The 72,089-nt window shown below is 31.7% G+C and overlaps 1 protein-coding gene and 2 long non-coding RNA genes across 3 annotated transcripts in view; 2 read left to right on the top strand and 1 right to left on the bottom strand.

The window, feature by feature from the left end:
• The first annotated feature begins 20,213 nt into the window (after nucleotides 1-20,213).
• LOC134697456 (heat shock 70 kDa protein 12A-like) lies at nucleotides 20,214-49,346 on the top strand. Its single transcript, XM_063559734.1, has 8 exons — nucleotides 20,214-20,307; nucleotides 23,947-24,026; nucleotides 25,250-25,310; nucleotides 26,114-26,216; nucleotides 30,949-31,237; nucleotides 35,096-35,314; nucleotides 36,272-36,428; nucleotides 48,185-49,346. Exons 1-8 carry the CDS (start codon nucleotides 20,214-20,216, stop codon nucleotides 49,219-49,221), a joined length of 2,040 nt encoding a protein of 679 aa, XP_063415804.1. The 3' UTR covers nucleotides 49,222-49,346.
• A 3,789-nt stretch (nucleotides 49,347-53,135) lies between these two features.
• On the bottom strand, nucleotides 53,136-57,864 carry LOC134698141 (uncharacterized). The gene is made up of 4 exons (XR_010103125.1): nucleotides 57,664-57,864; nucleotides 55,813-55,868; nucleotides 54,827-54,914; nucleotides 53,136-53,233 (listed from the first exon to the last, which is right to left on the bottom strand). It is a non-coding gene; the product is annotated as an uncharacterized LOC134698141 (long non-coding RNA).
• A 14,173-nt stretch (nucleotides 57,865-72,037) lies between these two features.
• Nucleotides 72,038-72,089, top strand: part of LOC134696112 (uncharacterized) — a 5,832-nt gene continuing 5,780 nt past the window's right edge. Inside the window, exon 1 of the long non-coding RNA XR_010102898.1 lies at nucleotides 72,038-72,089. This exon is cut by the window's right edge and continues 139 nt beyond it. This is a non-coding gene — a long non-coding RNA (uncharacterized LOC134696112).

Below are 72,089 nucleotides of genomic sequence, written 5' to 3'. Positions count from 1 at the left end.
GAAAAGCCTTATAGTACTGCAACTGACATCGAAAAAGACGCTTAGTTAACGAGTTTAATGGTCCGGAATAACACACGGCTGCAAATTGTTTTAAATGATAGAATAATATCTATTTTTTAATTTCCGTCGGGTCGTAAAAAGTTTCTATGGTCACATTTGTGTATTTTATCTCTTTAATGAGGGTACCCCTCAATTTACGGTTTTGGGTAATTACCTTAAAATCCAAAAATATATTTTTTGGTTTAGTTTCTCTCTATTTTCGTAAATATTTTCTATGCACATATCATCAAGGATCATCGGAATGATGAAGACATAAATATAATACCATCTCCAAGTAAAACTTTCAAACTTAAAGTTGGCTGTTTTTTTAGATTGAAATTTAACGCGTTTTTCTTTAAAAACGAGAAAACGTATGATTCAAAAACAGTATTTGACATTTGAGAGGTCGAAACATATTATTGCGATACTGCATGCAAATTCTGTTGGGCAAATTCCAAACAATTTGATCAAAAACTCAAAAATAAAAACATCATTTCTACCTTTTTTAATTACGGAAATTTCCTATCCGTCAATCAACTCCAGCATTTATTTTTTCCTTCAAAATCAGTTTGATAGTTTCGATGTGATTATGTAGATTTTGTAGGAGAAGTTAATTTATTTTTGAGAAATTTGAATATATATATAGTTGTTCCTTCGTGTATTTTCTGTAAATAAGTTATATTTTTGTTAATAAAATTTTGACTTTTTATAAAAGTTAACCAAATCCTTCGGATAAGAGTTTTTTTCCCCGGATAATGACTAGTTGATATAGTGTGAAAATACAGTGTATGTTAATGTTTAACCTCAGAGCAACTAATATGCATGCAAGGTCGGGGGAAAAGTACTCTAAGTTACGCGGAGATTTGGTGTGTGACAAGATGATGCTAAAACCAACTTTTTTTGATATTCTGCTTTCCTTTGGCGAATCATCAGTTATGTTATAAGACTTGCACCAGAAGGCACAATTGGTGCTTCATTAAATTAGATTGATTAATTGATTGATTGTTGGTTGCTTAATGTCCAGTGGCAAATATTTCATGCGTGTTTACGACGAGAACAAGTTAACAATAAAAACAATAGGTAGATGTTGTCATAATAGAGGCCATTCGGGATGATGGTCTGGAAAATTAAGACTGCCACTGGAAAATGATGGTATATAGGACTTGGACAGAAATTTTTCCATTGCTACAGACCACCTACGGACTCCTCAAAGAGTTGTTGCAAGGGATTTTAACGTGGCACTCCCTTTACACGAGGCATCGGATGTTACGTCCCCATACTGACCGGACGTGACTGCGAACTTGGTACATCCCGCACAGCAAAACGGACGCCCCAATTCGTTTTACTGCCGGTCGGAAGAAGACCAAGTAACCATATTTCGTTTCCCCAGTCACCTTTGGGGAACTTTAAATTAGAAACAACAGAAATCCATATATGTGATCAAACTGATCGACATGCATCCTCACAACCTGACACATTTATATGATCTCTCGCTCAGTTTCTTCCTTGTAGTTTAGACATGAAAACAGTGTTTTTGTGTAAAAGAAAAACCTTTACAACAAAACAGAAAACTACACAAAACTGAGTCCTCTAAACGTGTTGACAGTCTTTTAAGTTGTGCTTATTAATGTGAGTAATCATTTATCCATGCATAACCAAGTACTTATTGAAGTCAACACCTGTGCAATTAAGTAAAATAGTTACTGAAAAAGAGAATTTGAACTTGCTGTCAGTTCATTAATAACGATTGTAAGTGATGTGATTTGTTCTTCCATAAGAAAAAGTATTTCTCATGTAGCACATACTCTACATATACCGATCACTTCTACCCAAGATTGTCTCTGATGCTTACCAAACTGCCAAACTCCAGAATTAACTAGATATTGTGACACCTTACAATTCAGACACAGGGGGACCCAAGGGATATGAAATATAAAGTTTAGCTCTGAATTCAATATAGAGGATGCCATATCTGCTGCAGGAAAATTGAAGTCTATGTTTAACTTAAGACTTTCAGAATTACACCAAGGTGTGTCTGAAAAAATCAAGGATACATTAAAAGAAGAACAATTACTTCACCCTGCCACCAGTGTTCTTATGAGCTATGTCCTCGTTTTGGTATTTCTATGGAAATGATGCCCGCATAGCTTCTTAATAGATATAGGAAGATGCGGTATGAGTGCCGATACAATACATCAATCAAGTCACATTTATAAAAGTAAACCATTAAAGATCACGGTCCGGTATTCAACACGGAGCCTAGGCTCAAAAGTTCATTTGTTAGTTAATTGGTGAAAAAATAACACAAAGGCGCTTCTGACCCGTATACTCTCCCTAAGAGAACAAAAATTCGTAAATTTATGGCTATTACAGAGCCAATCGTTTCTGAAGCATCATTCGCCCCATTACATTTGGGATTGGCAGTGCAGATATATCATGCATATGCATATGGGAATATGTGTCACAAACATTGATGTAAATGTAAGACTGTATATGACGAGTTTGACCGAATCATGACGGTATTTACTCTCCAGATAGCATGTGTACTAAAAAATGTGTTTGTTTTAAACAAACTCTGTCCTGCGCCGAACCTGTTCTTATAAAAAAAAAGGGAGTGTCTTATAATGCTAATACGCGTACTGAATCCGCATATGATGACTAAGAGATTGATTCATGTCCCTATTTAATGAATACTTGAGCTATTGTGTGTCGCTTTTAAAAGTTATATAAGGATCATGACTGATTTTGAATTACAACATTAGAAAATTGGCATTGCATTGTATAATTTTTCATCCTTCCCTTAAAAAAATAATGAGTTAACTTTTTTACCAGGATTATCCCACTAAAAAAATGTTCATGAACTAAACTGACTTTGTTTTACTCATTTTTTTTAAACCTCGCATTCGCCTCGGGTGACTATAGTATATTTTGTGTTATAACTGCTCTGTCCAGGCTTTGCAAATGCACAATATGTATTTATCTATAACTAGATACTAATTTTAACAAAATCCACAACCTTCACGATGCAAACTTAAAAACACTGTTTTAGCGCTTGAATTTTGTTTTTTTCAAAGATAGAAAAAATATTGAAATAATTTGATAAACTGGTGTTTTATAGTTTAGAAAATAATTCTGTAATATACTATAGTGAACCACTATACACAATATGAAGGTTTATGGATGTGAAAAGGTCAAGGCCGCTTTTTCGTTTGCTATGTCTTAAATGGAAAAAAATCAGAAGGTTCCAAATCAACGCTAATTTGTAATGGCAGCTCTTCTTATAAGTAGTCAAAGTTGTCGTTTAAACATCGTTTATAGCATATGCTTATAATTGAATCGTGTTTGTAGCATTCTATTGAATAAATATTGAATATTTCTCCTTTTTGTCCTTGTGGTTGAAATATTGATATTTTTAGGTCTGACCTTTGACCTCAATTTTACAAAATTGTGACCACTCTTGATTTTTACGACCCAACTTTTCTTATTGTACACGTTTTCCTCTTTCCATCGATATATAATTTATCTGTGTGTTCTTCCGGACCATTAAAGTTTAAAAAAATGAACTCTGGTTGCAGTACTATTAGTTTAAACATATTTTATTGTTGAAAACAAATGGATTAGACACAAGTTTTCCAACTTAGTTCCGTCTTCTCCATAATATACATGAATATACATTATATTTATATAGCACATAACATAAATTTGTATTTTTCTAATAAGCATGAAGGCATGAAAAATAATTAAATAAATCACAACTATTGTTATTATAATATTTATACACAAAGAATAATAGAAACGGCTCAGTGGATATCAAACGTTCTTCTTTTAAATAATCAAACACACCCAAACGATCGGTCTCAAGGGAAAACACCTACTGTTATTAGTGTGCTTTTAAATGACTTTCTATAATATTTACATGTAGAAGTTGTAAAAGTAACATGCAATATTGTGAATATATATAATTGTGATACGGACATTAAATTCTGACGTTAAAATGCGGATAAAAGGATGACAAGAACGTATGTTTAATGTAAGTATCGTTTTTGTTTTAACTTCAATAATTGAAATCCATTGAGGCGAAACATTATTTTAACCGTTATGAACAATAAATCAATCATTCGAACAATGCATCGTCTGTACTTTAGACTAGTAAATAAAACAATAACCAGCAAGGTTGTTATCAGAGTGAGAAACGTTGAGTTTCTTTTATATATTTATGTACTGCAGAAAATATTACAAAATTGTCTTTTGTATCTAAGTTGTCATTACCAAACAATAACATTTCAATTGTAACAGGAATGTCTAAGTGGGTCAGTTCGGTAAGCATAACATTTCTTTGCGATGCAAAGTTATTACAATATAATAAATAGTGTTCAACACTTTCACTAGTGTACCCACATGCACAATATGCATCATGTACTAAATTGGCCTTGTTTAAATCTGCGCTAAGTGCACTGCACTTGTTGCGTAGCCTTGCATGTAATGCAGATAGCAGTCTATCTCCATAAAAATAGTACCTAGGAGGTTTTACATTATGAAAATACAGCTGTTGCAATTGTAACTTGAAAGAAAAGAAAGTAGGAATTTGACGAATATGCAAATCTAATTTATTCCACAATGTAATAGAAGATGGAAAAAAAGACTGTTGATAAACTGATAGACGATTCAATGGTATATTAATGTTATGTCTATTTCGCAGGTTATAATTATTAGTATCTGATACATACGGAGGAACCAATACTTGTAAATAATCCGGTGTTTGATTATTTACAATTTTATAAAACATGGTCAGTTTTTTAACTTCCCTTCTGACACTTAATTTCTCCCATCCCGTCTCTCTATAAATAGAGTTGATACTAGCATAACATGGTAAACCGGTAACTATACGTGCAGCTTCAATCTGAATCTTTTCTAACCTTTCAGAATTAATTTGCCCACAGTTATCCCAAACTTCAGATGAATATTCCAAAATAGGACGAATAAAAAGATATTCCCTTTTTAGTCTAAATTTTAGTTTCCTCAGTACATTTACTTGTTTTGACGTCTTCTCTATCAGTTTATCAACATGTTTATTCCATTTACAGTCACTACTAAAAATAATACCTAAATGTGTATGTGTATCTACAGGAGCTATTGAGACTCCACCAAAATCAAAAGTAAGGACGTTCTGCATATTCCTAGTATTAAAAATCACGAGACACAAGTTGGTTCCTTTTTCCTTTTCCCTTTTTCGATATTCAAATTTTAAAAAATATTACAAGTCCAAACTAAAAAAATGTTTTCCTCCAAAATTTGTTTTCCTCAATTTTTTTTTCCTCAAATTTTTTTTTCCTCAAATTTTTTTTTTCCTCAAAATTTTTTTTCCTCAAAATTTTTTTTTCCTCAAATTTTTTTTTCCTCAAATTTTTTTTTCCTCAAAATTTTTTTCCTCAAAATTTTTTTTTCCTCAAAATTTTTTTTTCAAATTTTTTTTCCTAAAAATATTTTTTCCTCAAATTTTTTTTTCATCAGATTTTTTTTTTCCTCAAAAAGTTTTTCAAATTTTTTTTTCGTTTCCTTATTCGGTTTCTTTTTCCTTATTCGATTTTCATTTCCTTATACAGTTTCTATTTCCTTATTCGATTTCCATTTCCTTATTCGATTTTCATTTCCTTATTCGATTTTCATTTCCTTATTCGGTTTCTTTTTCCTTTTTCAATGTTCATTTCCTTTTTCGGTTTCTATTTCCTTATTCGGTTTCTATTTCCTTATTGGATTTTCATTTCCTTATTCGATTTCCATTTCCTTATTTGATTTCCATTTCCTTATTTGGTTTCTTTTTCCTTTTTCAATATTCATTTCCTTTTTCGGTTTCTATTTCCTTATTTGGTTTCTATTTCCTTATTGGGTTTCTATTTCCTTATTGGGTTTCTATTTCCTTATTGGATTTTCGTTTCCTTATTCGGTTTCTTTTTCCTTATTCAATTTTCATTTCCTTATACAGTTTATTTCCTGATTCGATTTCAATTTCCTTATTCGATTTTCATTTCCTTATTCGGTTTCTTTTCCTTTTTCAATGTTTATTTCCTTTTTCGGTTTCTATTTCCTTATTCGGTTTCTATTTCCTTATTGGATTTTCATTTCCTTATTTAATTTCCATTTCCTTATTCGATTTCCATTTCCTTATTCGGTTTCTTTTTCCTTTTTCAATATTCATTTCCTTTTTCGATTTCCATTTCCTAATTCGGTTTCTTTTTCCTTTTTCAATCTTCATTTCCTTTTTCGGTTTCTATTTCCTTATTCGGTTTCGATTTCCTTATTCAGTTTCCATTTCCTTATTGGATTTTCATTTTCTTATTGGATTTTCATTTCCTTATTCGGTTACTTTTTCCTTATTCGGTTTCTATTTCCTTATTCAGTTTCCATTTCCTTATTGGATTTTCATTTTCTTATGGATTTTCATTTCCTTATTCGGTTCCCATTTCCTTTTTCGATATTCAAATTTTGAAAAATATTATAAGTCCAAACTGAAAAATTTTTTTCCTTCAAAATTTTTTTTCCTCAAATTTTTCGTTTCTCCAAAAAATTTTTTCCTCAAAATTTTTTTTCCTCAAATTTTTTTTTTCCAAAAATTTTTTTTTTCTCAAAAATTTTTTTTCCTCAAAATTTTTTTATTCAAAATTTTTTTCCTAAAAATTTTTTTTCGTCAAATTTTTTTTTCATCAAATTTTTTTTTTCCTCAAAAAGTTTTTCAAATTTTTTTTTCGTTTCCTTATTCGGTTTCTTTTTCCTTATTCGATTTTCATTTCCTTATACAGTTTCTATTTCCTTTTTCAATATTCATTTCCTTTTTCGGTTTCTATTTCCTTATTCGGTTTCTATTTCCTTATTGGGTTTCAATTTCCTTATTGGGTTTCTATTTCCCTATTGGATTTTCGTTTCCTTATTTGATTTCCATTTCCTTATTCGATTTCCATTTCCTTATTCGATTTTCATTTCCTTATTCGGTTTCTTTTTCCTTTTTCAATGTTCATTTCCTTTTTCGGTTTCTATTTCCTTATTCGGTTTCTATTTCCTTATTGGATTTTCATTTCCTTATTCGATTTCCATTTTCTTATTCAATTTCCATTTCCTTATTCGGTTTCTTTTTCCTTTTTCAATGTTCATTTCCTTTTTCGGTTTCTATTTCCTTATTGGGTTTCTATTTCCTTATCGGGTTTCTATTTCCTTATTGGATTTTCGTTTCCTTATTCTATTTCCATTTCCTTATTCGATTTCCATTTCCTAATTCGGTTTCTTTTTCCTTTTTCAATATTCATTTCCTTTTTCGGTTTCTATTTCCTTATTCGGTTTCTATTTCCTTATTCAATTTCCATTTCCTTATTGGATTTTCATTTCCTTATTGGATTTTCATTTCCTTATTCGGTTTCTTTTTCCTTATTCGGTTTCTTTTTCCTTATTCAGTTTCCATTTCCTTATTGGATTTTCATTTCCTTATTGGATTTTCATTTCCTTATTGGATTTTCATTTCCTTATTCGGTTTCCATTTCCTTTTTCGATATTCAAATTTTGAAAAATATTACAAGTCCAAACTGATTTTTTTTTTGCCTTCAAAATTTTTTTCCTCAAATTTTTTTTTCCTCAAAAAGTTTTTCAAATTTTTTTTTTCGTTTCCTTATTCGGTTTCTTTTTCCTTATTCGATTTTCATTTCCTTATACAGTTCCTATTTCCTTATTCGATTTCCATTTCCTTATTCGATTTTCATTTCCTTATTCGGTTTCTTTTTCCTTTTTCAATGTTTATTTCCATATTCGGTTTCTATTTCCTTATTCGGTTTTTATTTCCTTATTCGGTTTCTTTTTCCTTATTAGGTTTCTGTTTCCTTATTTGATTTCTTTTTCCTTATTAAATTTTCATTTCCTTATTCGGTTACTATTTCCTTATATTTACAACTATCAAACATCAACACACACCAAACTGGATGAAATTGAAAGATATCTAGAGGTCAATATACAGGCTCGAACAAAAGACAAAAAAGGAAAAATATAGCGAGCTTTTTTGGGATGAAGATGTAGTAAAGACCGAACGTCAGTTTTAGTCGGATATACTTTAATGTTAGTCTTACATGTTGTTCTGGAACTCATTCCTCATTTATTCGTCAAGTGATCATCATTTTATATTGTTAACGTTTCATTGCGTACATCGCTTAATGTGCGCCAGTTTTAGGAGTTTTATACAGGACAGTGTAGGAATCCATGTTACTTTCCCCTTTCTCTGAATAACGAAAACTGATCAGCGGGTCATGTGCACAACTACAAGGAACATTCAGCGGACACGTTCTTCTTCTTCTTCCGGTAAGCGGCCACCGTCAACTGGTTGTCCAAAGGAACAATTCATGGCTAACCACAGCGTGAGTTACATTTAAAACATTACAAATTTTGTATTTACATCAGCCATGAACTGTTTTAATATCTTTTCTTATGTTATAAAGAAATTATGAATATTTTACCGTTCAAACTTTTCGTATTTGAGATGTTACAACTTAATTCCAGACAGAACCCGACGCCGACGTGTGCAAGAATATTTATCTATTTATTATTATAAAAAACTTTAACGGCTTTGTATATCTACGAACTGTTTATCCGTATATTTTATGGACTTAAATTATCATTGAACACATTGTAAAATTGTATTTATATTTTATTTTCAGTTTTTCATCTTTTGGATTGGTAGTAAAATAAAAGTCAGCTCCTGATTGTTTTATCCTTACACTGAACTCAGCTCAAAGCAAAGCACTTTAATGATACACTTAGACAGAGAGTTCAATCCAGTGATATACTTTGTACTACAGGTCCTTCATGAACATCATCGACTAAAACCATATCTCACAAACATGACTTCTACATAGATATAGGAAGATGTGGTGTGAGTGCCAATGAGACAACTCTCCATCCAAATAACAATTTAAAAATTAAACCATTATAGGTTAAAGTACGGCCTTCAACACGGAGCCTTGGCTCACACCGAACAACAAGCTATAAAGGGCCCCAAAATTACTAGTGTAAAACCATTCAAACGGGAAAACCAACGTGGTTGGATCTGACAGAAATCCTGAACAAGACATGAATGTTATCATCGTATTTTAAGTATATATACACAGATTAAAACTTAGGCGCATTTGTGGTAAAAGCATTCAGTATCTAACAACTTTCAATCGCTTTATGCACAAATTAATATAGGTAGAGCGCCTCTCTTGTCGGCAATAAGAACATACCTCCACTTATTTTGAGTCAACTGACGAAGAAACATTCAAAACTATAAAATTTTATTTAAGACTTATCAGTGTCTATTTGCCATCGCCACTGAATCAATGATATATATACACATATATACATGTGTACTGGCCGGACCAGTGAGTGTAACCAAGATGACTGGGTTAATGTAAGGATAAAACAATCAGGAGCTGACTTTTATTTTACTACCAATCCAAAAGATGAAAAACTGAAAATAAAATATAAATACAATTTTACAATGTGTTCAATGATAATTTAAGTCCATAAAATATACGGATAAACAGTTCGTAGATATATAAATCCGTTAAAGTTCTTTATAACAATAAATAGATACATATTCTTGCACACGTCGGGTTCTGTCTGCAATTAAGTTGTCTCATCGCAGATACGAACAGTTTGAACGGTAAAATGTTCATAATTTCTTTATAACATAAGAAAAGATATTAAAACAGTTCATGGCTGATGTAAATACAAAATTTGTAATGTTTTAAATGTAACTCACGCTGTGGTTAGCCATGAATTGTTCCTTTGGACAACGTGTCCGCTGAATGTTCCTTGTAGTTGTGCACATGACCCGCTGAGCAGTTTTCGTTACTCAGAGAAAAGGGAAAGTAACATGGATTCATACACTGTCCTGTATTAAACTCCTAAAACTGGCGCACATTAAGCGATGTACGCAATGAAACGTTAACAATATAAAAGGATGATCACTTGACGACTAAAACTGACGTTCGGTCTTTACTACATCTTCATCCCAAAAAAGCTCGCTATATTTTTCCTTTTTTGTCTTTTGTTCGAGTCTGTATATTGACCTCTAGATATCTTTCAATTACATCCAGTTTGGTTTGTGTTGATGTTTGATAGTTGAAAATATAAGGAAATAGTAACCGAATAAGGAAATGAAAATTTAATAAGGAAAAAGAAATCAAATAAGGAAACAGAAACCGAATAAGGAAAAAGAAACCGAATAAGGAAATAGAAACCGAATAAGGAAATAGAAACCAAATAAGGAAACAGAAATCGAATAAGGAAATGGAAATCGAATAAGGAAATGAAAATCCAATAAGGAAATAGAAACCGAATAAGGGAATAGAAACCGAAAAAGGAAATGAATATTGAAAAAGGAAAAAAAAAACGAATAAGGAAATGAAAATCGAATCAGGAAATGGAAATTGAATAAGGAAATAGACATCGAATAAGGAAATGAAAATCGAATCAGGAAAAAGAAACCGAATAAGGAAATGATAATCGAAAAAGGAAAAAGAAAACGAATAAGGAAACGAAAAAAAATTTGAAAAACTTATTGAGAAAAAAAAACTTTGAGGAAAAAAATTTAGAGGAAAAAAAAAATTTGAGGAAAACAAATTTGATGAAAGAAAATTTTGAGGAAAAAAATTTTGAGGAAAAACAAATTTGGAGGAAAAAATTAGGAGGAAAAAATATTTTCAAGGAAAAAAAATTCAGTTTGGACTTGTAATATTTTTCAAAATTTGAATATCGAAAAAGGAAATGGAAACCGAATAAGGAAATGGAAATCCAATAAGGAAATGAAAATCCAATAAGGAAATGAAAATCCAATAAGGAAATGGAAACTGAATAAGGAAATAGAAAACGAATAAGGAAAAAGTAACCGAATAAGGAAATGAAAATCCAATAAGGAAATGAAAATCCAATAAGGAAATGGAAACTGAATAAGGAAATCGAAACCGAATAAGGAAATAGAAACCGAAAAAGGAAATGAAGATTGAAAAAGGAAAAAGAAACCAAATAAGGAAATGGAAATCGAATAAGGAAATGGAAATTGAATAAGGAAATGAAAATCCAATAAGGAAATAGAAACCGAATAAGGAAATTGAACCGAAAAAGGAAATAAACATTGAAAAAGGAAAAGAAACCGAATAAGGAAATGAAAATCGAATAAGGAAATGGAAATCGAATCAAGAATTAACTGTATAAGGAAATGAAAATCGAATAAGGAAAAAGAAACCGAATATGGAAACGAAAATCCAATAAGGAAATAGAAACCCAATAAAGAAATAGAAACCGAATAAGGAAATAGAAACCGAAAAAGGAAATGAATATTGAAAAAGGAAAAAGAAACCGAATAAGGAAATAGAAACTGTATAAGGAAATGAAAATCGAATAAGGAAAAAGAAACTGAATAAGGAAACGAAAAAAAAAATTTAAAAACTTTTTGAGGAAAAAAAAAATTGGATGAAAAAATAATTTGAGGAAAAAATAATTTTGAGGAAAAAAAAATTTTGAGGAAAAAAAATTTTGAGGAAAAGAAAATTTTGAGAAAAAAAAAATTTGAGGAAAAAAATTTTGAAGGAAAAAAAAATTTCAGTTTGGACTTGTAATATTTTTCAAAATTTGAATATCGAACCAGATGCTCCGCAGGGCGTAGCTTTATACGACCGCAGAGGTTGAACCCTGAACGGTTGGGGCAAGTATGGACACAACATTCAAGCTGGATTCCGCTCTAAATTTGGATTGTGATTAAATAGTTGACACAGCATAGGTTTCTGACACAGAATGAATGTATTCAAATGAACTTAAAATTTTTGTTTTCTCTTAGAGCAATTCACTATGCTGTTGAATATTAATCCTCTCAAAAAAATGTTTGAAGAAATTTTCTTTTTATTTATGAAATTTCAAAGGAGAAAAATTGTACCCAATTTTTTAATCACATCCCCCTTTCCCTTATTCCAAAACTAATTTCAATTAAAATATTCTAATGGAGTTTGCAACAATTACTACTCATTTAAATACATCATAAAATATTAAGATGTAAAATAACTGCTTGTTATCACTGAATGGTAAAGATTATTTAAATTTATCAGTTGGTAGTAAAAAGTGAATATACATTGTATATTGTATATAACAAAGATTTAAGTTGATTCTGGACAAAGAAAGATAACTCCAATTAAAAAAAATTCTTGCAGATATTTCTTGCTTACTATACTGGACAAAGAAAGATAACTCTTAATTAAAAAGAATTTGCTATTTCACAATATTGTGAAATAAGATATTTCTTGCCATTGCACAATACTGTGCAATTGAAAAGACTTGCTATTGCACAATACTTAATATAATAATTTTAGATCCTGATTTGGACCAACTTGAAAACTGGGCGCATAATCAAAAATCTAAGTACATGTTTAGATTCAGCATATCAAAGAGGCCCAAGAATTTAATTTTTGTTAAAATCAAACTTAGTTTAATTTTGGACCCTTTGCACTTTAATTTAGGCCAATTTGAAAACTGGACCAAAAATTAAGAATCTACATACACAGTTAGATTTGGCATATCAAAGAACCCAAATTATTCAATTTTTGATGAAATCAAACAATGTTTAATTTTGGACCTCGATTTGGGCCAACTTGAAAACTGGGCCAATAATCAAAAATCTAAGTACATTTTTAGATTCGGCATATCAAAGAACCCCAAGGTTTCAATTTTTGTTAAAATCAAACTAAAAATTTAATTTTGGACCCTTTGGACCTTAATGTAGACCAATTTGAAAACGGGACCAAAAATTAAGAATCTACATACACAGTTAGATTCGGCATATTAAAGAACCCCAATTATTCAATTTTGATGAAATCAAACAAAGTTTAATTTTGGACCCTTTGGGCCCCTTTTTCCTTAACTGTTGGGACCAAAACTCCCAAAATCAATACCAACCTTCCTTTTATAGTCATAAACCTTGTGTTTAAATTTCATAGATTTCTATTTACTTATACTAACGCTATGGTTGGAAAACCAAGAAAAATGCTTATTTGGGTCCCTTTTTGGCCCCTAATTCCTAAACTGTAAGAACCGAAACTCCAAAAATCAATACCAACCTTCCTTTTGTGGTCATAAACATTGTGTTTAAATTTCATTGATTTCTATTTACTTTAACTAAAGTTATTGTGCGAAAACCAAGAATAATGCTTATTTGGGCCCTTTTTTGGCCCCTAATTCCTAAACTGTTGAAACCAAAACTCCCAAAATCAATCCCAACCTTTCTTTTGTGGTCATAAACCTTGTGTCAAAATTTCATAGATTTCTATTAACTTAAACTAAAGTTATAGTGCGAAAACCAAGAAAATGCTTATTTGGGCCCTTTTTGGCCCCTAATTCCTAAAATGATGGGACCAAAACTCCCAAAATCAATACCAGCCTTCCTTTTATGGTCATTAACCTTGTGTTAAAATTTCATAGATTTCTATTCACTTTTACTAAAGTTAGAGTGCGAAAACTAAAAGTATTCGGACGACGACGACGACGACGACGACGACGACGACGACGACGACGCCAACGTGATAGCAATATACGACGAAAATTTTTTCAAAATTTGCGGTCGTATAAAAATTGAACCCAATTTTGTAATCACATCCCCCTTTCCCTTATTCCAAAACTAATCTCAATTAAAATATTCTAATGGAGTTTGCAACAATAACTACTCATTTAAATACATCATAAAATAAACTGTAAATAGAATGTAAAAAAACTGCTTGTTATCACTGAATGGTAAAGATTATTTAAATGTATCAGTTGGTAGTAAAAAGTGAATATACATTGTATATTGTATATAACAAGGATTTAAGTTGATTCTGGACAAAGAAAGATAACTCCAATTAAAAAAAAATCTTGCAATAAGATATTTCTTGCTTACTTTTTTGGACAAAGAAAGATAACTCTAATTAAAAAAAAATTTGCTATTTCACAATATTGTGAAATAAGATATTTCTTGCCATTGCACAATACTGTGCAATTGAAAAGACTTGCTATTCCACAATACTTAATATAATAATTTTAGATCCTGATTTGGACCAACTTAAAAACTGGGCCCATAATCAAAAATCTAAGTACATGTTTAGATTCAGCATATGAAAGAGGCCCAAGAATTTAATTTTTGTTAAAATCAAACTTAGTTTAATTTTGGACTCTTTGGACCTTAATGAAGGCCAATTTGAAAACGGGACCAAAAATGAAGAATCTACATACACAGTTAGATTTGCCATATCAAAGAACCCCATTTATTCAATTTTTGATGAAATCAAAAAAGTTTAATTTTGGACCCCGATTTGGGCCAACTTGAAAACTGGGCCAATAATAAAAAATCTAAGTTCATTTTTAGATTCAGCATATCAAAGAACCCCAAGGATTCAATTTTTGTTAAAATCAAACTAAGTTTAATTTTGGACCCTTTGGACCTTAATGTAGACCAATTTGAAAACGGGACCAAAAGTTAAGAATCTACATACACAGTTAGATTTGGCATATGAAAGAACCTTATTTATTCAATTCTTGATGAAATCAAACAAAGTTTAATTTTGGACCCTTTGGGCCCCTTTTTCCTAAACTGTTGGGACCAAAACTCCCAAAATCAATACCAACTTTCCTTTTATGGTCATTAACCTTGTGTTTAAATTTCATAGATTTCTATTTAATTATACTAACGTTATGGTGTGAAAACCAAGAAAAATGCTTATTTGGGTCCCTTTTTGGCCCCTAATTCCTAAACTGTTGGGACCTAAACTCCCAAAATCAGTACCAATCTTCCTTTTGTGGTCATAAACATTATGTTTAAATTTCATTGATTTCTATTTACTTAAACTAAAGTTATTGTGCGAAAACCCAGAATAATGCTTATTTGGGCCCTTTTTTGGCCCCTAATTCCTAAACTGTTGAAACCAAAACTCCCAAAATCAATCCCAACCTTTCTTTTGTGGTCATAAACCTTGTGTCAAAATTTCATAGATTTCTATTAACTTAAACTAAAGTTATAGTGCGAAAACCAAGAAAATGCTTATTTGGGCCCTTTTTGGCCCCTTATTCCTAAAATGTTGGGACCAAAACTCCCAAAATCAATACCAACCTTCCTTTTATGGTCATAAACCTTGTGTTAAAATTTCATAGATTTCTATTCACTTTTACTAAAGTTAGAGTGCGAAAACTAAAAGTATTCGGACGACGACGACGACGACGACGACGACGCCAACGTGATAGCAATATACGACGAAAATTTTTGTCAAAATTTGCGGTCGTATAAAAAGGAAATGGAAACCGAATAAGGAAATGAAAATCCAATAAGGAAATGAAAATCCAATAAAGAAATGGAAACTGAATAAGGAAATAGAAACCGAATAAGGAAAAAGTAACCGAATAAGGAAATGAAAATCCAATAAGGAAATGAAAATCCAATAAGGAAATGGAAACCCAATAAGGAAATGGAAATCGAATAAGGAAATGAAAATCCAATAAGGAAATAGAAACCGAACAAGGAAATAGAAACCGAAAAATGAAATAAACATTGAAAAGGGAAAAAAAAACCGAATAAGGAAATGAAAATCAAATAAGGAAATGGAAATCGAATAAGGAAATAGGAACTGTATAAGGAAATGGAAATCGAATAAGGAAAAATAAACCGAATAAGGAAACGAAAAAAAAAAAATTGAAAAACTTTTGGAGGAAAAAAAATTTGAGGAAAAAACAAATTTTGAGGGAAAAAATTTTGAGGAAAAAAAAATTTGAGGAAACAAATTTTGAAGGAGAAAAAAAATTCAGTTTGGACTTGTAATATTTTTCAAAATTTGAACATCGAAAAAGGAAATGGAAACCGAATAAGGAAATGAAAATCCAATAAGGAAATGAAAATCTAATAAGGAAATGGAAACTGAATAAGGAAATAGAAACCGAATAAGGAAAAAGAAACCGAATAAGGAAATGCAAATCCAATAAGGAAATGGAAACTGAATAAGGAAATCAAAACCCAATAAGGAAATAGAAACCGAAAAAGGAAATGAAGATTGAAAAAGGAAAAAGAAACCGAATTAGGAAATGGAAATCGAATAAGGAAATGGAAATCGAATAAGGAAACGAAAATCCAATAAGGAAATAGAAACCCAATAAGGAAATAGAAACCCAATAAGAAAATAGAAACCCAATAAGGAAATAGAAACCCAAAAAGGAAATGAACATTGAAAAAGGAAAAAGAAACCGAATAAGGAAATGGAAATTGAATAAGGAAATGGAAATCGAATAAGGAAATGAAAATCCAATAAGGAAATAGAAACCGAATAAGGAAATAGAAACCGAAAAAGGAAATGAACATTGAAAAAGGAAAAAGAAACCGAATAAGGAAATGAAAATCGAATAAGGAAATGGAAATCGAATAAGGAAATAGAAACTGTATAAGGAAATGAAAATCGAATAAGGAAAAAGAAACCGAATAAGGAAACGAAAAAAAAATTTGAAAAACTTTTTGAGGAAAAAAAAAATCTGATGAAAAAAAAATTTGAGGAAAAAAAAAATCTGATGAAAAAAAAATTTGAGGAAAAAATATTTTTAGGAAAAAAAATTTGAGAAAAAAAAATTTTATGGAAAAAAAATTTTTGAGGAAAAAAAATTTTGAGGAAAAAAAAAATTTGAGGAAAAAAAATTTTGAGGAAAAAAAAATTTTGAGGAAAAAAATTTTTGAGGAAAAAAAAAATTTGAGGAAAACAAATTTTGAGGAAAAAAAATTCTGAGGAAAAAATTTTTTTTAGTTTGGACTTGTAATATTTAAAAAAAATTGAATATCGAAAAAGGAAAAAGGAAAAAGGAACCAACTTGTGTCTGGTTAAAAATCATGATATCTGTTTTATTAGGATTAAATTTTAGCATCCACTTCTCAGACCAATTTTGTAAATTATCTAAATCAATATTTATTAAAGTGTTGAGACTTGTAACATCGGGTGCAGTATGGCCAATAGATATGTCATCAGCAAAAAGTCTACTGAACCCACTTAGATCATCTGCAATGTCATTTATGAAAATCAAAAATAATAATGGACCAAGTACCGACCCCTGGGGCACACCAGCTCTTAAACAGCCCAATGTGGATAGTGAATCTTTCATAACCACTCTTTGAGACCGTCCCGATAAGTAACTTTTCAGCCAACATAATAAATCCCCTTTAATGCCATATTTTTCGAGCTTATATAATAGACTTTTGATCCAAACTGTATCAAAAGCTTTACTTATGTCCACAAATGTTATACTAGTAAGTTGTTTGTCGTTTAGTGACTTTAAAATATGGTTATACAACTCAATCAATTGATGGGTAGTAGAATATCCAGGAATGAATCCTGATTGAAACTTGTATAATAGATTATTTGAATGCAAATGATTAAAAATATTTTTAAAAACTATTTTTTCCAGAAGTTTGCTCACACAAGATAATAAAGAGACAGGTCTATAATTTGAGGGCAAAGATTTATCACCGCTTTTAAATAATGAAATAACATGTGCAATTTTCCACTGGTTTGGGAATATTTTATCACGTAATGACCTATTGAATAATAAACATAATGGTTTTGAAATTTGATTTCTGACAGCAAGTACCATTCTGTTGCTTATGATATCAGGCCCCACCGCTTTATCAACATCAAGTGTGGAAATCATATCGTGCACGTCTTGTTCACTAACTACAATCGATGACAGGAAATCAGCACAACGATCGTTAAAAGCCGGTAAATCCTTATCTGGATTCTCCAAATTAGCTATAGAACAGAAATATTTATTCAAAATTTCAGACTTTTCAGAGCTCTCATATGCCAAATTATAATTTTGATTCGGATCCTTCAAAGGTGGTACGTCATGAACAGGCCTGTCGCTTTTAATGTGCATATTAATAATCTTCCAATACTGTTTCGGATTCGCTTGTTTGATTTCATCTAAATTTTCATTTAAACTGGCGTAAAAGTGTTTTTTAGTCTGCTTTTTCATGTTATTTACTTTGTTTCGCTGTTTCTTAAACTTAAGTTCAGCGAAAGATGATTTCAAACGTAGAAATAATTTTCGAAATCTGTCGCGCTTGCGCATTTCACGACGCAAGTTAGAATTATACCAAATTTTGTCATCACATCGCACTACAATTTCTCGTGTAGGTATACACTCTGATGCTATGTCAAGGAGTGAATTAGTGAAATTAGTGCAAGCAACATTCATGTTATCTGCGTCAGAAATCAAATGCTCCCAATTGGTCCTTGATACCTTTTGATTCATGAGGTCAAAATCCCCATTTGTATAATCCCAAAATCTTCCGCTTATAAGTACGACTACTAGTAAATCCGCAATTAATTGTGACATATGTTCCATCGTGATCACTGATCTCTCTATCAATAGGTACCGTGTCTTTATCGACAACAGGTATCGAATCTGTCACTAAAATAGGATCAAGCAACGAAGTGTTACCTGTACGTGTATCAAAGTGCGTCGGCTTATCTATAATGTTAATGAGACCGTTAATGAAAACAATATCTCTTATATTTGACGATATATCTGACATGAAATTTTTGTTCAGATCACCCAAACAATTATTTTCATCTAAGGCCCTTTTCAACATCATATCAAAATATTGCCAGAAACAAACTGAAGACTGTCGCTCTGATCTATAATTTATATTAATCAGTATTGATCGAAGTTTCGTTTTTAATTCGAACCACATACTTTCCACTTCATCATGTTCTCAATCAACACGACGAACAATATTAATTAAACTTTTATAATACATAATTATGCCTCCGCCGTTGGCATTCCGGTCTTTTCGAACTGGTGTCTCAAAACCAAATAATGATAAATCGAAATCATTAACGTTAACATCTAAATGTGATTCGGTAAAAAATACTATATCGAAATCTTCAATTATGTCAGTAATATAATTCTGTTTGTTTCTTAGGCTTCTAATATTACCGTGGAAAATTGACAATGTTCTTTCAGGCGGGTCTGGTGTGCCTCCTGGACCAGGATTACTTTCTATATCGCCACATATTAACAATATTAAGCTATATAACAACATATAAAATGATACAATATCAGAAAATGATTTGTATTTACCTAGTATCCACAACTTACATTTCTCCAAATTTACACATATTTCAAAAAGTACATCAATAAAACTAACAGTATGTTTAATAACTGTTTTTACACAACCATAGCTCAGTTTGCAATAAAACAGTCCTATTGATATTCTGTGTGCAACAATATCACTACCCATTGTCGAATACAAAGTATTCTAGTATTAAAAAATAGGACCGTTTTAAGACATTTAAAGAATACAAACAATAGCACTTCGAATGATCAAAATTGAGTTTTTCAACGGCATTACATGCTGTAACAATTATGTACAAATTGAGGTATAACAACGTAAAAGTTGAACACATTGAAAAAAAAGGGGGGTGGTGGTTGCGAAATTGAACGAGAGAAGTTTGTAATAATCTGATAAATATCATTTCTATTGGTGAGATAAACAAAAGTTATATATGTTTAATTGATGTTCAGGTGCAAAAAATACTATTAGTAATTCAAAAAATTGTAAACAGTAAATTTATAAATATAACCATATCAATGACGATTCATGTCAGCACAAAAAGTGCTGACTACTGGACTTGTGATACCCTCGGGGAAATAGATCTCCACCAGCAGTGGCATCGACCCAGTGGTTGTAAATAAACTCATCATAGATACCAGGACCAAATTTAGTATATACGCCAGACGCGCGTTTCGTCTACAAAAATTGAATCAATATTTCTCTGATCCGAGACGGTTAAATTCTTAGCTCTTAAATACACCTAAAAACTTACAGTCAAGAGTGACGAAATGTCGTTTTGCATATGATCCCTCCTTTTTAAATGGTCTGAAAAAAAGATGAGTTCTTTTTATGGCAAATCAGTAGGCAAATTTGCGTTGTGCCAAGAGGTCACTACAGGGAAATTCACAGGAAATTAATGAATTTTGCCAAAAAAAACACTGAGATCCAATGAACCCCTTGTTGAATAATACCACAGCATGAAGCATCTTTTTGCCGTATTTCTAGTTGACATTATGTTTTGCATTAACTAATTGTTTGTATTGCACCTCTGTTTCAAATGCCGCTCTCTCAGCTTTCAGATATACGTACCAAGAAGGACTTGCTTTCCTTCAGAGTTACATCAGCAAATGACAATGTTTTTCGTCTGAGAGGTAAGCTATGTTCGAATATAAAACATTATAACATAAGAGTCAAATAAACTAATTTTGTACAAACAATATCGTTTATAGGCTCATTGATTTTGAGGTGTTTTTTTTATCATTTTATTATTTTATTATTTTAGAAGGTAGAGAACAAACGAATACACCAAGCTATAATTTTGTATGTGGCATGCAAGATATGTAATACTTTTTAATTTATTACTTTGACATTTTGAAATTATTTAGACATACATTCATACTTTATTAAAGCCGACATTTATAAAGTAACTTCCTAAATCACTTTCCATTTGTTTTGTTGAATATGTAAATTTTCTTAAATACTTCTCTTTTCTTTCGTCTTTCCTTATCTGATTTTTATCATACAACAATGACAAATTTCTCGTATCTTTGTGGGATATACATTTGAATAAGGAAAAAACAAAGATGACATACCCAAAATCAAAAGTACAATGATCATTTGGCAATGGTACTCTCAAAATCAGACAATATGGTACCTTAACATTATATTAATTTAAAATTATATTACATTTTTTACCATTGGAGGTTAGAAAGACTAATTATTAAAGTATAAGAGAAAGATAAGGAAAATTATGAAGTTTTTCTAGAGGAACTGAATTGGTTTCTTTTGATAAAAAAAACCAAACAGGTATATTTCAACGCAGCCTTATTTCGTTATAGACCGTTAAATTAGAATGTGATGGATCAAAAAGGTAAGATAAGAGGGCTAAAAAAGCGTGAAAGTACATATTGGATAGGCTTTATAATTTACCGGTAGGCTTACGTACTAGTAATTGTTTCTAAATTTTGAAGACCGACCTTCATAGAAATAAACTCATCATAGATACCAGGACTAAATTTTGTATATACTCCAGACGCGCGTTTCGTCTACAAAAGACTCATCTGTGACGCTCGAATCAAAAAAATAAAAAGGCCAAAGTACGAAGTTGAAGAGCATTTAGGACCAAAATTCCTTAAAGTTTAAGGATTCATTTTTACCAATTCGGACGTATCAAATATTTGAATCGTTGGTATAGCTTACTGTTCACACAGTCTACAAATTATGTGAACACTTATTATTGTTGAATAAAAATACAAAATTCGTTCATTTTCCATGTTTTCGAAATGATTAACATTTATTTGTATTCAAATGCGACAGAAAGGAGATACTGTCCTAGTATTCTCTATTTTCATACCGAGTACAATTACATGTTGTACTTGTTTACAATGGACAAACTAGTAATATTTTGTCTTTTTCATTTTTAGCCATGGCGTTGTCAGTTTGTTTAGATTTATGAGTATGACTGTCCCTTTGGAATCTATTGCCCCTCTTTTAGCGGACAATCTTATTATTTACACATGAAAACATGTACCTTTCTTTTATAGGTTTATTTTCCCTTCAAATCTACAATAGTTAAACGAGGTTCGCAAAGTAATTAATAAAACTGGAATTAGCGTAAACATTATTTAAAGGTTTCAGTTCGCCTCAAATAAAAGCAGGATACAAGATACGTCTGCGTATACTAATTTGTATTTTGTATCTACAAAATAGCTGGAGATACAAGTCCTACTTCTATCAACCGAAAAGAACTCACATATATGCCTCAGCCGACATAGTAGTTAATTAAGTCATCAACCGGGAACACTTTCTTTCTGACAGCTTGGTTCATAAGTTGTTAATGAATCATATCTTCCAGCATGTTCATTCAGTTTGTACAAACGAATGTTAACGTCATAATACAAATACGTTTCTTACGTCTATATTTTCGCGGACCATAGCACTTTATCGTATGCAGGCATCGCACTGTAGCGCAGACCATCGCACTTTTGCGTGACCATCGTACTTAAGCGTCCCCATCGCACTTTAGATTCCTACATATACATATACGATGTTTATTCAATGAGTTTTAACATCCATATTTTTAAAGATTTTTTTTCATGATATATAGTCATTCAAACTTCGGTTTGTTTCATTTTATTATGTTTCACCTCTACGTGGTATTTTTAAAAGATATTTCCTTACTTTTTAAAAATTCTTTAAATGATAACGGAAAAAGGATTTAATCGAATGAGTATGATGCAAAATGCATTGCGTATTTTTTTTAACTTAAATCATCTGACATCTTCAAATTAAAACGTTTAGAGGGTTTCTGCCATAAAAAGTGTGTGAGCTAAAAAAAACAAAGAGAAACTTTAACAGAATTGCCAAAAACGATGTACAACCAAAGGAATGTCTATAGATACAGGAAGATGTGGTGTGAGTGCCAATGAGACAACTCTCCATCCAAATAACAATTTGAAAAAGTAAACCATTATAGGTCAATGTACGACCTTCAACATGGAGCCTTGGCTTACATCGAACAACAAGCTATAAATGGCCCCAAATTTCTAGTGTATAACCACTCAAACGGGAAAACCAACGGTCTAATCTATATAAAAAAAAGAGAAACGAGAAACACGTATAAATTACATAAACAAACGACAACTACTGTACATCAGATTCCTGACTTAGAAAACTAAGGATTGTCTTACCCCAGGAGTAGATTACCGTAGCCGTATTTGGCACAATTTGTTGGAATTTTGGGTCCTCAATGCTCTTCAACTTTGTATTTATTTGGCTTTTTTAACTATTTGATATGAGCGTCACGGATGAGTCTTATGTAGACGAAACGCGCGTCTGGCGTATAAAATTATAATCCTGGTACTTTTGATAACTTATTAGGACAGGTGCAAACATTTGCAGCGGGATTAAACGTATTAATGGTACCAAACCTTCTCCCTTTTTCTGAAACTATAGCATAACATCACCGTCGGAAGGGGACGATAAATGGCTGACCCGTGTTAAGAGAGAACCAATTTCTCTTGCACGTTAAAGACACCCTTGTAGATTTCGAAAAAAAGAAGGCTAATGCCGCTACAAGGCAGCACTCGCACCCGCAAAGTGGAAAGGGATTAATATAAGTTGCAAAACTTGTTTCCCAATCCAATATAAATAAATATGTCTAAACTAACATCACAACATAGAAAAACACACGGTAAAAAATCAATTGACAGGCTTGACTCAATCACAAAACGTAAATTAATACACTATGAACGAAAAAATTTGATCTCCGATATCTGAATGTAAATGTACAGTTGATTCTATTTTGAGTTGAACAGATCATCGTGTGAATGTTTGTTGTGCCTAGGTACATTAATTGTTAATAAAAGAACCATGAGTTCCGCCGGAGTTTTAGAGAGTTCTTGATTGATCTACTAAAACATAAACAGGGTAGTTTAAGTCAGGAAAATGGCCATTGTTACAATAAACTTCGTTTCTGTTTGTGAAAATTTCGGTGTTGTGTTTCTATTGTTTCGTAGTTTTCTTATATTTGATACGTTTCCCTCAGTTTTAGTTTGTAACCCGGATAATTTTTCTCTCTATCGATTTATGAATTTTGAACAGCGGTTTAAGTTTAATTTTATGAAATTCCTGGCGAACGGCATGACTTATAGGTGGATTTTCCCTGTTTGCATGTATTCCCTGTAAAATGTTTGAAGTATCTAACGATAAATATAACTTTCAAAATTAATAACAATTATAATTACATACTTGTTAAGTTATTTATTATCTTTAACATATTATTTGTACAGCTTCTAACAATGCTGAGAGGAAGAAATGGGTTCACGCAATCACTGACATTAAGACGAAATTGTACAAAAGAATGTTCACGGTATTGTATAATATTTGCCTTTTCTTAAAAAATAATTAAACCAATAGAATATTGTTCTAACATATCTTTTGTTATTCCAAGAGGATAAAGCTGATTAAACAGACATGTTAAGTTGGTTACTTATTCTTGATTTGTTACCTATTCGTACTTATTCCTTTGTGTTTATACGTTTACCCTGTTCTTTATTCGTTCCTTATTCGCTTTTATATGTTGTCCCTTTTGAATAGTATGGTTTTATTTTTTTTATCATGTCTCTGGAAATAACTTTGGTTTGTTTTAGTTGAAAAAAGTAAAATAACAAGAATACCGAACATCGAGGAAAATTCAAAACGGAAAGTTCCTAATCAAATGGCAAACTCAAAAGCTCAAACATCAAAGACTGTCAAATTCCTGACTTGGTACAGGCATGTTTTTATGCAGGAAATACTAGTATATTAAACCTGGTATTAAAGCTAGCTAAACATCTCACATATATTAGTCACATTACCTGAAATTATCTGCACTTGATTGATACCTTGCTTCTTATTAATTCTTTTTAAGATTATCATACGTTGATCATATTCATTTAGTTTTTGAATAGAAAGAAAACCAGAAAGTAGTAATAAAAAAATAGATCCAGGATGAATTCATAAAGGAACAGTCCATGAAATTTGACTAAATCAAATGCTCGATTTTTTAAACCAACGGATTACATGGGAAATAAATATCATATATTGACTTGGTACAGGCATTGTCTGAAGAAAATGAATGCTTAAAAACATGTAAAAAAAAAGCATGAATGATAAAATCTTAAAATGCAATATCAGAAGATAGTTCTTATCATACGCCTTCCAAACAATTTGAAAAACCCAATTGATTGCTGTCTTGAAATCGTTTCTTGCTAAAAACACGAAATATGTAGAGTTATTGTACATTCCTTTGTATCATTAAATGTCTGATATATCTGTTTTATGTGACTAACTTGGAAAACATCGAAGCAATCAAAATATATTATATTTTGTAAAAACAGTTTTAATCACATGAAAACCCACATGCATTGCTTTCCTTTAAAAATTCAGATACGTATTTAAGATTCAGTCCATTTTTCTTCAAAATATTTAATAAAAAATGACCGGCATCCGATCTACTTTATTTTTCGTTGCAATATTCTTTTTTGTTGCCATGATATGTTTTTATTCAACTTGATAAAGAGGCCAAAAGTATAAAAGCTTTAACATTAACAGGGATTTTATAACACAAATGAAAGAGTGCAAATACATGCAGATGAAGAAAATGACGACAATGGTATGTTTAAGACATTTGTTTTGTATTTTAGGACATGCATTTCTTTTATCTCTTGAATATTATTAATAAAATATAAAAAAAAAATACATGATACTGAGATTCGGTGTTGATTTCGAATATAAATGAAATTAAACTGATACTTTCTCTATGTTTCATTATCTATAATGATTTTAGTTTTATGAAGATAAGTCATTTTTAATTATTGATGTACTGAACAAAACTTATGTGTTTTTGTCTTTTCTGTTGACCAAAATTATAAGAAGGATGTAAGAGTTCCAAAAAACGTTTTATCTCATCATAAATTTACATTATTTTAGTAAGAAGTCTTCTGTATCATTGACTTATCGGTTTGATTCAACTAATTTGAAAAGTAAAACTGTTTCACAACACTTCTCCGATAGAATTAAGTTAAGCACATATTCTGTATGTTGTAGATTTTTTTGTGTGCACAACTACGGAAAGGCATTATTAAATTATAATGCACGGCTTTCACAAAATACTATATCAAAATATTGTCAAGACCTTAAAGCAAAATATCCAAACAGCACAAACATATATTCGTATTATCATAATAATGGTTGATAAACAGCTGTCTGATTTGATAGAAAATAAGTGTGGTAAAGTTTGTTGGATGTTTCAACACTTTTCTAGTGTTCAAGCAACAGTTGCGAAAGCTATGTTTCGGTTATCTATCTAATGTTAAAAATGGTCTTCAGATGAGACATATATTCCCTAGCATGTATTGATATAAAACGTTTACATTGCGTAAATATATCATGAACACTAAGTTTTGATCAATATAGGTAGCGATTGTGTTTTTACACAATTACAAGAAACAGTAAGCAAAGATGATGGTATTGCTGCAACAGAAACAGACATCACATCATTTTTTAAAACTGCAAAAAAGTAAGATATGAAGTATTTGCTATTGAAGAGTCTGTAAATAAAGGTATCATTAGTATTCCGCTGTTCAGAAGTCATAACTCGATTGCGAGAAAACAAATACAGGTTACAAACTAAAATAGAGAGAAATACATCAATTATAAGATGAATACATCTCTGACGTGAAACAAAACCACACAACACTGCAGAAGACATAGAAACGAGTTTGATAACAACTGCCATAGTCCTATTTTGGTACAGGTCATTTAAAAAAAATATATGTCGGTTGAACTTGGTTTTGTGGCTAACAAAAACTCGCAGCTTATTGCAATGTTAAATATATCGCTAAAATGGCTATGATTATTTTTATAACTTTTTTATTCTATATAAAAATACATCTGTATTATTTTAATGTAGGCTTGATATTTTTCAGTGCATAGTCATTAGGCTTGATGTTGATACGAATTTTCTCATAAGAAAAGAATATTAGAATTAAAAACCAATGATTCAAATAATAATAATCAGAAGAAATACAATATGTCTTTCCACTTAAAGTGGAAAAAAAATTAAAAAATAAAATTAAAAACCAGGTCTTTCAACATCAAAGAAATTTTGAAAAGAAGCTTGTAAGTGGTTTTGATATACTTTTCAGTGAAATAAGGGAGATAATTGGGTACTTCTAGTGAAGTTTAAGTCAATTCCGATCGCATCTGATAGCTTCTTTCACATTGATTCCAAAAAGTATATAGCTTCTATATGTTTGCCTTTAAACGAGGGGATACATGGTCACCTCCGGTTTGTCGATAGTCAGTTGAAGTCATGAGTAATACTGTGGATTCATTATTATTCGTTGGATACCAATTTTCGTGGATTTCGTGGGAACAGACGAACCACGAAATTAAATATTCAACGAATACTAAATTTTCTATAGGCTTGTATGCAGATTTCTCCGTAACCACGAATTTAAATATTCACGAACATATAAGTTTTCCTCTTTCCACGAAAATTGATATTCACGAAAATAAATGAATCAACAGTAAGTAAATGTATGTTAATTACAAAATATATGAATTCCGAGTAATTTTTCATAAAAACTGCAAAAAAGGCTACTTCTGGTTTTCTCAAAGTCACTTCCTGTTGTAATTTTTCAAGGTCATATGTCACCTAACCTTTTGTTATAGGACCAAAGAGAGAGAACCTGTTTGGATGTCGACATCTTATTATAGACACTGAACATCCTTTAAATAATATTCTATAGCAGGTCTTTAATTCACTACAACAATATTAAAATTGTACTGTACATTTTAACTAAATCTTGCAATACGAAGTTATGCACTAATCAAAAACTCACAACTATATCGGAAATCTTCTTAAGTGAAAAAATATAATATACGACGTTAGTAGTCAAGTATATACACATGTACAATTTGCGTAATACATGTCAGTATAAAAAAAAAATATGACAAACGAGAATCATTTCAGCATGTTCAGTTAATTCATTGTTTTATTAAAATTTAATCGATACGTGCGCTTTGCTTCGGTGGAGAATCAATATGTTCCAACCCATCTTGTCATCCAAAAGATTCGATATTCGCTTCCTGCGCACAAAAAACACACCAGGTAAAATAAAAATGTACATCCCTGACTAGTCGTTTATAATTATGTGTAGCCTGTAACGTATAAAATAATCTCCTTACTATATAAAAAAATGATCCATTATCATTAGATAACTACAGGCAAATCACTTTATTAAATGTAGCCACTAAACTTATGGCATATGCCTTAGCGCAAAGATTAAAGGTGGTGTTGTCCAAAATTATTCATAGCGATCAGAATGGATATATAAAAAATCGGTACATAGGTTTTAACATTCGCCAGATTCAAGATATAATAGACTTCTCAGAAAAATTTAATATAGATGGGGTTTTATTGTTCATAGACTTTTCCAAAGCCTTTGATTCTTTAGAATGGCCCTTCATGTATGAATCTCTACTAAAATTTGGAATACCACATTCCTTCTTAAAATGGGTTAAAACCTTATACAATGATACTAAAGGATGCCTGTCTAATAACGGCTGGATCTCAGAAACCTATAGTCTTCACCGTGGTGTAAAACAAGGATGTTCGTTAAGTTCTCTTATTTTTGTTATAGCAGTTGAAAATCTGGCCTGTAGAGTAAGACAAGATTCAAACATTAAAGGGTTTCAAATTAAACTTGATGAAAAAACGCATAGTTTAAAAATTTCCCAAATGACTGATGACACCACACTCTTTCTAAGTTCAAAAAATTAAATACACCAAGCATTGAACCTAAGAGAAATATTTGGAACACTTTCTGTTTTGAATCTGAATAAATCTAAAACAGAAGGTATATGGTAAGGTAGACTTAACATTGTAAATAAAAAATAAAAAATATACACTGGAGCAAAGAACCAATTAAAAGTCTAGGTGTTTACTTTGGATTATATAAAAGTGAATGTGACAAATTAAATATTGAAAAAACAATGAAACAGTCAAAAAATTAATACTTGATTGGGAAAAAAGAAATTTCACCATGATAGGTCGAATAACAGTTGTTAAGTCGCTTATTTTACCTGATCTTACTTTTTTTTAGCTTCGGCTGTTTCAATACCCCAAATGTACATAAAAGATTTAAAAAAAACTCATATACAATTTAATATGGAATAATAAACAAGAAAAGGTAAAACGTTCAATACTTACCAAAGATTACACAAATGGAGGTCTAAAAATGACAGACATTGATTACTTCTTAAATGCATTAAATTTTTCATGGGTTAAAAGATTAACGGCAAAATAATTTGCTAATTGGAAAGTCATTCCAACATATTATTTCAATAAATTTGGTAATAACAACCTTATATTTCATATGATGCCTGACAACATAAAATCATTACCTAATTTAAGTAATGTTCTACATATTAAAGAGCTGGTACGAAGCAAATAATACATCAACAAGTAATACACCTATCATAAATTTTAGAAATATTAGGCAGCAAATGTTGAGGGGTAATAAAAACATAAAATTTAAAGCAAAATGTTTAGTTTACCTAAATTGGATAAAAGATGGTATTATTTTCATTAATGATATATTTGATCAAAAAGGGTACATATCACAAAAACTTATATTGGAGAAACTAACCTCAAAATCTAATTGGATCTCATAACTTTTAAAATTGAAAAATTGTATTCCAAAAGAATGGATTAGTACACTAAAATCTGACAAATCTTTGAAAACTTCTGTAAAAACAAAATTAGACTTGTCCTTGACTGTTAACAAAAAACCAAAACTAATTGGAAATATGTCATCCAAAAATATATATAACCATTTAAATAACAAAAATGATGAGAGACCACTAGGATTTTCCAAATTGAAAAACATCTTCAATCTAGAATCAATCACTCCAATAAATAATGTGCTTCAATTTACTTTTACCTATTTAATTAATAACAAATAAAAAATATTAAGATGGAAATTACTCCATTACATCCTCCCATGTAAACAATTATTACTACAATGGCACATACAAGAAACAAGTATGTGTGACTTGTGTAACTTGACTGAAGATTACGAACACGTTTTTCTCAAATGTCAATTCTTTCATGAATTTTGGAAGAAAATATATGTACTTGTAAGCAAAATCAGAATTGGGTCACATATTTTTAATTTTAAAACTTTAGTACTGGGCTATAAAATACATGATCCTATGAATAATGATATAAATCTCTTCCTAACTGTCTTAATATATTCAATCCATAAAAGTACTCATATATCAAATTATAAACAAAAAGACATAGACGCTTATGCAGTTTTCAGAAATGAATTTTTAAACACATACGAAATTAACAAATATATATATGCTAAAAACAGCAAATTTTTAAATGATGTAAAAAGATACATATGATCATGAATAACTAGATATATTATATGTTCATGTATAGAATTTGTGTAGCAAAAGTTGACAATATATCGGAACACGTGGTAATAAACCAAAACAGCATGCTTTGTGAAAATGTACAGAATTTTGTCGCAAAATACATTTTTACACACTTTATCACTTAATCAAATGAATTTCCAACTACAATGTCGAAACTTACAACATGTAATTTTTAACTAAAGTTTAATTTGTTCGTGAGTATCAATAAAATGTATCAATTTATCAGGACAATTGATCAACCAGCTTCAACGGTATTCATCAATAGGTTAAAGGTCAACGATCATAAAGTTTTAATCTTTGGAAACAAACCGGACAAAACTGTACACTTTCCGTAATCATGAAACAATATAGTTTGTAAAATGTATGTAATAACCATGAACTGTAAAACTAACAAACTATCTATAAATATGAATTCACTGAATAAATTCCCTGGTTATGCAGTGACTAATTCACAGGGATACTCGGCCAACTGCTGTAGGTCGAGTAATTTGTTACAACAGCAAAGAAAAGAGCAATAAAGATATTATTTAAAAAAAAATAACAAATAAAAATAATCTAGAACTGCAAAAAGCTCCTTATTAATGCTTTAATTCCCATCTTGCATGTCATTGTTCTGCAAATTCATGCAGTATTGCTGTCACGATCGGTTTGATATATATATACACAGATCCATGCAATAATATCTTAAATAATCGTTATAAGAAATTAAACATTTTTATATTTATTTTGCTAGATTTAATACTTAATTATTATCTGCATTCTCATGTTCATCTTTTACAAAAATATGTTGTCAAATTTAGGCAATTTCTTGCCGTAGCAGCAATTGACTTTGGAACTACGTATTCTGGATGTGCATTTTCAACTGTTCAAGATTTTAAAGCTGACCCGTTGAAAATAACTACAATCGAACTAGACGATGAAAATGTTGTCTCATACAAAACTCCTACAGTCTTACTTTTGAACCCCGAGGGACACTTTCATTCATTTGGATCAAAGGCAGCTGATCATTATTTAACTTTAGCAGAAACAGAAGAAGCTGTTAAATGGTATTATTTTGATCGCTTCAAAATGCAACTTTATAGGAAAGGGGTATGTTTATTCAGATACATAATTAAATCCTCCAAATGAAAATAACACGACATAATGTTGATGTGTCCGAGGCGCTTTTCTTTATTTAATCCTTGTCCAAATTGTGTTCAATATTTGTATTAGGTTATGGATTTTTACATACAATCTTCCACAATGTAAGTTGACTTTGAATATCATTTTAATAGTCGAAATGTGCATATGATGCTTTAAAACTTACACTTTTAATGTTTTAACTCTGAATTTAACTTGTAATTGAAAAAGTTAATACTTGCGGGTCTTTGTGACTAAAAGGAGCGTACAACTTTTAAAAAAATCATTCTAAGGACAACTTAGACTTAAGTTAATACAATCCTTGTGTCTAGATAATTTCCACAAAAAAATTAAGGGAGAAATTAGCAAAACACATGTCAGTACCGATGCACTGATAACTAAACTTACATCTCCCTCGGGATCGAAAAGATGTTATAAAAAACTTAAGAAACTGTAAATAAGATCATTTTTCACTAACTATTGGGTCGATATAAATTTCTGCTTAACTGTAAGTCCGCTTATAAGTAATTTTTACTTTATTGATATGATTTAAATTTCATTCTATTTCAAACTGAAAGTAGGGTTCCAATTGTCAAAAAAGTTAACAGGTTTAATTTAATCGATAACAGACGGCTAATTTCTATTCTAAATTAATTATGAGAGTCATCGTAAATTCTCACGGTAAAATATTCCTAAATTTTCATGTTTTACAGGGTACCCCTAAATACTGTACTATACGGAATTTCTTTGACATGTAAACTTAAATTCGTACGCTCTTTGTTGGCGGTTAAAATAGTTTTTATATATGACTATGCAGTATGGGATTTGCTCATTGTTGAAGGCCGTACGGTGCCATATACTTGTTAATTTCTAAGTCATTTTGAGGGTGCACCATATTATTTTATGTTATTTCGAATTGGCAGAACAAATATTACAGTCACTCCTTATTATTTAATTCCTAATTCCATTTTAAACCGAAATAAATCGTTCAAAAGGTTGATGACGGCACGGTCACATGACATTTTATAGGTCAAGGTCATTGTTGTTTAACAGGTGAGGGAACATTCTTAATGTCCACCCTATAAGTACAAATGAACCCTTTTAGCAATATAAATATCAAAGTAGTCCTAGATATAGACATTATAGTTATAATACTTTGTAATATTTGAATATATTTTACTATACACGAATTTATATGTTGGCGCGACCAGCTGTCTAAAACGTTACTCCTTGAAATTTTATCTTTGATCTTTCACCCAAATGTAAGAAAATTGTGACCACTGTAGACAACGATGATATCAATATTACGATGAAGCTTGTTCCCCCTTTTTTCAATGATATCAAATACAGCCGTTTGTTACCCCGTTAGCCAAAATATATAGAATTAGTTCAGTAAGCACCCTACCATAAGTGGGTTAAATAGTTATCAAAAGTACATGGCTAATAATTTAATACGCAATAATACGCGTTTCGTCTTTATAAGACTCATCAGTGACGCTAAGATCAAAATAGTTAGAAAGCTAAAACAAGTTTTTAGTTGTGGAGCATTGACGATTCAAAATTCCAAAAAAAATTGTGTTAAATACGGGTAAGGTAATCTATGCCTGGAAAAAGGAAATTCTTAGTATTTGAGAATGATAAATTCTTTTCCACCCAGTACATTTATAAAAATGCCCATATAATTGATATTCATGTCAACTGTGAAGTGCTAACTATTGAGCTGGTGATACCCTCGGTAACAAGACGTCTACAAGCAGTGGCATCGGCCCGGTAGTGTAAATAGGTACCAAAGGTATCGGGCTTTAATTTTTATACGCCAGACGCGCGTTTCTTCTTCATAAGACTCATCAGCGACGCTCAAATCACAAAAGTTAGACAGCCAAAATAAGTACAAAGTTGTAGAGCATTGAGAACCCAACTTTCCAACAAAAATAAATCTGCAATACGACTTATGTAATCTATGTCTGGGATAAGAAAATCCTTAATGTTTGAGAATGATTCATACTTTTGTAAACAGCAAATTTATAAAAATTACAATATAATTGACACCCACGTCAATATTGAAGTACTGACTACTGCGCTGGTGATACCCTCGGGGACGAAACGTTCACCAGCAGTGGCATCGGCCCAGTGGTAAAAATATGTATTAATCGGGGAAATTAACATTAGATAAATTTAGCTTTTAATTTCATGACACATTTCGTAATGTAAAAACTAAAGTTCTGTCTTATTTACAAATATTCCCGCCTTTCAACTGTTTGAGCTCTCCTAATGAAAGTAAATACGTAATACGCTTGAGAACCACAAACACGATAATGCGCTATTTTCATTATATATTTCTAACTTAAGTTCAAACAAAACGTTAACCATGGTATAAGTCTATTGTTGGGATTCAGAATCAGCGAAATGGGTGCAAGATATCTGAGGTTCATTCAAACTTGAAGTCAAAAATAACTTGGCAATCCATTAACTCTATTTTCCGCTATATAGATGATGTTCTTTCACTAAATAATTCAAATTATTTTGACTATGTGGAACGCATCTATCCCATCGAACTAGAGATAAAGGATACAACAGATATAGTTAAGTCGGCCTCATATCTTGACTTAAAAATTGACCTTGAGGGTCGATTGAAAACAAAACTTTACGACAAAAGAGATGGTTTTAGCTTTCCAATTGTGAACTTTACATTTCTAAGTAGCAACATTCCAGCACCACCTGCATACGGTGTATATATCTCCCAATTGATACGATATTCCCGTGTTTGCATATCATATCATGATTTTCTTGGTAAATGTTTATGCTCACAAGGAAGCTATTAAATCAAAAGTTTCAAATGGTGAAGTTGAAATCAACTCTACGTAAATTTTACGGACGCCATCACGAGTTGGTTGATCGTTATGGAAAAACCGTTTCACAGATGATATCGGATATGTTCCTTACGTCAAAACTACAATATCCTTTTCTTTCATAAATGTGACCTACCGAATTAGTCTATTTACCGGATTTGATATCTCATAAGCAACACAAGACGGCTGTCACATGTGGAGCAAGATCTGTTTACCCTTCCGGAGCACCCGAGATCACCCCTAGTTTTAGGTGTACATTTTACTATTGTTTGTCTGTTTGTCCTTTTCATTTTTAGCCATGGCGATTTCAGTTTATTTTCGATTTATGAGTTTGACTGTCCCTCTGGTATCTTTCGTCCCTCTCTTGGACAACGTCGAATGAAAAATAACTAAAATTAACGGAGATGATCACCGGTGCTCTTGAAGTTAGGTAAAGCAAATCCTCTAGTGCAATCCTTGTTTTTGAGGAAAATAAAAGTTGCGTTGTGATTACGACGATTGAATCATATCCGTCAACATCTGTAAAACAGCTATTCGGTAACGTCCAACTAGTTAGCAGCAACCCTGTATCAAGGAAATCACACTACGAAACACTAGCTCTGGGTTATTGTATCAACTGGATTATGTAAACTCTACATGCAGGTGTTGCTAGAATTCATAATTTAGAGGCGGAAATAATCTTTGTTGTCGTAAAGTTTTGTTAAAAATCATTATCAATTTCTAGATGTAAGTCAAGATACGAGGCAGACTATATTTTTCGCTATTAAGATGATATCATCTCACTTAATTATTCAAATTTGATGACTATTTTGAACGCTGCTATCCAATCGCACCTGAAATAGATACAAATAATAGAGACAATAGATACAAAAAAAGTTATCATTTTTTATCTAGAACCTTCCTGTAAAATATGAACTTGATTATTGTGTGTTTAATTTGAATCGATGTAAACATTCTCATTTGCGTTTTTTATGTTAAGGAGCTGACAAACAACATGGAAATAAAAGAAATTGGTGGTAAAAAAATGAAAGCCATGCTAGTTTTTGCATTCTGCATTGAACACATCAAAGACATGGTATTAGATAGATTGAGCAAGGCAATAGATAGACTTGATGAAGATGATGTCCACTGGGTAGTGACAGTCCCGGCAATCTGGAATGATCCAGCTAGACAATTTATGATTGAAGCGTCTGCAAAGGTAACTATTTACAAGATTCAAATCATTTCGTTGCAAAGGTAACTATTTACAAGATTCAAATCATTTCGTTTTGTGTTTATATCAACATATCTTACGTTACAAAAGTATAAATCTTAGGTAATGTTGTATGGCTAAATAGTAATCGTAATATTGTATAGATGATAGTTTGTATTTAACGAAGACCGACATTGATTTTATAGTATTTATTATGACCCTTACTAGACGATAGATTTTCGAAATCTTATCAGGCAGAATGCAAAAATATTCGGATGTGTAGAGTTATGACTACTGAATAGAGGTATATCTAAAAACAGAAATAAAAAAAGATTTCTAGCAAATTGTTCAAATATCACTTTTAGATATATTGAGGATGAATTTAAGATTCGCTTAGATATATGTCTGCTCTTTTTCTTTATGAGCTTTTAATTTATTAGGTACGAAAATAAGAATAACAAAACACATGGATATATTTATTTATTAATATATGTTTAGATAGTAATGATAGAAAAATAGAGTACACAATAATTTCCAGATATATACTGGACATCAGAGTGATGATAATAACAAATCAAACATAATTAAAACAAAAACACTTTTGAAGGATCAGACATGTTGACTTTTGGTCCAAAAACACAGTTATATAGTTCTAGTGTGAACAGTGTATAACTTGCAATTTTTATTTGATACACTTTCTCAATTTATTTCTTGATATTTATTGCATAAATATTAAGGAGGGGGATAAAATTACATGTTTAAAAAATTTAGGTGCTGAATTTTTATGTTAAGTAGTGATCAAGTCCAGTTAAAAAAGGTCAAATTTTATAACGTCTGAAGCTGTGAATTGAATTTAAGACCCCCTTAACACAGAATTGACAATATTTTGACTTAGAGCTGGTAGAAGTTTCTATAATGTTGATTTTATTTGTCCAACTAGTAGTACACTACACTTATTTCTAGGCAGGCATAGGAAAAGATAATTTGACATTGGCGTTGGAACCAGAAGGGGCTGCTATTTGCTGCAAATATATTGCGATGGATAAAATGAAAAGTGGTGATGCGACTGAACTAAAAGCTTTTGATGAAAATTCACGATTTATGGTTGTTGATTTAGGAGGTATGATGTTGAATTTACAAATTGTGTGGTAAACAGATATTTCCTGAATTAATTACAAACTATTCAATGATCTTTTTTGGTCTGCATGTCATGTCAAATTTTTCACTCAATTGACACAAAGACATGAAAAATAGTGTTTTAATGTTTATTCCATTAACGTAACTCTAGATATCACAAAGATGCATATTCAAATTAAACTAATCAACCATTTAAATACAAATTAACAGTAGTTGTCAAAAACTTAAGAAAGATGAACACTTGTCTTTTTAACTGTCAATAGTTAGGCTCATTTGTAAAATTAAGTCAAGACAAAAAATCGAGGAACATCTTCATCGTTTATAGATATTGGCAAACATCGATATAGAAGTACATGTATATGCTATATTTTGATCACACCACTTTTCTATAAAGAACTAACGGTTTTGTTCAGATTAATATGATGTCTTTCAATCTTTCTATTCAAAAACCTATTATATTTCTTCTGATTCTTATTTTTCTGCCGTTTTATTTTGTTGTTGTGTATTGTGATTTCGTCAGAAGTCGCTTATATATTTTGCATAGAATTTCGAACAGTTATTGCGCTTTTAAATTTGACCTTGTTTAGTCGAAGACTTTTTATTGTATGAGTTATCTCCCCAAAAACTTTTTTTATTGTTCGTGCATCTCCTTCGAAATCATTAAAGGAATCCTTAAACTCCTCTTTACCATATTGCTCGTTATGGATCATGATGGTTTATCCAATTTGTACTGAGGCTACACAAAGACCTCATAAAACAAGGAAAAGTCAAAATTTATAATGTGTTCTTGACCTTGACATCAATTTTGCCACTCACTTCATATCGTCTCCATTGAGAGAGAGAGAGTGTTATATATTGACAAAAATATTTGACCAAACACATATAACGTTATGTGCAATCATCTATTTCGTAATGCTTAAGTTCCTATTACATTTTGTGCAAAAACGTGTTACGTTATGTGCAAAAACGTACTACGTTATGTGCAAACACCTAAACTGTTAAGTACAGATACCAATATTATTTTGTGCAACTACATATAACGTTATGTGTAACACCAATTGTGTTATGTGCAAGTACCTGTTATATTATGTTCAAATATATATTGCATTATGCGTAAACACCTATTACATTGTGTGCTAGATTTGCTACAATTCCCTTTTTTTTTTCTTTCTTACTAATTTATATGTTTAATGACGACTGTCAGCCTATTGATTGTGTTTTTGAACTAGGTTTCAAAATAAGTGTTAAGTTACAATTAACAGTTGCGTAACGTTTTTTAAAAGCAAAAGTGATAAATGGTTTTAAAGATACATTGCAATATGTGAAAACTCTTTTTTACAAAAAACTCAGTTACTCCAAAATTAAATTTTGAATCCTCACCAAAATGTATACAGATCTTAAGATTAAAATAACTAAGAATTGTGTACAGTTTTAAGCGATTATCATAAATTGTTTATGAGATATGGCGCGACATGTGAAAACCCATAGATACGGAAAATTGTAAAAAACAAAAAATGCCAGTAAAGTAAGATCTACAAACGTAGAAACTTACTGTTTGGTGGTTGAGGTCTCTGAGGTTTTTTTTACAAAAAGTATGCATTGATTTTTTTAGTTTGTTAAGTTGTTAATTATTATCCTTTTAAACAAAGTATCCAACTTAGGGAACTATCGTAGTTTTATGTAATTTGGAGCTTCATTCTGACTACTTACATGTACCATAACTAAAGAAAATATCGAATTTTTCCAGTTCTACGCCAGCTTCACATTTACTTGTATAAGTAGTTTATGACTTACGGTGTGAATCTGATTTTTTTTCTCTTACTGCGACCATTATAGGTCAATTTACGGCCTTCAACACGGAGCTTTGGCTCACACCGAACAACAAGCTATAAAGGGCCCTAAAATTACTAGTGTGAAACCATTCAAACGGGAAAACCAACGGTCTATATAGAAAAACGAGAAACACGTATAAACTACATTAACAAACGACAACTACTGTACATCAGATTCCTGACTTAGGACATGTACAGGTGCAAACATTTGCAGCGGGATTAAACGTTTTAATAGTACCAAACCTTCTCCCTTTTTCTGAAACAATTGCATAACATCACAACATAGAAAAAAACACGATAAAATATAAATTGGCAGGCTTAACTCAATCAAAAAACGTAAATTTATACTCTATGAACGAATAAATTTGATCTGTGATATCTGAATGCAAATGTACAGTTAATAAAATATTAGGGACAAACATTCAAGGCCAAACATCAAAGAAACAAGTCCAAACAAACCCATGGCAAGACACCACTGCGAAATATTAAACCCTTCGAAAATTATAACACTATATAACAATTATAAAATCAATATTTTCACACGAAAAAATGAGTGAAAACCTGATTTGTTTAGTGAATTTATATAGTCTATTGACCATAACTCTAAACAAAATCATCAGACCAGAACAAAATGTTAACTTGATCTGTAACTTGTCGTGATGAAAATAGATACCGATATCAAATCAATATTTTCAAGCATAAAGACGAAAAGTGAAAACTGATTTTCCAAACTGAAGGACACACGAACCAGTCAGACAGACAGACAGACAGACAGACATAGTGCAATTAAAAAATTCAATATAACATGATAGATAGAGAGAGTAATTAGTACAAATGTACTAAACATCAAGGCCTCATACCTAAAGTAAATTTAAGTTAAGAAGGAAAATTATTAATTTTTAATAAATGATGGAAAAATTTTTAAACAAAAATTGTAAATTTTGACAATTGAAAATGAGGGATTGTTAGAATATTGTTATAAGAATAATAAGGAGAGGAGGTATGATTGCCAATGACACTATCCACCAAAGTTCAAATGAAGTGCATGTAGGCAATAATAGGCAACCATTTGGTATTCAACAATGAGAATAACCATACTCATACAGAATAGCTGGTTTTAACAAAGTCCTCAACATGAAAAATTAATGTAAACTGTGAAAACTAACAGCATATTTTCATATCAAAACAAAGTACAAACAAGAATGTGTCCATAGTACACGGATGCCCCACTCCCATTTTCATTTTCTATTTTCAGGGGACCGTGAAATTGGGTTAAAAAATATAATTTGGCATTCAAATTAGAAAGATCATAACCTAAGGAACATGTGTACACAGTTTCAAGTTGATTGGACTTCAACTAAATCAAAAACTACCTTGACAAAAAACTGTAACCTGAAACTTGCACTAGCATTTTTTATGTTCAGTGGACCGTGAAATTGGGGTGAAAAGTCTAATTTGGCAATTAAATTAAAAAGATCATATCATAGTGAACATGTGTACTAAGTTTAAAGTTGATTGGACTTCAACTTCATCATAAACTACCTTGACCAAACACTTTAACCTGAACGAACGAACGGACGGACAGACGGAAGGACGCACAGACCAGAAAACATAATGCCCCTCTACTATCGTAGATGGGGTATAAAAAACAATATGTATATGTTGACAGACAAGAACCAATGACAACCACTGTTTCTGTTAAATTTGTTTCAAATTCATTCGAAAGATGAGGAACAATTTAGAGCTTGACATAGATGATACATGTACTACATCTTTCAATGTAATCTGCATGTGGATAATACATAAATACATACAAAGGATATATATATCACTAATGTTTTGGATTTGGGAAATTTTTGTCATTAGGTTGCTGACTTTTTTACACCTTTTATTTATTTTATGTATTCGATTGTTAATTACTTAACCCTTTTTTACAAAAAAAATCTTGCAATATCATTGATTCAAAATTATACTGAAATCTTATATTGAGTATTGGTACATATAAATGTCAAACAATGTATTAATGACATATAATATATAAACTAACAAAATTATAAATATATACATGTATACCTGATGATACCCTGGTCTGTCCAGTCCAGGTCTATACAGGGATCTCCACTGAAAAAGCTGACGAAATCTGTTAACAACATATGACATATTGTTGTTCAATAATGTTTTTTATATACATGTCATGTATGTTTGCAAGGTAAAAGACAAATGGTAAGGTTTCGCCATAAGCGCATGTTACTGTTGAAAAAATGGAAGTTCAATAACTTCTCAATGCCATATCAGTCGGACGGGTGAACTTACAGACACTGTTATACCCTACTAAGTCCAATAAACGGACATTTACACAAGTATTGCCTATTGGAAATAAATACATGTACAACGTACATTTACTTGTAATTTTATATATTATGCCAAAATTAAATGCACATGATTTCAATATGTATGCACATTTATGATGATATATGTATTTGTCACGAAATATCTAGTGACTGCAGGGAATTTCTATACCATCAAAGTATAGACTATCCCTGGTGACTGTTACCTAGGAAATCCGACCTGAAGAGCTTTTCTTTCTTAATTGGGTTCGTCAGATATAGTTAAAATTCATTAACACTATAGATATTGTACGAAATGTCAAAGAGGGGGGATGTTACATTGACTCACGATACAATCATAGAGGGGGAGGGGAGGGTTACTTTCGTTCAAACCCCTCGAAACCCCTAGCTATGATGGGTGTGTATTGGCAGACTATATTATTATTTACCTGATGTACATGCTGTATGCGTCTGTTTCATTTTCTGTACGGATGTTCAAGACCTGCTTTAAACTTGACCTTCGTTGTGGTCATAATAACAACAGCAACCTAAATTCCTTCTCCACTTCACCTCAACATAATCTCTCGGTGTCAGCTCTACGTTTCTGTAACATCTCATTATCTGACACTCAGTGACAGGACATTTTCATGAAGAATCACTGAGTTGACAAAATATGAAAAAAGCTCCAGACTTGTCTCTTCATACTACAACATTGACATCTATACAAAGTGAGATGTATCTTTATGCCACTAGGAGATTAGGTAAGGTCCTACTAACACAAAACGGCTTAGTTGCTAGGTTCAGGGAAGTCTGCATCTGTGCAATTACTTTCTGTATAGTAGTGTGGAGAACAATTTAAAGAGAGACAACTCTTGATAACAATTATTCAGAAGTTGCAATATTTTACTTATTCAGATGTAGTAGATGTTACAATGTTCAAAACTGAACCTTTAAAATAAAATTGATAATTACATCATATTTTGTTTGATATACCCAAAATTTGCCATGGATGGATTTTTTTTATATATTTAATCTACTCAAAATTTGTGTAAGGAATTGTATTTCATGTATTTATGCATGTTATGTGCTCACATTTTCGAAAACCAGCGATTTAAACTTGGCCAGTAAATAACATTATACAAAATAAGGCAATAATTAAATAGAGCATCCTTTGAGTATGCAAAAATGTAAAATGCATTATAAACGCATAATTTATGATCTTTCATATATAGTTCCTCAATATAAATGGCTAGAAATCCAACAGAACTTATTTCTTGTATATTATTATTGTTTTATTGTGACCCAGTCCATGAATATTAAAATGAGATGTGGGGTTATACGTTGATGATATAGTATACCATCTACAAAACTAACCAAGCGATATAAAGCGGACAACTGTTACATAAGTCTTCAACCATAAACGAAACAAATGACATTGACAACAGTTCAAACTTATTTGTTTTATAAACTATTAGTAAAATTAGAATGAATAAAATAATACTCATATAGTTCCGAATTTGAAATTATGAAAGATCACAATTTTGAATTAGAATGAAGCCGGTATAATGTCAATTTTTATCAATTATTATAACGAAAAAATAAAAACGAATAAGTTTTTTGTAATATTAAAATTGAGAATGGAAATGGGGAATGTGTCAAAGAAACAACAACCCGACCAAATAAAAAACAACAGCAGAAGGTCACCAACAGGTCTTCAATGTAACGAGAAATTCCCGCACCCGGAGGCGTCCTTCAGCTGGCCCCTAAACAAATATATACTAGTCCAGTGATAATGAACGCCATACTAATTTCCAAATTGTACACAAGAAACTAAAATTAAAATAATACAAGACTAACAAAGGCCAGAGGCTCCTGACTTGGGACAGGCGCAAAAATGCGGCGGGATTACACATGTTTATGAGATCTCAACCCTCCCCCTATACCTCTAACCAATGTAGAAAAGTAAACGCATTACAATACGCACATTAAAATTCAGTTCAAGAGAAGTCCGAGTCTGATGTCAGAAGATGCAACCAAAGAAAATAAACAAAATGACATTAATACATAAATAACAACAGACTACTAGCAGTTAACTGACATGCCAGCTCCAGACTTCAATTAAACTGACTGAAAGATTATAATTTCATCATATGAACATCAGGCACAATCCTTCCCGTTAGGGGTTTAGTATCATACCATCATAACATATATGAGAAGAACATAACCCGTGTCATGCCAACAACTGTTTTTAGAATAAATGTGTTTAGTTCCGATGCAAAGACCTTATCAGTGACTCAATATTAACGCCAAAATATGCAACCTTTAATGACTTGACAACAGTATCGTAATTATATCCCTTCTTAATAAGTCTTTTCACTGACACCTTTGTGCTTTATAAAGAATATTTCCATAAAAAAATTGGATATGAAATATCTGACAGTATTAGTAGTCTGCATGTTGAGCTATATTTACGAATGATGTCTTTATACCGATGATAAAATTTAGTAAATGTTTTGACTAGGTTGTGATATCGAAAACCCTGGTGTAATAATTTTTCAGTAATACATAAATTTCTCTCGTTAAAATCTAAAACATTGTTACATACACGAGCGAATCGTACAAGTTGAGATACATAAACACCGTAAGATGGTGACAAGGGAACGCCACCATCTAAAAACGGATAATTTACGATAGGAAATGAAAAATCGTCCCTTTTATCATAAATTTTAGTATTCAGCTTTCCGTTAGTGATATAGATATCAAGATCGAGAAAAGGGCAGTAATCTTTGTTAGTATTAGCTTTATTTAAAGTAAGTTCTACAGGATAAATTTCATTAATACACACACTGAAGTCATCATTATTGAGAGCCAAAATATCATCCAAATATCTAAAAGTATTATTAAATTTGTTTATCAGATGTTGTTTCGATGGGTCTTGGCTTATTTTTGTCATAAATTGTAACTCATAACAATACAAAAACAGGTCCGCAATAAGTGGTGCACAGTTAGTCCCCATTGGAATTCCGATAATCTGACGATATACGGAATCCTCAAAGCGAACAAGAATGTTATCTAGTAAAAATTCAAGGGCATATATAGTATCAAAGCATGTCCAATTAACATAGTTTTTTTGTTTATTGCTACTAAAAAATGTCCTAAAAGAGTTTGAACATATATATTCACATTCTGATTTTTTGAATGCCCATTTAATTAGGTGTATGAATTTTTTCTTAATGAGAATGTGAGGCAAGGTAGTATACAGGGTAGAAAAATCAAAACTTTGAACAGATTTAAAATCACCAATATAAGCATGCAGTTTATCACGTACTTCCAACGAGTTCTTGACACTCCAAAAGTAATTTATTCCACTATTTTCGAAGGCCTCACTTGAACAATTTATTATCAGGTTTTTAATTGTACCAAGTGTGCTGGTAAGAAGAATAGACAATTTAGTAGTTGAACAATGGCTTGAAGACGAAATAAATCTATATTTGTTAGGGGTTTTGTGTAGCTTCGGAAGCCAATACATAGTTGGGACTTTCATTGTATTTGGCTCTGCGTGTAAAGCGGTGGCTAAAAGTTTATGTTTGTTACAGATTTCGTTTTCTGAAAATGGAGTCAGTTGGAATGTTGGTGAATTGGTGATTTCCTTTTTCAGAACCTCAATGTAAAATTTACGTCAAACAATAATAATATTATTAGCAGCTTTATCGGCCGGGACAAAAACAAATTCATTGGCTAGTTCTTTTAGTTTATGTTTGATACGAGAAATAGGTTTATTGTGGTTATTGTTAATAGTAAAATGTTCTTTAAAATGTTGAATACGTATATCAACTATCTTCATTACTGAATTAAAAAAAGAGTCCAAAGAGTTTTTGTCAGCTTTTTCCCGTTTTATCCATTTCATACAGTAAGTATGGAGTGAGTCGTGGATGATATTACGACACTCATTCCAATTAATAATTGACGGGGGACGATATTTAGGTCCTTTACTGAGGAATGATTTTAACTCTCGGTCTTGAACGATGTTAAGATCTCCTGTTATAACATGGGAAATGGGTCCATAAATATATTCGGAATTACTGCAATTACATGAAGTAGGTGTAATTTCACTGATATTAACATCTTTACACAATTGACTATAATTAAACACAAATTTCCATGTAGATTTCTTGTAAATATAATAAATAAGAGGTAGCTCACTATTGTCAAAATATCCAGGAATTTGTTCTTTAACAGAATGGTCGTTAAATATACCGGCAATATTTACAAAATCAAAGCCTTTATTGACATACTGAATTTAAATAAAATGTTTTTTATGATCTTCAGGGCGATCAATTTTGGGAAATAATTTAGAATAACAATATGCCATAATAGTTTGAACAATTTCATACTTAGGACTGCTATATGACATTGTGTTGCAATCCTCCAAAATTTTATTTAACTTATTAACCGGAAACGAACAGAGTTTTGTTAACAGATAATGTCTGCCGTTGTTTTTTGAAATGGAAATTAGGTTCGAAATATTGGTATGATTGGCCCGAGATTTTCTTTGATTGCGATTTGTTCTACGACCGTGAGAACGTTTTTTACGAACAGTTTTAGAAGCTATATCCAAAATGTTAACGAAATTGGTTCTAGATATAATACCAATTCCCATGATATAATCATTTAGACCGAGAGGGTAAACTGTCTGTAATTTTTTAATCCAATTTAATTAAATTATTTTCCGTGATCGTACAAACTTTGAATGCGATTCACCAGGCTGCTTATTTACTACTTTTAAAGGTTGAACTGCTAAATATTTAAAAGGATGGTTGTGCTTCTTAAGGTGTTGGTAAATGATACTTTTGAATTTTTTGGGTCTTTTAAAACGATACAGATGTTCTTGAGTGCGTTTAGATAAATATCGTCCAGTTTCTCCTACGTACTGAATACCACACCCCGGTTTGTTTCACGTGAGTAAATAAATAATACTGTTTGTTTTTCAAGTTATATCAGTTTCAAAATTTAAAGAAAATGTGCGACCATTAAACGTGGACCTTACCGTATTGTCGGTGGAAAGACGGGGACATGTAAGTCATTTTTTGGCATGACACTTATCGATAGAAGGGTAACCACGATTTTTATTGTTAAAAATGTAAGCGATGGTAGTATTTTTAGATAACCGATTTTGAAGATTGAGACGTAGATACCCTTTGAACAAGTTAAGTATTTAGTAATTTTCCATTTCTAAGCTTCATAATTGTTTTGTTAATGAATTATATAATAAAGGAGCAAAGATTGGCGTCCAGAATATGAACCAGCATACAATAATTAAGTTATGTAAAATGGATAAATTTGTTCGGCTAAAAATGTCAAACGTTATCAGTATTAATTACCCGAAAAAGATAGGGTATATCAGGGTAGGACTGATGGCTGACTAAATAGTAGAATGGGGCTGAATATTGAAATACTACTTTTTGATAAATATTCCTAAAGTAATGAACTAGAGCAGTTCTCGCTCGGACACACACTCCATAATCTAGTATATTATAAGTGCAAACTGCATTGTATACATTTGTTTTCTCATTTAATTTGCTTACATTTAATTTTGTAGAAGCCTTTTATTGTTTGCTAAGAGGTTTGATTTAAAAAAAAAAAGGCCGTATGGTGACATTTAGTTGTTACCATTCACGTCGTTAGGTCTCGGGTGGATATTTATCCCATTGGCAGTCAAGCATTTGATCATTTCTGTTATCGTGTGACGGCAAGTTTTCCATAACGTTTTGCCTTCATTAAATCAAAACGACTGCCATTCGTATGTGTCTTTATGGCCAACTTTAAAATACAAATGTTCCTAAATTTTATTATAGAATTGAAATGATTTTACATGGTTATTGTATCAATGGTAGAAATTATCAATTGTCAACATGTTTACCCTTTCTATCGCTCGATATGAATATATTGATAAATAAAATGCCTGTTCAGAACATGGGCAGGATATGATAGAACTATTTGTTAATTTTACTCTTGTTTGCTTAGAATTATAGAATGTAATGGAGTGTACAGTATTAAGTACTTAATAATTTGATGGTATACACTGGAGCTTTATTTAGCATTGCATATATGTAGCATGACTTTAATATGATGGAAAATGCGTCTTTTTCGTTGTTTGTCATGGCGTTGTTAGTTCTTTGGCGACTTGAGAGTATGCTGTTCATTTTGGTATCATCCGCCTGTCTTTTCCTAACGAATTGAACTCACTATTTCTGTCTCTTGTGTATATTGGTTCCTTGAGAAATATACCACGGTCAGATAACGGAAATTATTTCGTCCTTAGCTGTATATCAATTTTCGAGCATAGAATATGCATTGCACTTTTTGGTAAAAATATGCATTGCATCTGCCATTTCGCTGTGTTCCTTTTATAATTGATGTGTTCCCTCGGTTTTAGCTTGTTATTCGGATTTGTTTTCTTTCAATCGATTCATGACTTTAGAATAGTGGTACTACTGTTGTCATTATTTTTCAATGTGGTAGATAAAATGCATGTTGTATGCTTCCATGTTACTATATTTCATTCCATACAATGTCTATAGATAACTTTAGTCTTTAGACTATCTGTCCCCGAGGGTATCATCAGCCCAGTAGCCAGTACTTCGGTACTGGCATGGAAATACGGATTTTTTGTGTTATTAAAATTTGTTCTTACAAAATATTAGAAACTATTATAAATTAAGGAATATTCCCTGATGCAAAGCTCTGATTCCTTTCACGGATTTAGCTATACTTTTTGGACCTTTTGGATTAAATCTCTTCATCTTTTATATAAGCTTTGGATTTCAAATATTTTGGTCACGAACATCACTGAAGAAACATTTATTGTCGAAATCCGCATCTGGTGCAAGAAAATTGGTACCGTTAATTTTATTACTACCCCTGGGTCGATGCCTCTGCTGGTTGACCATAAGTCCCCGAGGGTATCACCAGCCCAGTAGCCAGTACTTCGGTACTGGCATAAAAATACGGATGTTTTGTGGTATTAAAATTTGCTGATACAAAATATTAGAACTTATTATAAATTAAGGAATGTATCTCCCTCATGCAAAGCTCTGATTCCTTTCACGGATTTGGCTATACTTTTTGGACCTTTTGGATTATAGCTCTTCATCTTTTATATAAGCTTTGGATGTCAATTATTTTGGCCAGGAGCATACTGAAGAGACATGTATTGTCGAAATTCGCATCTGGTGCAAGAAAATTGGTACCGTTAATTTTATTTTAATGAATTCTATTCCTTTTTTTATTAGTTTATCTTCCGTACGAGTGTGCAGCTTCATCTCGTTATTGCCCTCGTTATCTTAAATCAACGAAAAACAGATATGTGACACATAAACAAACGACAACCACTGAATTACAGGCTCCTGGACGAGCTGTCAAATATAAACACCGTAAGATGGTGTCAAACATCATATATCAAAAACGTTAACCAATCAAAAATTCATCTACGAATTTAGTGGGGAACCATAAAAAATCTACTATTTTGAAATCCTTCTTCTTATGGGTGTACTTTAATTAGTGTATAAAACTATTTTCAGGGGGAACAATTGACATCACTGTGTCAGAAGTTTTATCGACCGGACAACTTAGAGAAATCTACAACGCTACAGGAGGTCCTTGGGGTGGAAATTATATCAATGACCAGATAATTAAAACCCTAATAGAAGTTATTGGGTGGAGTGTGATGGGAATGTTTAAATCAGAAGATTTTGACGATTACCTCCAATTGTTGAAAAATGTGGAGGAGAAAAAACGTAGTATAAAGTACGACTGCGAGTTATCATTAACGATAACAAAAGATCTCCAAAATAAAATTGAGATTCCCGAGACATACAAAAAAGATGTACGAAAGGATAGAAAGCGCATTAAGTTATCATCCACATTGATGAAGAAAATTTTTGCATCGTCAGTCGATTCAATGATGAAACATGTTGATCGGCTTCTTGAGAAAGATGAAACAAAATTGGTGTCATCTATATTGTTGGTAGGTGGATATGCAGCCTGTGACTTTGTCCAACGCGCATTCCGCGAGAAGTTCGAGAAGAGGTACAGGATAATATTTCCATTGAGTTCAGATATGATTGTCTTAAAAGGCGCTGTTATATCAGGTCATCTCGTCGAAGCAATCGTGGGCAGGATGGCAAAATATCATTACGGTCTAGGTCTTATCACAGAAGCAGTCTCTGGGCGTGTTCTATCAGTTGGAGAAAGTAACGGAAAAAAACAGTTTTTCTCATTAATCAAAAAAGGTCAAAAGATTAATGTCGGAGATGTGGTAACCGAATACAAAGTCGTCTTAAACGCTACAACGCAATGGGCAAATCTTGAAGTCTACACAACTGAAGACGATACACCAAAACCAGTTATTGATGAGAAGTATTTTACCAAAGTCGGAAACATCAATGTTAGACTTCCACAATTCAAAAAAAAAAGCACTCTCGCCCTCACCATATCGTATGATGAAACCGAATTCAAGGTTGTAGCCAGAGATGAAAGTACAGGTTGCTGCTTTGTTGGTAATTGTCAGTTTTTAGAGAAAGAAATCAAGCCATATCTGGCTAGTACAAAAATTTAAACAGACTTTACAAAACGTGAAAGAATAACCTTTTATGGCTTTGTTATTATTGTGTCAAAATGCTTAGAAATAGATGTCCAATCAATACATAGATTGTGTAGTACGTGTGTATATTAATATTAAACAGTGTGTGTATTATATAATGAAACTGCGTTGGTCAATAAAATATTGAAGTATTTTTCTTTATAAAGTCGATGAATAACGACTTTTTATTTTCCTTGAAGTAAAAATAAAAATAATGTTGAGATTTAGAATGAATGCCAATAAGCCAACTATCCTAAGTTCAAATAAAGGGAATGTAAATCATTAAAGGCAACCATACAGCCTTCAACAATAAAGCCATGTATATTAAAAAAGGCTTTAAAAGGCCCCAAAATCCAAAATATACAGCAATTTAATTGACAAAACTAATGGCATAAACTTACTACAATTTTCAAAGACAAAATATGACAAACACAAAGCAACTTAATCCATAGAGATACAGGCTTCTGGCGAATGAGTCGGTGTTAAACTTGTAAGTTATTAGTTTACCCTCAACCCTTACTTGACAGTGGTATTGCAACACAATATGAGAAAAAATTATACAAAAATCAGTTGAAAACGACTTAACTCATCAGCTCGATACAACGCAGAAATACATCTTTTAAAAAGAGGGATCGGTTTGGCAGGCTTTTTACTCATCTCTAATAACAAAAGACAAAAGTTACAACAAATGAAAGACATCATGGATCTACGATTGAAATATCGATCAGTACACATCCAACATCCAGTAGATTCAGTTTGAAGGCGTCATTAGCAGTCAGAGAAAAACATTAACGTGTGCAATGCAGATATAGGTATCGACGGATTGTAGAACCGTGGAAAATCATTTGTGTATGAATATATAATTAGTATGGTTTAAATTTAAATCAACATCAATATCTATACGAATAAAAAAAAACATACCTCAAATATATAATTGCAGTGTTAAATAGTAACTTGATATGATTTCTTTATTAAACGGATTGATCAGTTTACCCTGTTGGTATATAAATTTGAGGGCTCTGTAAACAGCATTATCGTAAAAATAATAGAATGCACTATTCCGTCTGAAAAAATAATGATATCTTTTGAATAATATAAGAAAGGTTTGAAGTTATTTCTGAAAACGAAATCCCTGACTCAGTAATTAACCAGTACAAAGTAAAATCACAAAACAAACACCTCCGAGGAAAATACAAAACGAATAGTGCCTTATCAAATTGCTAAATCAAAGCTCAAACAAATCAAACGAATTGACAACAACTATCATATTCCATATCATGGAACAGGCATTTTCTCATGTAAAAATAATGTATAAACCCAATTGAAAAGAGAAATCGTCCCTTTTTTCACGACTTTTTATGTAGCGTTTCTTTTAAACTACTTTGTTTAAATCTAGAAAATGAAACGTATTGCCGTTAATATTAGATTTTGCTAATGTTAGTTCCGTTGGATCAATTTTGGCAGTACATTTAGAAATTATAATTGAAGAAAAAACGGTAAGTTTTAGTAAATTTAACAATTTAATGAAATTAAGACGGGTCTTAAATGAGTTCTGCAATAACTGATGCATAACAAGAAAGGAACAAATAAAGGCAACAGTAGTATTTGTTTGGCTTTTTAACTGTTTTGATCTGAGCGTCACTGATGAGTCTTATGTAGACGAAACGCGCGTCTGGCGTATTAAATTATAATCCTGGTACCTTTGATAACTATATACCGCTGTTCAAAACTCATAATTCCATGGACAAAAAACAAAATCGGGGTAACAAACTAAAACCGAGGGAAACGCATTAAATCATGTAAATATAAAAGGAGAACAACGACACAACACTGAAATGTAACACACACAGAAACAGACCAAGCATCAGATAAAATCCCACGAGAATAACAAATATAACAAGTCTGTTATTAAAGGAGACACGATTGGTGCACATTCAAATTTACCGAAATAAACATAAGGAGAAATTTTATGTCTTTAATAATCTCATCACTACTCTAGTAAGTATTTAACAAATATTTCCTTTCTTATTTGAGAAAAAAAAAACTGTAACGCGTTCTATTTGAAAAAGAGAATATCTATTTTATTCTCTTTTTAGTGTGGTTTCAAATTCGGTAAACAAAAAGATTGTCAACGTTTATTGTAAAAAAACATCTTTGTTTGAAGAAGGCAAGGCGATTCAGTTGCTAAAAATTAGTGAACATTTATCCAGAATAACACCTCATGTTAACTTTATATTCATGCAGGAACAAAGAATGATGAAACTCCTTGCTATAACATACATTAAATGTAAATATTGAAATTATTCCTCATCTATGCTCATAATGAATTATTGAAAATGGGAAAATATCCCCGGAATAAAAAGACCTTTAGACTGGGGAAATATCCCCATAAAAAAAGACCTTCAGATTGGGGAAATATCCCCACTTTTCTTCAAATATAATTTTAAGTTTAAGAAGTGTGTAAGTAATTGTAATTAACATCATGAATAAAGTGGGGAAATATCCCCACATTAAATATGACTTTCAATATGGTGATAAAGGAATACGAAATGGGGAAATTTCCCCATTAAATTACAAGTAGTGGGAAACATCCATACAGGAAGACAACACATACGTGAACACTAAACAATAGTGGGGAAATTTCCCCACATGAAAATAATCTTTAAAACAGGCTGTGTAATTGGTCATTTTCTATGTCGAAGAAATAAACAATATACACAGAATGGGGAAATATCCCCATTATGTGTATTTATCCATTTCTACAGCATTTTGCAAAGATTTACCTTCCGTCTAAAAACGCCAATCTTGAATATAAAAATGACGAACATTTATCAGGTGAAGCATGGAAAAGCGGTGTGATTCTTAATGCACTTTTTGACTGAGTTTTTTTTATTGCAAACAAGTCAAGCTAGTGAAAATACTGCTTTAAATTATTTTGCAAAGTTAGATAGCGGGCCTTAGATTTGAAGGTCATACTTAACACTAACTAATGTACATGTACAAGTCTTTAAATGACTTTGCAACATTAAAAATACGAAATAAAAGAGGAATCTTGGTGATTATGTTGGCTTCGCACTGTCCAGCGGTAAATAAATATGCATATTCAGGACAAGAACAAGTTAAGGTAACATGAAAAATAACTTTTACTTTTCACTTGAACCACACGCTGAGTCGGATTCTTAACAAGCTAATTCATAAAGGAGGAGTAAAAGATACCAGAGGGACATTCAAACTCATAAATCGAAAGTAAACTAACGCCATGGCTACAAAAGAAAAGACAAACAATAGTGAAGAAAAAACGTCAAAGAAATTAAAACCTACAAGCAACACGAATCCCACCAAAAGCTGGGGGTGATCTCGGCAACTCCGAAAGGGAAGAAAATACTGCTTCACATGTGACAACCGTCATGTTGTTCATAAGATAACAGTCCACCGACACGGACATAGCATTATCACTTCGAGCCAATCAATCCTTTAATCAAACTCCTTCATGCTGCGTGCTAATCGGAGAAGCAACAAATACAAATTATAAAATCTCTGTTTTCATCCAGCCGGGTTTCAACCTAGGACCTCTCGCACTCGGGGTGATCACGCTATCACGTATTCGTGGCTATCACGTATTCGTGAATCCATCAAATTAAAGGAAAGTAAACGAGATAGAAATCAATTATTTTTCAAGAGAAAACATAACTAAAAACTGTTTAATGTCAGTACAGCACAGGTAAAAAATTACATATTAAAGCATGCACACTATTTTGAATAAAACATAATTGTACTGTTGCTGTTGAAACCATATGTTGTTCAACTGCTAGGTAAAATAGCCACAACAAATATGATAACTCATGTAAATAACAAATCAACTCAAAAAAGAAAATGATTTCTTTTAATTCCTGTATTATAAAATAAAATATCTGTTTCTTTTGACATATATACCCATATACATATGAGCTATATATGGTGCGTCTAGTTGTCATGTTCTTCGTATTTCCTAAAAATACAAAAAAAAACGATTGATTTCGACTTTAAATGTTGTTGGTTGATGGTCAAAGAAAAACAAATAAATATTACAGTACACACAGAGAGGATGTAATCTCATACTCCCAACACTGATTCTGGTGAAACACAGTGTCACACTGTGAAACACAGATTTTCCCTCCCAAAAAACACAAAGTAATTACTCCCATCTGGGAGGGTTTTATGACCTGTTGATTGCAGGTTAAAGTAATAAAAATCAACAAAGCATGACTACATGGTTTGACAGTGACTTATAATTACATGTCAACTATTCTCTCACTTCTTCATATTTCAACCATTTCCTATTTAGTTTTATTTCTGAAAACTATAAAAAAAAAAATAATGAAATGATTTAAAAAAATTATATAGAAAAAGTATTTTTAGATTGGAAAATTATTTATGTTCTTTCAAAATCTCATAATTAAGAATGGCAACTTGATATCAACAATAAGTTGTATTAATATCATTTTAAACATATAGATGTATAGATATTAATATACAACTCGTCTAAAAATCAACCCAACAATGTTAGATCTGTAAATTTGCTTTCGCAAATTTAATATATACATGGTTTAAAAAAAAAAGAAGTTATGATACAAAAAAAATGAATAAAATAAAATAATGTAGATAAATTTCATACCTATTATATTTTATATACTGATATAATCTTCATTTATTATTTAAATTTATAAAAAAAAATCAATAAATTCAATTAAAATATATGTCTTTATTTTCTATTAATTATACTCCACTTACAGATGTTTTTTGTTTGTTTTAAATATGTTCCTTAGGTATGAAAAATCAACACTGTCAGAACAAATGCATATTTTTGATAAATATTTTTAAATAAGTTGTGCAGGATTCTTTAATTAAATTTAACAAATCTCACACTTTTCATCATTTTTGTGACTGTCATTTAATGACAGGAAACACAAGAAATGTTTATTGTAGTCATCAACTACTGGCACACTTCAAAGGTTAACATAGCAATAAAAATCATGGTGTTGGGAGAAACTACACCAAGGTAATAAACAATTCAGGAGTTTTAGGGAGGAATTACTCCAAGTTTCTCCCAATTTCCTCCCAAGATTTGGAGAAAGTTGCTGAAGTTTCCTGGTGTGACACCAAGTTTTTACACAGTGTAGGGAGTATGAGATTACATCCTCTCTGTGTGAACTGTATAAAGACTAAAAGTAGTCAATTACCAATTCCATGTTGAGTTTGCTGATAAAACGTCCAGATGTTTTGCTCAAATGAAAAATATTTGATTTGAAATGAAGAAAAATGTTTAGTTTTCACAGTAATATGAGCAAGCAAAGACAACGCGTTTGACTTACTTATTAAAAATACTTTTAAATCAGTTGAACTAGAACAATTCTATAAACAATATACCATATGTCAACCCCCTCCCCCTATGAATATTTTGAATATTCAAACAAACTAAAATATGTCCGGTTTTTTTTTGTAATAACAAACAGTGGTAATGATTGCCACCGGTAACGACATTGAACAAAATCGTCATTGCTCCTCCAAATGACACTGTAACAACAACTGTACAATAGCGTACCTTTTTTGCCTTTCTTCTGCTTTTTTAATTCAGGTCTGGTTTTGTCCTGTCCATTTTGTTTTCTTTTCCTTTTCTGTGTAATCTGTATCTATGATAGAAAAATACTAATGTTCTACTAGTATATAAGGTGTAAACAGATCAATGGCAAAGGTATTATTGCATACGAGAAATCATTTTTTTTTATTAATATTAATTATCCATTAATATTTGACTTGAAGTGTATATTTCTGAATGTTTTATTACTAAATTTAAAAATTATGACGAAACTAGGGTTTACACTTCTCCAGGAAAAAGAATAAATGAACAACAAAATGAACAAGCGTTAGCCTTTTGAAAAGGCTATTCGACTCTTAGCTTATAAAAATGGAAAGTGCTCTCGCTTTGTAGATTAATTCCTTTACTAGAATAGCCACGTGCATCAATCAACAAATTTTACCACACACGTGAAGTCACACGTTATGAAGTAGTATCGTTTAACGTTGTTTTTTAATCAAGAAGATTCGACTTTTTATAGATAAAGGTTACCTGTGTAAAATCTAATTGCTAAAATAGAGAGGACAAATCCGATACTCTACGAGATTGAAGGACATTTACTTAGTTTGGATTGTCCTAACCAATCAATAAACTTTGATTATTCACGTCTCGTAATATCTTCCAATCAGGTAGCATGACAAATTCACGCCCTAACAGTGCATCGTTCAATTCTTAATCTCGACTTAGGAGTCGAGAACTAGGAGTCGAGAATAACAAATATATCAACAAACGACAAACACTGAATTAAATATGTTAGCGGGATCCGCTCCCTAACTCGAGACAGTGGACAGTAGTGTAACAGTACAACATAGGGAATGAACTATAATAACAATCAGTTGAATGAGGCTTAACTTTTGAGATGGATACAAGTAGAAAAACATTAAACAAAAACACAGAGTTAACGTGGCTGAGTACTTGTACATTCCGACAACATAAAGACACTAAGAACGGACCTGAGAGTAACTCTTTATCGCTCTAAGTCTGTATGTCATTGTATTCTACTCAAGTACTGAAAAATAAAAGTACCTAAATATTACAATAATTCTAAAGTAAAGAAATAGTACTAAATATTAAAAGTAAATTTCAAGTACTACAGATTTAAAGTAAAGAAAAAGTACCTATGCAATAGTAGCTGTGTAAGTCAGGAATCTGATGTACAGTAGTTCTCGTTCGTTTATGTAATTTATACGTGTTTCTCGTTTCTCGTTTTTTTATATAGACAACGTAGGTTTTCCCGTTTGAATGGTTTTACACTATATAAAAAAGAAGATGTGGTATGATTGGCAATGAGACAACTATCCACAAAAGACCATTTGGGGCCCCTTATAGCTTGTTGTTTTGTGTGAGCAGAGGCTCCGTGTTGAAGACCGTACATTGACCTATAATAGTTTACCTTTTTTTATTTTTAAATTGTTGTTTGGATGGAGAGTTGTCTCATTGGCACTCATACCACATTTTTCTATATCTATATAGCATGTATAGTATATATTTGACATTTACACACTGTAAGGTAAAATATCTTTGTGGTTTTAATCAGAATCGGCTCAGTAAAAGGTCTAATACGAGTTGCATTTACATTCTTTTTAAATTTATCTGTAAAACTCACGCAACTCTATTTTTCTCTCGCGAAAATATAATGTCCGTTAATTTCTAATTCCGTACAAACGTAACACACCCAAACATGCATATTCGATTAGCAATAATCAAGAATTATAATCATATAGCTCATTGCGGCAATTTGAGCTAATTTTAAACATATTTTCCTAAAGATATATATTAATTGTGAGTTCTATAACACACCAGAAACTATTTTAGAATTTCCAATGTTTCTGTTGTTCTTATCGGTTAGTTCAAACATAAAAAAACAAGAATGTGTCCAAAGTACACGGATGCCCCACTGGCACTATTATTTTCCATGTTCCATGGACCGTGAAATTGGGTCAAAAATTTAATTTGGCTTTAGAATTAAAAAGGTCATAATCATAAGCATCAAGTGTACTAAGTTTCAAGTGGATTAGACTACATCCTCATCAAAAACAACCTTGACCAAAAACTTTAACCTGAAACTCACACTTTCATTTTCTATGTTCAGTGGACCGTAAAATTGGGCTCAAAAGTCTAATTTGGCTTTAAAATTAGAAAGATCATATCATAAGCAACAAGTGAACTAATGTGCGGGAATTTCTCGCTACATTGAAGACCTGTTGGTGACCTTCTGCTGTTGTTTTTTTTCTACGGTCGGGTTGTTGTCTCTTTGTCACATTCCCCATTTCCATTCTCAATTTTAAGTTTCAAGTTGATTGGACTTCAGCTTCATCAAAAAGTACCTTGATCAAAAACTTTAACCTGTGGACGAACGAACGAACGAACGAATGGACGAACGAACGAATGGACGGAGCCACAGACCAGAAAACATAATGCCCCTCTACTATCGTAGGTGGGGCATGAATAAATATTCAATAAATAAAAAGTTAATAAACAGTATTTATATAAGTAAACAAATCATGAGACACATGACATTAAGCTTCAGTCTATAATGCGGTCAGTCAAGTTTACCTCACAACGTCCTTTTAAGATCTTTTAACACATTGGATAGTTTAAACATCAAATTAGAATCTGCATGTAGGAAACACATTTTGATTAACTCTTAATTCATAAAATAGATATCGTTTTCGATAATAATATTCTTCTTTTTTAACTGACCACGAATTAGAATATGAACCACTTCTTTTTTTTTAATTGGAAAAGTCATTCCCGACTACTTATAAACTTTGAAAGATCAAATTAAAGTTAAACATGCTTACCTCTTCTCCATATATATTGTCATTTTGTTGGAATTGATTGTCTAAGCTTGGTGCTGTTGATAGTTTTATGCAAACCATCGTAATTAAGAATAATTTGAAATGAAAAATTTCAAAATAACACTTTTGATTGAACACAACTCTCATTTAAAAAAAGAAAGCGCGCGTTTTCCGGCTCCAAGTTTTCTACTAGGGTGTGCGATTTATCACATTGATTTACTTCACAGTTCAAAAGAATTCGCACTGACTTGAAAGGATATCGTGTTACATTTAACAAATTATCTTTACCGTTGGAATTTCATCTAATTAGACTTTAACCATGCAGAGATCCTGGACATTAATATCTGATAAAAATATTTACATAACAGCGTATTTACTTTCAGATCTGTAAATGTTACTTGACTGTTAGGTTTTGAAGTTCTTTCGGATTTAAGCATGCCACATGTTTCATTCAAAATTAACAGAAAAATAAAATTTTGGTCACACAAATAATGTTATATATGCCGATTAAAAAACACATGAAATTCTTCTTTTTTTTTCAAATGCGATGTTAAAAATAACAAACAATTTTTAACAAGACTGTATAAAATTTCCCTATGCAAAAAACATCATTATATATTGTTCTATTCTCTATATAATTAGTGGTAGGGATGAGCCGCTGTAATAGGTCACTTTTACATGCTCTATGATATATGAAAAGGGTGAGAAATTCAGATTCAATATACCTATAGGTTGATATTATCACTTGCTTGATTATATCATAAGTATCTGAAATTAATCAGATGTCCGTATTTATTTTTGATGCGGTTAAACCACAGTCGTAAATGCATCAGTTATTTGTCAAACCAATTAAACTCTATTTATTCTGATGTGGTTTTTCCACTGATGCCAGTGATAGATGCAATAAATCCAACCATTTTGACATTTGCACCTATTTAACATTAAAGGGTTTGTATACTAAAACATGATAACAATAATTTAGAGAAATTCCATTATGACAGTGTCCTTGAAGAGAGAACGGCAATGTAACTTTTAATTAGTTTTTAATTATTATTGAACATGTTCACTGTGCTAAAACGGCCGTGGGTAACTTAAGTTACCCACAGCCCAAGATGGCGGACTCTAAACTTGTTGAGATGATAGTTGATACGAAATCTACTTTTTGCAACGTTTTTCATGATCTATGTCAATATTGATAGGACTTTGGAATAAAGAAATCACTTACCATCACTTCAAATTTGTTAATTTTGACTTCATTTTAGCGCAAGGCTAACTTTTGAAAAATGCATAAGATGTCCGTAACTTATAAGTAAAAAATAATCAGACTGTCCGTAACTTTATTTTCGGATGTGGTTAATTTTTTTTCAAAATTGTAAAAATTAACAATTTCAACACTTAAAGGACAATAAACACTATCAAACCCCTTATATTATTACATAGATTTATACAATAACAATATGCTTCAAACTAAACAAGAGAAAAAGCAAACCAGAGTGTCGCGGATTTTCCGTTAAATTTTAAAAAAAAATATTCCCGGGATAAAACAGGATCTTACGGTACGGCGAAATTTATCTAACATTCTTCTAGCTTTATAGATTGTTCACTGATGAGTCCTTGGTCGGTATAGCCGCGGAAAAATTGATATCCTTTCCTTAAATAATTTCTGAATTGTTAGCCAAAATAGTATGGTCTCTTCACTATATCTAGTGTGATGTGTTGTTGATTGTGAGAAAAAAAAGTGCCAATATCTAGGAATAGATGGAAAGCTATATTGTTGAACAGGATTTAGTTTATTATAGCAAAAAAAGTAGATTAAAAATATTCTAAAAGTTTCACTGACCTCAGGGATTTAATAAGATAGGGTATCAAATCAAACACATCTTCTTGAGAGTTTTGGACTGATTCATCTATGTATTTCTGCTAAGGATTGACCTCCGAACTTGTTCTCCTAAGGTCATTTTCATATGTTCACTATTAATGTAATTTCTACAGTTGGAAATGGTGTGATTTATAACCTGCATGTCATGATTTATCATCTAAAACTAAGCAGTTAACAATCTATAAAGCCAGTAGAATGTAAGATTCATTAATTTTGCCGTACAATTGTCTACATAAGAAAATGCCTGTACCAAGTCAGGAAAAATGGCAGTTGTTATCCATTCGGTTGAGCTTTGGATTTTTCCATTTTATAAGGGACTTTCCTTTTTGTAATTTTACTTTTTAATGCCTGTACCAAGGCAGGAATATGACCGTTGTTTTCCATTCGTTTGGTGTGTTAACTTTTGGCTTTGACATTCTATAAAGGACTTCCCGTTTGAATATTCCTAGAAGTTCGATTTTTTTTTATAATTACATCTACGAATAAAGATTCTTTGAAAGTTACCGACAACATGCTAAAGTTACGGACGTCCCTATTGGTACAAGGAAAAAAGTTACGGACAAAATGTTTTGAAGTTACGGACATCATAAGTGTTTTGGAAAATCGTGCTGTAATCGTTTATTTTGTAGTAACAAACCACGTTTTACATTGCAAAGTTTCCCTAAAAGATTTATATAACTTTTTAATTACTGAACATTTCTTTTGTATGCATGGTATTGTAATTATATAGGAGCAAACTTCCTAACCGAAGCCAGGCGGTTCCATCTTGGGCTGTGGGTAACTTAAGTTACCCACGGCCGTTTAAGCACAGTGATGTTAAAATCAGTGAAAGTATTACTCTCTAGGGTGATATTAAATTTATCTGATCATAGATGTTATACCATCTATGATCTGACCAAACGTCTTTTACATGTATTGTATTTTGGAATTGAATGTCTTTTATATTAAAGGGGGCAATAAGAAGATAGTGTTTAAAATTAGACGAATTTATTGAAAAGGAAGGTTATATTATTGCGCTACTACGTTGCTTAATAACAATGAACGTGATGATGAGCGGGACAGGACAAAAAAAATTATACTAATGTACCAGAAGATGAAAAATATTCAAATATATCTATAGGTCTTATTTTTGTTAATTGATATATAACAAGGTAGGTATATATTTTTGATAAACAAAAAATATGAAAAGGGTGGGGTACTCGATGTCCCAGCTACTCACCCCTACCAAAAACAAAATTGAAGTCCCCCCCCCCCCCGAGGTTCTCTCAGGTGATCTTGATGCCAATGAATGGTCCCTTTCACCATCCCCGAAAGAACGAGAGCAATGTTTTATATTAATATGCATAATTTCGTTGTTACTAGTGGTTTGTAATAAATCTAGCTATTTATAACAGCCTTTGCCAGGTGTGAAAACGTAAAATATTGTTGCATAGGATAAAAGATTCAGAATTGCGACTTGTTATCTAGATAAAGACACTGTTGATATAGAAATGCAAAAAAAATCAGCAATCGATGGACAAACAAAAAAAGACATATAGATTCAACAATTAGTCTTCAAGAATCTGTAAAATAGAAACAACAGAAGATGTTGCATGATTGGCAATAAGTCAACTCTTCACCAGAGACCAAATGTAAGAAGTCGGAAGCATATTGTTCAGTGGTTGTCGTTTGTTGTTCTGAATCATACATGTATATTGTTTCTTGTTACTCAATATTTATATGTATTAGACCGTTGGTTTTCCTGTATGATTTCAAGTTTAAAAAAAAAAACAGCTTCTCCTTTTCGTGTGTAGTTTTTAGACTAAATGTTTTATATTATTATTATTATTAGCATGATTTCCAAAAAACGCCATCAGGTCATAATATACAGATACGGGTGACATACAGACTAAGAGATAAAATCGAATAATAATTTCATTTCTTAGAGCTGATTTTTTAAATTTATTATAACCATCCATATCCTAAATATATAAACAAAATCATAGAATTTCAAGTGGGTTAATGTATCAAATACTAGTACTATATATATGTCAAAATATTCAACACAATCTTCCTAAAATGCTGCAGTGAGAAAACAAGGATCCAAAAAGAAAGATTTTGAAAGCAGAGAATACTGTACACCTTTAATATATGATCAGCACGACTATATCAAATAAAAATACGAAAACTAAGAATTCAGACTACAAATTGGGCTTAGGAACTTTAATAAGTCTCTAAACCGTGATGTTGCCTATGTGTTTTGAATTTTCTCGATGTGATGAAGACTCATTGGTGCATGGCCTTTGGCAGTCCAGACCTGTTCTTTGTCGAGTTGTTGTCTTTTTGACTACTTTCCCATTTTCATTCTCAATTTTATCTAGTATTATATTCTATATAATCATTTCCGCAACTCATCAAATCGATTTCAGTCATAAATATTTTAAGTCATTCGACTATTACGTCTATAATCAGGCACCTTGGCCATTAAGTAACATTGCATATCTTGAATTTTTATTTGAAATAACTGTATCACGTATTATGTTTACAGCGGATGACCTTAAGGGCACTCCGGTGTATTGCTATCGCCTAGATTTCCATTACGTAATATTCGTTTTGGAATACTCACCAAATACTTTTAAGAAGATAAATTAATAATATTAAAATGTTTTGTTGTAAAAAAATCATAAATATCTATGCACACGCTTGCGGAAAAATATATCATGAACGTTTGCAACTCAAGGAACGATAACTGCATGGATAATTAAACAGTGTTTGCGGGTAAAATACGACATTGTAAACGAAATCCGGAAAATTATCATGGTTTTCCCAAGTCCGAGTCCGTAATTAGTTTCAAAAACTGGAAGTCGGTCATTTGCAATGTTTTTGAAGCACCTGCTGTGCCAGTCGGAACAACTCGGCCTTTCTGGTTGCACGAAGAAATAACTACTGTACTGCGTAGCGAGAATGGCCGAGTAGTTACGATTGCTGCTGTGCAAGTTTCTTGGATTTTAATCTATTGGAATACCTTTTCACATTAATAAAATGTTTTACTGACTTTCTGTGTTAGTAGAAGCAAGTTAGATAAATTATTATGTCGATTAACAGAAGCCTTTGTAAAAAAACAGGGTCGGTTGATATTTTTTTTTTTTTTTTGAAGATCCAATAAAAAAAATTAGGGTCGGGGCTTAAAAAAACCTAGGGTCGATCGGGTTACAGGAAACTCAAATTCTTTTTTTCTCGGCCCTACTCAAATCCATTCTATAAGAAAAATCGGAATTATTACAGAACAGTGTCCACCATGCACTTGCACAGGTAGTTGCACTATTATTGATAAAGTAGAATAGAATGTTATACAAAACATGAAAATAATATATACATGTAACTGTAATGTACAATTATTAATATAACAATAAACCAGTCTAAGAGTATACTGATTTGTATCACTACACTATAGTAGTCATTACGGTGAGGTTGAATTCCCTGTCATTTATTTATCATCCATGCACGAACTTGTCTCATATTTTTTTTTATATCTGATCATTTACATCACTTTCAGGTATAGAGACGTGAGTTTTTTTCTGAGACAAGTGCTTGTCGGATTATCCACAAGAACTTGCGGTCATCCGATGTTCAGTACTTCAGTACTTTGATTTTTGATTGATTTCAGTGTAAGGGTCTCAGTATTTAATCGTAAAGAATAGGAATGTCTGCTAAATTAACTAAATAATTTAAAAAAAAACAAAACAAAAACAAAAACGAGAATTAAACAGTTGCCGAAAAAGTAAGGTGTCAATCATACTTGTTACCTCATAAGAGAAACTCGTTTTGATGGGCATGTATATATAAATATATATTATACCTGCATGGAACGAATCTCGTATACCAAATATGTATTTTCATTGGTTATAATTAATATGAATTTCACAGAATAAGTATGAAGTGTTTTTATAGTCGCTGAATTATGAAAAGTAGAATAAAGACAATTGACAAAATGACAGATCGAAACTTTGTAAGATGAACTTCCCTTTGGAATTGCATTACATTTGTTCCTTCTAAGCCTTTTACAGTTTGCTGTACGATTTTAGTTTGCTCATTGTTGAATGCCATTGTGTGACCTATAGCAAATGTTGCTTACTCTTGAACTGTTTGGTCTCTGGTGGAAATTCTCATTTGCAATCATACCCCATCTTCTTATTTTCATATTGTACCGATGGCAGCCAAAACATAAACAAATTTAATGCCGCAAAATCTATATATGTGTGTCTCATAAGTCAATAAACTTATAATCATGTAGGGTTTACATGCATATGTCATACTGTGTTAATTTTGGTATTTATATAAGTTGGTCCTGAATGCTACATTTGTTGTTTTTGTTGTATTCACAACTTACATTTGTAGAAACACTCAGTTCTGTGTATACTGTTGGGTATACCTGGTGTCTTTTTTTGTTGTTGTGGATGAACACATATAGCTTGCCACGTCCGGTTTATGTTTTCGTTAGAGGTTTATGTTTTCGTTAGAGGTTTATGTTTTCGGAGATTGAAATAGAAAAATAACTGAGGCATTATCATATAATAGATCTGATTTAATCAGAAAAAAGGCCAAACAAACACAAAGGAAATTCCTTTAGTATTGGCAACGAAATTTAATCCAGGCATTCATAAATTAAAACAATGCATTAGTAAACATTGGGATCTACTAATACAGGATGCAGTTTGCAACGAAATATTTTCACGCAAACCAATAATAGCTCATAAAAAGCATAAAAATATTGCAGATCTATAATTGACAACGACAAAATCAAAATAAATTGATATAGGTAAATCCGTGATGATGACGGGCCTAATGCTATAATGCTTAAACCCTTTCATAAATGTTATACATTCATCACTAGCATATAATACAAAAATCGTTAAATTAATGTCGGATTGATTTGAAGCAATTGCAAGTCTAGTAAAACTAGCATCATGTGATCAATATTTTTTAATATAATTACAATAAAATACTTATAATATGTATACGGAGTCTTCCGAATAAGATTGATTGCTATCGGAATTCGGATTGATGTTGGAATACGTGGATTTTAGGTGTCACTTTTATACAAAGGCCTTATGGCTGCATACATCTACTTCATTTGGACTATGATTGGTATGTTATAGCTAGGCACTATGTTTGGATAGCGCTGTATTTTCTAGATACCCTTTGTCGTTTTTTAACTCACAAATATCTCATATCACCATGATCTCCTTTAACTCACAAGTTTTTCAAATGAAATATTGAAGTTTATATATCCATAAATAAACACATGAAAAATGCCGATGAATCTTTATCCACTTAGTTTTTCACAGACGTACTGATAATCCTTCAAATGTCTTGTTGTGTCGTTGGGTTTTTGTCTCAATGACGTTAACATCGGATCTATCTCCTTTCATTGGTACGGTTAAACACCACATTCACGGTCAATCGTGCCACTTAATATATTAAATAATATACTCTTGAAACCAAAATTCAGGTCAATATCAACCATTGTCAACAAGATAAATGGAACATAAAATACAGATTTATTTTTTAAGCTTTGGTCAAACTGATGAACATTGGTTGCTTCATATACGGTATCCTGTTACGGAGTGGCCGAGGCCCCATGCCACTTAAAATTGGTTGCTTCATATACGGTATCCTTTTACGGAGTGGCTGAGGCCCCATGTCACTTAAAATAGTATATAAAATGTTAATGCTACTGGTATATCAAACACAATCGAAATATAGGTACAATGTATAAAACTGTAAAAACATTTTTGTACAATTATGTAGAACCTGCGTCATTTTGTCGCGGAACAGAGATTTGACATTCATTCATTCCGTCGTAGATGTCGGTAATATTTAAGTGCAGTCTATTGTAAAAAAGTTGGACATCGATAAATTTGTCAAACCGTCATATTATGATCAAAAGACAATATTCAGAGAACATGTTTGGAAATATTTCTTTTTTTCATAAACTAGTTAATATACTTCTAAAGGGACTTAATATGTTTTAATTAACATTAAGATACATTTTGAGATTAACGTTTTAAGACTTCCATAAACTTTAATGACGCCTTGGTATAGAAGCATGTTTATGATTTATACGGACTGATTGATTGTTGGTTTCATAAAGTTCAGTGGCAAATATTAAAATTGAGAATGGAATTCGGGAATGTGCCAAACAGACAATAATCCGACAAGAGAGCAGGCATAATCAGGATTACAAAACAACCACTTTATGTCGGTCCTTAAATACAGATTCTGATCGGACGTGGTTGTGTACTTATACATCCGGCACAGTCAAATAGACAAACCACTTAACAAGAGTTGTACTGTCGGTCGAAAGAAAACCAAAGTGACCATATTTCTATTCTTAGTTTAATATGATCGTAAGTTATGATGAAGACAATATCTGAATCTAAGATTAAAATTTCAGACATTTTATGACTTGGGCTATTTTTTTTTGAGGGGGGACTTCAAGGTTTAATTGATAGGTGGTGCAGCTATTATTTATAAATGTTTAAATTGTAAGACATCTTTCTTTTGTTGAAACTCACTTAACAGACCTACTACATTTTTTCCATTTAAATCAGTATATTATCTGTCTGTTTGTGGTTTTCTTTTTTAGCCATGGCGTTATCGGTTTATTTTCGAACTTTGAGTTTGACTGTGACAGTCCCTCTTATAAATATCGACTTCCGCTAGTGTCATTCCTTTTCAAAATTCAAATACTGACTAATTTGTATATCCATCCAAGTAATTAAAGTGTGATCATTTTATTTTACAAGTATAAGGTTAAATTTCCTACTTTGGAAAAATACAGTGAATAATGTTTTTCAAAAGGTTTTATTCATCACTAAAGCATTGAAAATAAATATTCAAATTTCAATAGTTTTAAATTTGAAGGGATTCAATTTGAATGCATTGCATGTAGTTTTATTTTTCTTCTCAAATTTAAAAATATGATTTTGTAATTTATTGTATTATTATTTAGTTAGATTATGATAAACGCTAATATGCTTGTATTATTGATATCCTTCGGAACATACATATCTTAATTTGTGTATTTAGGTGATTTTATCAGTATAGTCGTCCAGACGTGAAGTTCTAATATATCTAACAACATAATCATTTAATTATTAGTATATATAATCAATTGCAGGGTTCAACGCTGAACTACAGACAAAATCACGGATGTCAGCATGTCAATAAAAACAGATGCTTTATTTCCTGTAGATGTGTTAAACGATAAAATGAGATCAATTTATATTTCTAATAAACACAAGTTATTGCATATCACAAGAACCATAGAAGATTAACTTCCAATAGAAATTGTATATCTATAGTAATTTATTCCATCCGGTTAAGTTCTGAAATTACTCAACTCTTTCAAACCAGTTGGATCTATCTCGCGCCTTGTTTTAACAATGAATTGTGAAAGAGTTCACTCAATTTCTTTACTTAAATTAATTTGTGTGTAAACAATCTAGTCATTTCATTGTTTATATATATAAATTAGGCCGTTAGTTGTCTCGTTTGAATTGTTTAACATTTTCATTTCGAGGCCTTTTATAGCTGACTACTCAATATGGGCTTTGCTCAGTGTTGAAGGTCGTACGGTGACCTATGTCTTGCTAAAGTACTTAGTTCCCTTCACATTTCTCATATTTCCTTTAAAAAAAATGAGCTACATTTTTTTGTACCTGAAAACTTTTCGTTGCAAATAGGTATACAAAAAGATTTAAGGAATATACTTTGCTATATTGACTGCAACATAAAGTAATACAGATTTAGAAAACACCGTCTTCAACAAAAGACAAATAATTATGGCTAATGTATCATGCATTTATTTTACATTAAGTGTCATATTCCAAAAAGTATATCAGTATTCTCTTATATTCACAATATAAAGGTCCGGCATGTGTTTACTGAGGATTCTAACAATATGTCGTTTTTCAAAAACAAAACGTCCGACGTGGCTTGGTTTATACTTGTACATTCCAACAACTAAAAGAAACGTAAGTACAGATCTAAAAGTACTCGCATTTACTGACAGCTTCTTCAAAGCAGATAGTAACTAATGTAAAATTAGGCACCTTGGACTAAATTATCATCCAGTACACATCCAACATCCAATGGAGTTAATGTACAAACGTCGTTAACAGTCAAAGAAAAACAGAACCTTGTGCAATGCAATGAATCAGAGATTTAAAGTCAAGTGATGGAGATGTAAATTCAAGCGCCGGAGATGTAAAGTCAACGCATGATTTTAAATGTTCAGCGTAAGACTTTAGATCTATAGCGATAGACTATGACTAGAGCGGGCATTCCTAGGTCAGTCAATTGACCCACTCCTTAAAAAAAGGTTCTGGGTCCGCTACTGTTAGGCATATCAGTAATGTCATTGTAACCAAAATATAATATTCTCTCTTCTCCATATCAATCAAGTTTGTTCAGTCAAAACGATATCTAGAAATAAGAACATTATCTGTCACTGTATCTTCTGTGCTTCAGAGAAACTGGTCATCTCACTATAATGTGTCACGCTGTATATAATGCAAGCGCTGGAGATTTGAGGTCAACTGCTGTAGATTTAAAGTCTTAGGCTGTAGGTTTAAAGTCAAACACTGTAGATTTAAAGTCTATCGCTGCAGATTGTCATGCATTAGTGATCCCCTATATAGCCAACACAATGTATTCCGCAGAAGGGCCTCCATCCATTGATCCGCATATGCCTATATATATAAGCAACTTTATGATATAGAATACTGATATGATTGATTATGGAACAACTATACCATTAGAACATATATAAGGTGAATTGAAGCAGTTATGGGTCAACTTTAAAAATGAGCTAAAATGAAATCAAAGCACTGTTGTGTATCATAAATACTTACAAAACAAGATATCATTGAGATGGGAGCCATGACATTGACCCTTGACGTACATGTAGGAAGTTGTACATAACTTATGACACACTCTCTGTTGTTAGTTTATATACTGTACATGTCAAGTTTAAAGTTTGAAATCATAACGGTTCTTTAGATATAGAGTGGTCACAATTTGTTACTGGCGGACGGACGGACAAATGGACAGACGGACGGACAGATTGAACACTATATGGCGTTCGACATTCGGCGGGGCCCAAATTACTTTCTGTTTTTTAATGTTTCAAAATTCAAACTTAGTCTATGGTTTCAGGTAATAAGCATTGTGTTGAGGGCAAACTAAAGTAAGAGAATGGAAACATATTTTGGGACGTACGGACAAACGTACATGTAAAACTTAATGCCCCCTCCGTCGGGGTGAGACCATAAAAACTATTTTGATCTGAACGAGACAGCTTAACTGTACACTGCATAACAAAACAAACACGGAAACTTGTATATGCAACTTTTCAATGTTGCACTGGTAAAATATCTTTAAGATGTAAAGTTTCCAAATTTGGTATGTTCACAACTTTAATAAATGAAGTTATAGTGGCGTCACACATCAGCGTAAAGCAACGACGTACGCTGGGCGTGGTAAAAATAACATGTACACTGACCATACGCTAAAAATGTTGGACACATTCAACTTTTCAATCACATTTGTTTCGAGTGCACAACGACCTATATTCGTATTTAGGACGTACTAGAAGCGTACATAAGCGTTTGGGCGTTCCAGTAACGTATGATAGTTTATGTCTGTCGTGTCTCTAACGTAGATGCAACTATACATATAGCAAAAAGTCATTTGAATGTGTATGAGATGTGTCTCAGTCGTACCGTGCCTCCGGCGTGTCTCGGACATGTAATTATATATGGGTTTTTGTACTACTTCTGTATCCATATGGTCTTGTAAATTCACGGACATATGGCCCTATAAATGTCAGAGCAAGTTTCGTTGAATATTAGAGTACGTTTTAAATATGAATGTCAGAATACCTTTTGAATACGCCACATGTGCGTTTTATATAGTACGTTCTGTTCATGGAGCGCTGAAACTACGACAGGCGTATATATATATGTTACAAACAGGCCCTGCATTCGTCCAAGTAAAAGTCAAAGTATATGTCAAACGATCTTGTCGCGTAAACAACGTTCCCTAAACGTGTTTCAAACTTATATATATAGCGTTTTCCAACGCCCTTGTAACGTACTTATTATGTGTGTGTAGCGAACAGATATACTCTTGACCAACGCTAGAGCAAGATGAAAATGTGTTTGCTGCATAAAATTTTTCTGGAGTTATAGATTCTACCAAGCGTATACTTTTATATTTCGACTTGCTTCAAACTTATGCAATGCGCGTCTAACGAGTGTGAAGCGTTCATCATGCGTGCACCTCACGTATACGAACTTGGAGTGCATTTCTTTCTAACCAAATTTTTTTAAACGTTGTGTGTCGTTTTTTATCGTTTGCTAAACGCTACAACAGTATAGAAACAAGTACAGCGTTTAATTAGCGTTTACTGACCCTGTTTGAACTTTCAATAATGCATGCATGCACATGGTGTTGGTAAACAGACTTGTTACAAAAGCTGTACAAATACATCGTTTAATCAGGCTGAAGTTAAAAACAAATGTAGCATTTGTACTAACAAACGATGAAGGACAAACTGTAGACGCATTTTTAGCGAGTGTATAGTTTGTCAAAGCTTATGTTAACTTTGCAAGCGTATATATATAAGAAACAAATGATCAAAACATGTGCGCGCTTAGCCGTTGGCATCCATGCTATGTGTTAGAAAATGATGCACTTTTGGTAAACTTTCTCTGTACGGATACAGTTACAGGGGAGGTAAAGCCGTTGCTAACGTAAAATGTTATTTTCGCGACGTCAAACTATGACATATCGGGAAAAGATGCATTTTTGGACTGATTTTTGTCATTCAATCTGATTTAATTTGAAAACGAGTGCATGGAGCCCTATTTTTAAAAACGGCAATTTGTTTTATTTTGCAAGGAGATTATGTGACCAAAATTTTATAAAACTGTAAATAGCGGAATTTTTTGAATTTTGATAAACATGCAGCAAAAAATTACGTTTTTCCCCTATTCATGAAGATTTGATATATATGAGTTTTTTTCTGAATAAAAATTGCATAATTTTAATGATACTTATAAAATACAGAAATTACCGATTATTTAACAAAAAACAATTTGTGTTTATCCTTTAAAACACAAAAGTTACGTATTTCCTCGAAAACGAAAATACGGTCACAAATCTGAATTCTGAGCAAATATACAAAATTTCTACCTCATTTTACTCAAAAAGTAGCACATTAAGGTATATTTTTCATTACATATTTGATTTAATCAGGTTCAAAACAGCCTATATGCAAATTTTCATCAACTTGTAAATACAGGTTCAAAACAGTATCGTATGCCAATGCGTGACAGCGGTATAATGCGTTGAGGTCTAAGTTTTTAGAGAGACGCAAACTAGTTAACGTTTGAGTGGATCAGATTAAAAGTCTATATGTTTATAATTCAATAAAGGGGTCTGGTCTATCTGGTATATCCTCTTCCCTAGAATTTGCCTATAAATGCTTTAATTGAATACAGATGTTAACAGATTCTAAATGAAATACGTAAAAGGTGTTTGCTTATTACATGCATACAACCATAAAATCATACGTTTTGGAACCGGTCGTTTTGGAACTGACAAACTGTATGTTCAAAAAGATTGTTTGAAGTTACACATTTAATATCATTTGTGTACACTTTAATTGACCTCCACGATCAAATCGTGTAAGTTTGCTCCTAGAATGTAGTTTATAGCTTTACATTTTACATTTTAATTTTTGTTTTAAAAAAATGCTATTTGAGACGTCTGTTAAAAGATGTAATGCAGTTTATGAAACAGCAAAGTAAGCATCCGTAAAGAACTGACAAAAGTATGAAACTGTGATAGAAACAGATGATTTGTTGTTGTGGATGATCATTTTAATAAATTGTGGTATACTGAGTGCCTAGATAAAATCAATTATGGCATCTTTTGATAGAAAAAACTGCTGGACAAACCATTTGTTTACCCAAATATTTAAAAAAAATGCATTTAAAAGTTAAATGGTGCAATATTTATTTTACTTGAAATTTGTTATTTTAAAGCAGGTAGCAATGTTCAAATTGAAATATCGGAAGACAGTCAAAGCGTTTTAATGTTTTTCTTATACATGCATCTATCAAAATATATAATGATGAGACCTTAAGAACCTTAGTACTAGTGACAACACGCACTTTAGATGTAGTCTAAATACTGTAATTTCTGAGTTACAAACATAGCATTTATCCAATCCTACTAAGAAACTTGTACAACAAAACAGTGTTTGTTTCTTAAATGTTTATTTTATATCGATGACACGGATACATTTATCAGTGTATGATTACACAAAGGATCTTGAAACGTGCATCGGATCTTGTTAATACCACCTGTGGGGAAAAGCCGTGTGAATGATCAAGTATGATATTTGACATGTTTGTCCATCTGTCACGTGCACCAACCACATTAGTATATATATTTATCTTTATATCATATTGGAATCAATCATCTGACAAACAAACTG

This window comes from Mytilus trossulus, chromosome 14 (genome assembly GCF_036588685.1).
Source record: "Mytilus trossulus isolate FHL-02 chromosome 14, PNRI_Mtr1.1.1.hap1, whole genome shotgun sequence".
Taxonomy (NCBI): Eukaryota; Metazoa; Mollusca; class Bivalvia; order Mytilida; family Mytilidae; genus Mytilus; species Mytilus trossulus.
The sequence above is the reverse complement of the archived record's forward strand: the minus strand, read 5'-3'. Positions and strand labels throughout refer to the sequence as shown.

Coding starts and splice junctions, on each gene's coding strand:
- LOC134697456 (XM_063559734.1), top strand. CDS start 20,214: ATGCCGCTCTCTCAGCTTTCAGATATACGTACCAAGAAGGACTTGCTT. Junction 24,027..25,249: donor TGTACAAAAGAATGTTCACG/GTATTGTATAAT, acceptor TAACATTAACAG/GGATTTTATAACACAAATGA. Junction 25,311..26,113: donor TGAAGAAAATGACGACAATG/GTATGTTTAAGA, acceptor TGATCAATATAG/GTAGCGATTGTGTTTTTACA.